This window comes from Narcine bancroftii, chromosome 1 (assembly GCF_036971445.1).
Source record: "Narcine bancroftii isolate sNarBan1 chromosome 1, sNarBan1.hap1, whole genome shotgun sequence".
NCBI lineage: Eukaryota > Metazoa > Chordata > Chondrichthyes > Torpediniformes > Narcinidae > Narcine > Narcine bancroftii.
Genome location: NC_091469.1, coordinates 179,493,471 through 179,565,079, shown reverse-complemented (window position 1 = coordinate 179,565,079; position 71,609 = coordinate 179,493,471).

The following is a 71,609-nucleotide window of genomic DNA, read 5'->3' as shown; positions in this document are numbered from 1 at the left end:
GAGCTGGGGAATCAGAAGCGGGGAATCAGAGTTGGGGAATCAGAGGCGGGCAATCAGATATGGGGAATCAGAGGCAGGGAATCAGAGGCGGGGAATCAGAGGCAGGGAATCAGACGCGGGGAATCTGAGGCGGGGAATCAGAGCTGGGGAATCAGAGTTGGGGAATCAGAGGCAGGGAATTGGATGTGCGGAATCAGAGATGGGGAATCAGAGGTGGGGAATCAGAGGCGGTGAATCAGAGATGGGGAATCAGAGGTGGGGAATCAGAGGCAGGAAATCAGACACGGGGATTCAGAGGCTGGGATCAGACGGGGGGAATCAAAGGCGGGGAATCAGAGCTGGGGAATCTGAGGCAGGGAATCAGAGTTGGGGATTCAGAGGCGGGGAATCAGATATGGGGAAACAGAGGCGGGGAATCAGAGGCGGGAAAACAGAGGCGGGGAATTAGATATGGGGAATCAGATGTGGGGAATCAGAGGTGGTGAATCAGTGATGGGGAATCACAGGCGGGGAATCAGAGGCAGGGAATAGAACGCGGGGAATCAGAGGCGGGGAATCATAGTTGGGAATCAGAGGCGGGGAATCAGATATGGGGAAACAGAGGCGGGGAATCAGTGGCGGGGAAACAGAGGCGGGGAATCAGATATGGGGAATCGGATGCAGGGAATCAGAGGCGGGGAATCAGAGCTGGGGAATCAGAGGCGGGGAATCAGAGTTGGGGCATCAGAGGTGGGGAATTAGATATAGGGAAACAGAGGCAGGGAATCAGAGGCGGGGAAACAGAGGCGGGGAAACAGAGGCGGGGAATCAGATATGGGGAATCAGAGGTGGGGAATCCGAGGTTGGGAATCAGAGGCAGGGAATCAGAGGCGGGGAATCAGAGGCGGGGAATCAGAGGAAGGGAATCAGATGTGCGGAATCGGAGATGGGGAATCAGAGGCAGGGAATCAGAGGCGGGGAATCAGAGGCGGAGAATCAGAGGCCGGGAATCAGATATGGGGAAACAGAGGCGGGGAATCCGAGGCAGGGAAACAGAGGCGGGGAATCAGATATGGGGAATCAGAGGTGGGGAATCAGAAGTTGGGAATCAGAGGCAGGGAATCAGAGGCTTGGAATCAGATGCAGGGAATCAGATGCGGGGAATCAGAGGCGGGGAATCAGAGCTGGGGAATCAGAGGTGGGGAATCAGATTTGGGGAATCAGAGGCGGGGACTTAGATATTGGGAAACAGAGGCGGGGAATCAGAGGCGGGGAATCCCAGGCGGGGAATCAGATATGGGGAATCAGAGGTGGGGAATCAGAGGCAAGGAATCAGATGTGCGGAATCAGAGATGGGGAATCAGAGGCAGGGAATCAGAATCAGAAGCAGGGAATCAGAGGCCGGGAATCAGAGGCCGGAATCAGAGGCTGGGAATCAGCGGCAGGGAATCAGATGCGGGGAATCAGAGGCGGGGAATCAGAGCTGGGGAATCAGAGGCGGGGTATTAGAGTTGGGGAATCAGAGGCGGGGAATCAGATATGGGGAAACAGAGGTGGGGAATCAGAGGCGGGGAAACAGAGGCAGGGAATCAGATATGGGGACTCAGAGGCGGGGAATCAGAGGTGGGGAATCATAGGCAGGGAATTGGATGTGCGGAATCAGAGATGGGGAATCAGAGGCCGGGAATCAGAGGTGGTGAATCAGAGATGGGGAATCAGAGGCGGGGAATCAGAGGCAGGGAATCAGACGCGGGGAATCAGAGGTGGGCAATCAGAGGCGGGGAATCAGATATGGGGAATCAGAGGCGGGGAATCAGAGGCGGGGAAACAGAGGCGGGGAATCAGATATGGGGAATCAGAGGTGGGGCATCAGAGGTTGTGAATCACAGATGGGGAATCAGAGGCGGGGAATCAGAGGCAGGGAATCAGACGCGGGGAATCAGAGGCGGGGATTCAGAGCTGGGGAATCAGAGGCGGGGAATCAGAGTTGGGGAATCAGAGGCGGGGAATCAGATATGGGGAATCAGAGGCAGGGAATCAGAGGCGGGAAAACAGAGGCGGGGAATCAGATATGGGGAATCAGAGGCGGGGAATCAGAGGCAGGGAATCAGACACGGGGAATCAGAGGCGGGGAATCAGAGATGGGGAATCAGAGGCGGGGAATCAGAGGCAGGGAATCGGATGCCGGGAATCAGAGGCGGGAAATCAGAGCTGGGGAATCAGAGGCGGGGAATCAGAGTTGGGTAATCAGAGGCGGCGAAGCAGATATGGGGAAATAGAGGCGGGGAATCAGATATGGGGAATCAGAAGCGGGGAATCAGATATAGGGAATCAGAGGCGGGGAATCAGAGGCGGGGAATCAAAGGAAGGGAATCAGACACGGGGAATCAGAGGTGGGGAATCAGAGATGGGGAATCAGAGGCGGGGAATCACAGGCAGGGAATCAGACGCAGGGAATCAGAGGCGGGGAATCAGAGCTGGGGAATCAGAGGTGTGGAATCAGAGTCGGGGAATCAGAGGCAGGGAATCGCTTGTGCGGAATCAGAGATGGGGAATCAGATGTGGGGAATCAGAGGCAGTGAATCAGAGATGGGGAATCAGAGGCTGGGAATCAGAGGCAAGAAATCAGACGGGGATTCAGAGGCTGGGAATCAGACGGGGGGAATCAAAGGCGGGGAATCAGAGCTGGTGAATCAGAGGCAGGGAATCAGAGATGGGGATTCAGAGGCGGGGAATCAGATATGGGGAAACAGAGGCGGGGAATGAGAGGCGGGCAAGCAGAGGCGGGGAATTAGATATGGGGAATCAGAGGTGGGGAATCAGAGGTGGTGAATCAGAGATGGGGAATCACAGGAGGGGAATCAGAGGCAGCGAATAGAACGCGGGGAATCAGAGGCAGGGAATCAGAGCTGGGGAATCAGAGGCGGGGAATCAGATATGGGGAAACAGAGGCGGGGAATCAGAGGCGGGGAAACAGAGGCGGGGAATCAGACATGGGGAATCGGTTGCGGGGAATCAGAGGCGGGGAATCAGAGCTGGGGAATCAGAGGCGGGGAATCAGAGTTGGGGCATCAGAGGTGGGGAATTAGATATGGGGAAACAGAGGCGGGGAATCAGAGGCGGGGAAACAGAGGCGGGGAATCAGATATGGGGAATCAGAGGTGGGGAATCAGAGGCAGGGAATCAGATGTGCGGAATCAGAGATGGGGAATCAGAGGCAGGGAATCAGAATCAGAAGCGGGGAATCAGAGGCCGGGAATCAGAGGCCGGGAATCAGATGCTGGGAATAAGAGACCGGGAATCAGAGGTGGGGAATCAGAGTCCGGGAATCAGAGATGGGGATTCAGAGGTGGGGAATGAGATATGGAGAATCAGAGGCGGGGAATCAGAGGTGGGGAAACAGAGGTGGGGAATCAGATATGGAGAATCAGAGGTGGGGAATCAAAGGCGGTGAATCAGAGATGGGGAATCAGAGGCGGGGAATCAGAGGCAGGGAATCAGATGCGGGGATTCAGAGGCGGGGAATCAGAGCTGGCGAATCAGAGGCGGGGAATCAGAGGTGGGCAATCAGAGCCGGGGAATCAGATATGGGGAATCAGAGGCGGGGAATCAGAGGTGGGGAAACAGAGGCGGGGAATCAGATATGGGGAATCAGAGGTGGGGAATCAGAGGTTGTGAATCAGAGATGGGGAATCAAGGCGGGGAATCAGAGGGAGGGAATCAGACGCGGGGAATCAGAGGCGGGGTTTCAGAGCTGGGGAATCAGAGGCGGGGAATCAGAGTTGTGGAATCAGAGGCAGGGAATCAGATATGGGGAATCAGAGGCGGGGAATCAGAGGCGGGGAAACAGAGGCGGGGAATCAGATATGGGGAATCAGAGGTGGGGAATCAGGGGCAGGGAATCAGTGGCAGGGAATCAGAGGCGGGGAATCTGAGGCGGGGAATCAGAGGCAGGGAATCAGACACGGGGAATCAGAGGCGGGGAATCAGAGATGGCGAATCAGAGGCGGGGAATCAGAGGCAGGGAATCGGACGCCGGGAATCAGAGGCGGGGAATCAGAGTTGGGGAGTCAGAGGCGGGGAATCAGAGTTGGGGAATCAGAGGCGGGGAATCAGATATGGGGAAATAGAGGCGGGGAATCAGATATGGGGAATCAGAGGTGTGGAATCAGAGGTTGGGAATCAGAGGCAGGGAATCAGAGGCGGGGAAACAGAGGCGGGGAATCAGATATGGGGAATCAGAGGTGGCGAATCAAAGGCGGTGAAACAGAGATGGGGAATCAGGGCAGGGAATCAGAGGCAGGGAATCAGAGCTGGGGAAACAGAGGCGGGGAATCAGATATGGGGAATCAGAGGTGGGGAATCAGGGGCGGGGAATCAGTGGCAGGGAATCAGAGCTGGGGAATCAGAGGTGGGGAATCAGAGCTGGGGAAACAGAGGCGGGGAATCAGATATGGGAATCAGAGGTGGGGAATCAGGGGCGGGGAATCAGTGGCAGGGAATCAGAGGCCGGGAATAAAAGGCGGGGAATCAGAGCTGGGGAATCAGAGGCGGGGAATCAGAGTTGGGGAATCAGAGGAGGGGAATCAGATATGGGGAAACAGAGGCCGGGAATCAGAGGCAGGGAAACAGAGGCGGGGAATCAGATATGGGGAATCAGAGGTGGGGAATTAGAGGTTGCGAATCAGAGGCGGGGAATCAGAGGCTGGGAATCAGAGGCAGGGAATCGGATGTGCGGAATCAGAGATGGGGAATCAGAGGTGGGGATTCAGAGGTGGTGAATCAGAGAAGGGGAATCAGAGGCTGGGAATCAGAGGCAGGGAATCAGACGCAGGGAATCAGAGGCGGGGAATCATAGCTGGCGAATTAGAGGAGGGGAATCAGAGTTGGGGAATCAGAGGCGGGGAATCAGATATAGGGAAACAGAGGCGGGGAATCAGAGGCGGGGAAACAGAGGCGGGGAATCAGATATGGGGAATCAGAGGTGGGGAATCAGAGGCAGGGAATCAGATGTGCGGAATCAGAAATGGGGAATCAGAGGCAGGGAATCAGAATCAGAAGCAGGGAATCAGTGGCAGGGAATCAGAGGCAGGGAATAAAAGGCGGGGAATCAGAGGCAGGGAATCGGATGTGCGGAATCAGAGATGGGGAATCAGAGGTGGGGATTCAGAGGTGGTGAATCAGAGAAGGGGAATCAGAGGCTGGGAATCAGAGGCAGGGAATCAGATGCAGGGAATCAGAGGCGGGGAATCATAGCTGGTGAATTAGAGGAGGGGAATCAGAGTTGGGGAATCAGAGGCGGGGAATCAGATATGGGGTAACAGAGGCGGGGAATCAGAGGTGGGGAAACAGAGGCGGGGAATCAGATATGGGGAATCAGAGGTGGGGAATCAGGGGCAGGGAATCAGTGGCAGGGAATCAGACGCGGGGAATCAGAGGCGAGGAATCAGAGGCGGGGAATCAGAGGCGGGGAATCAGAGGCAGGGAATCGGATGTGCGGAATCAGAGATGGGGAATCAGAGGTGGGGATTCAGAGGTGGTGAATCAGAGAAGGGGAATCAGAGGCTGGGAATCAGAGGCAGGGAATCAGACGCAGGGAATCAGAGGCGGGGAATCATAGCTGGCGAATTAGAGGAGGGGAATCAGAGTTGGGGAAACAGAGGCGGGGAATCAGATATGGGGAATCAGAGGTGGGGAATCAGGGGCAGGGAATCAGTGGCAGGGAATCAGAGGCGGGGAATCATAGCTGGCGAATTAGAGGAAGAGAATCAGAGTTGGGGAAACAGAGGCGGGGAATCAGATATGGGGAATCAGAGGTGGGGAATCATGGGCAGGGAATCAGTGGCAGGGAATCAGACCCGGGGAATCAGAGACGGGGAATCAGAGGCAGGGAATCAGACACGGGGAATCAGAGGCGGGGAATCAGAGATGGGGAATCAGAGGCGGGGAATCAGAGGCAGGGAATCAGAGGCCGGGAAGCAGATGCTGGGAATAAGAGGCCGGGAATCAGAGGTGGGGAAACAGAGGCGGGGAATCAGATATGGGGAATCAGAGGTGGGGAATCAGAGGCGGGGAATCAGTGGCAGGGAATCAGAGGCCGGGAATAAAAGGCGGGGAATCAAAGCTGGGGAATCAGAGGCGGGGAATCAGAGTTGGGGAATCAGAGGAGGGGAATCAGATATGGGGAAACAGAGGCCGGGAATCAGAGGCAGGGAAACAGAGGCGGGGAATCAGATATGGGAAATCAGAGGTGGGGAATTAGAGGTTGCGAATCAGAGGCGGGATATCAAAGGCGGGGAATCAGAGGCAGGGAATCGGATGTGCGGAATCAGAGATGGGGAATCAGAGGTGGGGAATCCGAGGTTGGGAATCAGAGGCAGGGAATCAGAGGCGGGGAATCAGAGGCGGGGAATCAGAGGAAGGGAATCAGATGTGCGGAATCGGAGATGGGGAATCAGAGGCAGGGAATCAGAGGCGGGGAATCAGAGGCGGGGAATCAGAGGCCGGGAATCAGATATGGGGAAACAGAGGCGGGGAATCCGAGGCAGGGAAACAGAGGCGGGGAATCAGATATGGGGAATCAGAGGTGGGGAATCAGAGGTTGGGAATCAGAGGCAGGGAATCAGAGGCTTGGAATCAGATGAAGGGAATCAGATGCGGGGAATCAGAGGCGGGGAATCAGAGCTGGGGAATCAGAGGTGGGGAATCAGATTTGGGGAATCAGAGGCGGGGACTTAGATATTGGGAAACAGAGGCAGGGAATCAGAGGCGGGGAAACCCAGGCGGGGAATCAGATATGGGGAATCAGAGGTGGGGAATCAGAGGCAAGGAATCAGATGTGCGGAATCAGAGATGGGGAATCAGAGGCAGGGAATCAGAATCAGAAGCAGGGAATCAGAGGCCGGGAATCAGAGGCCGGAATCAGAGGCGGGGAATCAGCGGCAGGGAATCAGATGCGGGGAATCAGAGGCGGGGAATCAGAGCTGGGGAATCAGAGGCGGGGTATTAGAGTTGGGGAATCAGAGGCGGGGAATCAGATATGGGGAAACAGAGGTGGGGAATCAGAGGCGGGGAAACAGAGGCCGGGAATCAGAGGCAGGGAAACAGAGGCGGGGAATCAGATATGGGGAATCAGAGGTGGGGAATTAGAGGTTGCGAATCAGAGGCGGGGAATCAGAGGCGGGGAATCAGAGGCAGGGAATCGGATGTGCGGAATCAGAGATGGGGAATCAGAGGTGGGGATTCAGAGGTGGTGAATCAGAGAAGGGGAATCAGAGGCTGGGAATCAGAGGCAGGGAATCAGACGCAGGGAATCAGAGGCGGGGAATCATAGCTGGCGAATTAGAGGAGGGCAATCAGAGTTGGGGAATCAGAGGCGGGGAATCAGATATGGGGAAACAGAGGCGGGGAATCAGAGGCGGGGAAACAGAGGCGGGAAATCAGATATGGGGAATCAGAGGTGGGGAATCAGAGGCAGGGAATCAGATGTGCGGAATCAGAGATGGGGAATCAGAGGCAGGGAATCAGAATCAGAAGCAGGTAATCAGAGGCCGGGAATGAGAGGCCGGAATCAGATGCTGGGAATCAGAGGCCTGGAATCAGAGGCGGGGAATCAGAGGCAGGGAATCAGATGCGGGAAATCAGAGGCCTGGAATCAGAGGCGGGGAATCAGAGGTAGGGAATCAGATGCGGGGAATCAGAGGCGGGGAATCAGAGCTGGGGAATCAGAGGCAGGGTATTAGAGTTGGGGAATCAGAGGCGGGGAATCAGATATGGGGAAACAGAGGTGGGGAATCAGAGGCGGGGAAACAGAGGCAGGGAATCAGATATGGGGAATCAGAGGCGGGGAATCAGAGGTGGGGAATCATAGGCAGGGAATCGGATGTGCGGAATCAGAGATGGGGAATCAGAGGCCGGGATTCAGAGGTGGTGTATCAGATATGGGGAATCAGAGGCGGGGAATCAGAGGCAGGGAATCAGACGCGGGGAATCAGAGGTGGGCAATCAGAGGCGGGGAATCAGATATGGGGAATCAGAGGCGGGGAATCAGAGGCGGGGAAACAGAGGCGGGGAATCAGATATGGGGAATCAGAGGTGGGGCATCAGAGGTTGTGAATCACAGATGGGGAATTAGAGGCGGGGAATCAGAGTCAGGGAATCAGACACGTGGAATCAGAGGCGGGGATTCAGAGCTGGGGAATCAGAAGCGGGGAATCAGAGTTGGGGAATCAGAGGCGGGCAATCAGATATGGGGAATCAGAGGCAGGGAATCAGAGGCGGGGAATCAGAGGCAGTGAATCAGATGCGGGGAATCTGAGGCGGGGAATCAGAGCTGGGGAATCAGAGGTGGGGAATCAGAGGCGGTGAATCAGAGATGGGGAATCAGAGGCGGGGAATCAGAGGATGGAAATCAGACACGGGGATTCAGAGGCTGGGATCAGACGGGGGGAATCAAAGGCGGGGAATCAGAGCTGGGGAATCTGAGCCAGGGAATCAGAGTTGGGGATTCAGAGGCGGGGAATTAGATATGGGGAATCAGAGGTGGGGAATCAGAGGTGGTGAATCAGTGATGGGGAATCACAGGCGGGGAATCAGAGGCAGGGAATAGAACGCGGGGAATCAGAGGCAGGGAATCAGAGCTGGGGAATCAGAGGCGGGGAATCATAGTTGGGAATCAGAGGCGGGGAATCAGATATGGGGAAACAGAGGCGGGGAATCAGTGGCGGGGAAACAGAGGCGGGGAATCAGATATGGGGAATCGGATGCAGGGAATCAGAGGCGGGGAATCAGAGCTGGGGAATCAGAGGCGGGGAATCAGAGTTGGGGCATCAGAGGTGGGGAATTAGATATAGGGAAACAGAGGCAGGGAATCAGAGGCGGGGAAACAGAGGCGGGGAAACAGAGGCGGGGAATCAGATATGGGGAATCAGAGGTGGGGAATCCGAGGTTGGGAATCAGAGGCAGGGAATCAGAGGCGGGGAATCAGAGGCGGGGAATAAGAGGAAGGGAATCAGATGTGCGGAATCGGAGATGGGGAATCAGAGGCAGGGAATCAGAGGCGGGGAATCAGAGGCGGGGAATCAGAGGCCGGGAATCAGATATGGGGAAACAGAGGCGGGGAATCCGAGGCAGGGAAACAGAGGCGGGGAATCAGATATGGGGAATCAGAGGTGGGGAATCAGAGGTTGGGAATCAGAGGCAGGGAATCAGAGGCTTGGAATCAGATGCAGGGAATCAGATGCGGGGAATCAGAGGCGGGGAATCAGAGCTGGGGAATCAGAGGTGGGGAATCAGATTTGGGGAATCAGAGGCGGGGACTTAGATATTGGGAAACAGAGGCGGGGAATCAGAGGCAGGGAAACCCAGGCGGGGAATCAGATATGGGGAATCAGAGGTGGGGAATCAGAGGCAAGGAATCAGATGTGCGGAATCAGAGATGGGGAATCAGAGGCAGGGAATCAGAATCAGAAGCAGGGAATCAGAGGCCGGGAATCAGAGGCCGGAATCAGAGGTGGGGAATCAGCGGCAGGGAATCAGATGCGGGGAATCAGAGGCGGGGAATCAGAGCTGGGGAATCAGAGGCGGGGTATTAGAGTTGGGGAATCAGAGGCGGGGAATCAGATATGGGGAAACAGAGGTGGGGAATCAGAGGCGGGGAAACAGAGGCAGGGAATCAGATATGGGGACTCAGAGGCGGGGAATCAGAGGTGGGGAATCATAGGCAGGGAATCGGATGTGCGGAATCAGAGATGGGGAATCAGAGGCCGGGAATCAGAGGTGGTGAATCAGAGATGGGGAATCAGAGGCGGGGAATCAGAGGCAGGGAATCAGACGCGGGGAATCAGAGGTGGGCAATCAGAGGCGGGGAATCAGATATGGGGAATCAGAGGCGGGGAATCAGAGGCGGGGAAACAGAGGCGGGGAATCAGATATGGGGAATCAGAGGTGGGGCATCAGAGGTTGTGAATCACAGATGGGGAATCAGAGGCGGGGAATCAGAGGCAGGGAATCAGACGCGGGGAATCAGAGGCGGGGATTCAGAGCTGGGGAATCAGAGGCGGGGAATCAGAGTTGGGGAATCAGAGGCGGGGAATCAGATATGGGGAATCAGAGGCAGGGAATCAGAGGCGGGAAAACAGAGGCGGGGAATCAGATATGGGGAATCAGAGGCGGGGAATCAGAGGCAGGGAATCAGACACGGGGAATCAGAGGCGGGGAATCAGAGATGGGGAATCAGAGGCGGGGAATCAGAGGCAGGGAATCGGATGCCGGGAATCAGAGGCGGGAAATCAGAGCTGGGGAATCAGAGGCGGGGAATCAGTGTTGGGTAATCAGAGGCGGCGAAGCAGATATGGGGAAATAGAGGCGGGGAATCAGATATGGGGAATCAGAAGCGGGGAATCAGATATGGGGAATCAGAGGCGGGGAATCAGAGGCGGGGAATCAAAGGAAGGGAATCAGACACGGGGAATCAGAGGTGGGGAATCAGAGATGGGGAATCAGAGGCGGTGAATCACAGGCAGGGAATCTGACGCGGGGAATCAGAGGCGGGGAATCAGAGCTGGGGAATCAGAGGTGTGGAATCAGAGTCGGGGAATCAGAGGCAGGGAATCGGTTGTGCGGAATCAGAGATGGGGAATCAGATGTGGGGAATCAGAGGCAGTGAATCAGAGATGGGGAATCAGAGGCTGGGAATCAGAGGCAAGAAATCAGACGGGGATTCAGAGGCTGGGAATCAGACGGGGGGAATCAAAGGCGGGGAATCAGAGCTGGTGAATCAGAGGCAGGGAATCAGAGTTGGGGATTCAGAGGCGGGGAATCAGATATGGGGAAACAGAGGCGGGGAATGAGAGGCGGGCAAGCAGAGGCGGGGAATTAGATATGGGGAATCAGAGGTGGGGAATCAGAGGTGGTGAATCAGAGATGGGGAATCACAGGAGGGGAATCAGAGGCAGCGAATAGAACGCGGGGAATCAGAGGCAGGGAATCAGAGCTGGGGAATCAGAGGCGGGGAATCAGATATGGGGAAACAGAGGCGGGGAATCAGAGGCGGGGAAACAGAGGCGGGGAATCAGACATGGGGAATCGGTTGCGGGGAATCAGAGGCGGGGAATCAGAGCTGGGGAATCAGAGGCGGGGAATCAGAGTTGGGGCATCAGAGGTGGGGAATTAGATATGGGGAAACAGAGGCGGGGAATCAGAGGCGGGGAAACAGAGGCGGGGAATCAGATATGGGGAATCAGAGTTGGGGAATCAGAGGCAGGGAATCAGATGTGCGGAATCAGAGATGGGAAATCAGAGGCAGGGAATCAGAATCAGAAGCGGGGAATCAGAGGCCGGGAATCGGAGGCCGGGAATCAGATGCTGGGAATAAGAGGCCGGGAATCAGAGGTGGGGAATCAGAGTCCGGGAATCAGAGATGGGGATTCAGAGGCGGGGAATGAGATATGGAGAATCAGAGGCGGGGAATCAGAGGCGGGGAAACAGAGGTGGGGAATCAGATATGGAGAATCAGAGGTGGGGAATCAAAGGCGGTGAATCAGAGATGGGGAATCAGAGGCGGGGAATCAGAGGCAGGGAATCAGATGCGGGGATTCAGAGGCGGGGAATCAGAGCTGGCGAATCAGAGGCGGGGAATCAGAGGTGGGCAATCAGAGCCGGGGAATCAGATATGGGGAATCAGAGGCGGGGAATCAGAGGCGGGGAAACAGAGGCGGGGAATCAGATATGGGGAATCAGAGGTGGGGAATCAGAGGTTGTGAATCAGAGATGGGGAATCAAGGCGGGGAATCAGAGGGAGGGAATCAGACGCGGGGAATCAGAGGCGGGGTTTCAGAGCTGGGGAATCAGAGGCGGGGAATCAGAGTTGTGGAATCAGAGGCAGGGAATCAGATATGGGGAATCAGAGGCGGGGAATCAGAGGCGGGGAAACAGAGGCGGGGAATCAGATATGGGGAATCAGAGGTGGGGAATCAGGGGCAGGGAATCAGTGGCAGGGAATCAGAGGCGGGGAATCTGAGGCGGGGAATCAGAGGCAGGGAATCAGACACGGGGAATCAGAGGCGGGGAATCAGAGATGGCGAATCAGAGGCGGGGAATCAGAGGCAGGGAATCGGACGCCGGGAATCAGAGGCGGGGAATCAGAGTTGGGGATTCAGAGGCGGGGAATCAGAGTTGGGGAATCAGAGGCGGGGAATCAGATATGGGGAAATAGAGGCGGGGAATCAGATATTGGGAATCAGAGGTGTGGAATCAGAGGTTGGGAATCAGAGGCAGGGAATCAGAGGCGGGGAAACAGAGGCGGGGAATCAGATATGGGGAATCAGAGGTGGCGAATCAAAGGCGGTGAAACAGAGATGGGGAATCAGGGCACGGAATCAGAGGCAGGGAATCAGAGCTGGGGAAACAGAGGCGGGGAATCAGATATGGGGAATCAGAGGTGGGGAATCAGGGGCGGGGAATCAGTGGCAGGGAATCAGAGCTGGGGAATCAGAGGTGGGGAATCAGAGCTGGGGAAACAGAGGCGGGGAATCAGATATGGGAATCAGAGGTGGGGAATCAGGGGCGGGGAATCAGTGGCAGGGAATCAGAGGCCGGGAATAAAAGGCGGGGAATCAGAGCTGGGGAATCAGAGGCGGGGAATCAGAGTTGGGGAATCAGAGGAGGGGAATCAGATATGGGGAAACAGAGGCCGGGAATCAGAGGCAGGGAAACAGAGGCGGGGAATCAGATATGGGGAATCAGAGGTGGGGAATTAGAGGTTGCGAATCAGAGGCGGGGAATCAGAGGCTGGGAATCAGAGGCAGGGAATCGGATGTGCGGAATCAGAGATGGGGAATCAGAGGTGGGGATTCAGAGGTGGTGAATCAGAGAAGGGGAATCAGAGGCTGGGAATCAGAGGCAGGGAATCAGACGCAGGGAATCAGAGGCGGGGAATCATAGCTGGCGAATTAGAGGAGGGGAATCAGAGTTGGGGAATCAGAGGCGGGGAATCAGATATCGGGAAACAGAGGTGGGGAATCAGAGGCGGGGAAACAGAGGCGGGGAATAAGATATGGGGAATCAGAGGTGGGGAATCAGAGGCAGGGAATCAGATGTGCGGAATCAGAAATGGGGAATCAGAGGCAGGGAATCAGAATCAGAAGCAGGGAATCAGTGGCAGGGAATCAGAGGCCGGGAATAAAAGGCGGGGAATCAGAGTCAGGGAATCGGATGTGCGGAATCAGAGATGGGGAATCAGAGGTGGGGATTCAGAGGTGGTGAATCAGAGAAGGGGAATCAGAGGCTGGGAATCAGAGGCAGGGAATCAGATGCAGGGAATCAGAGGCGGGGAATCATAGCTGGTGAATTAGAGGAGGGGAATCAGAGTTGGGGAATCAGAGGCGGGGAATCAGATATGGGGTAACAGAGGCGGGGAATCAGAGGTGGGGAAACAGAGGCGGGGAATCAGATATGGGGAATCAGAGGTGGGGAATCAGGGGCAGGGAATCAGTGGCAGGGAATCAGACGCGGGGAATCAGAGGCGGGGAATCAGAGGCGGGGAATCAGAGGCGGGGAATCAGAGGCAGGGAATCGGATGTGCGGAATCAGAGATGGGGAATCAGAGGTGGGGATTCAGAGGTGGTGAATCAGAGAATGGGAATCAGAGGCTGGGAATCAGAGGCAGGGAATCAGACGCAGGGAATCAGAGGCGGGGAATCATAGCTGGCGAATTAGAGGAGGGGAATCAGAGTTGGGGAAACAGAGGCGGGGAATCAGATATGGGGAATCAGAGGTGGGGAATCAGGGGCAGGGAATCAGTGGCAGGGAATCAGAGGCGGGGAATCATAGCTGGCGAATTAGAGGAAGGGAATCAGAGTTGGGGAAACAGAGGCGGGGAATCAGATATGGGGAATCAGAGGTGGGGAATCAGGGGCAGGGAATCAGTGGCAGGGAATCAGACGCGGGGAATCAGAGACGGGGAATCAGAGGCAGGGAATCAGACACGGGGAATCAGAGGCGGGGAATCAGAGATGGGGAATCAGAGGCGGGGAATCAGAGGCAGGGAATCAGAGGCCGGGAATCAGATGCTGGGAATAAGAGGCCGGGAATCAGAGGTGGGGAAACAGAGGCGGGGAATCAGATATGGGGAATCAGAGGTGGGGAATCAGAGGCGGGGAATCAGTGGCAGGGAATCAGAGGCCGGGAATAAAAGGCGGGGAATCAAAGCTGGGGAATCAGAGGCGGGGAATCAGAGTTGGGGAATCAGAGGAGGGGAATCAGATATGGGGAAACAGAGGCCGGGAATCAGAGGCAGGGAAACAGAGGCGGGGAATCAGATATGGGAAATCAGAGGTGGGGAATTAGAGGTTGCGAATCAGAGGCGGGATATCAAAGGCGGGGAATCAGAGGCAGGGAATCGGATGTGCGGAATCAGAGATGGGGAATCAGAGGTGGGGAATCCGATGTTGGGAATCAGAGGCAGGGAATCAGAGGCGGGGAATCAGAGGCGGGGAATCAGAGGAAGGGAATCAGATGTGCGGAATCGGAGATGGGGAATCAGAGGCAGGGAATCAGAGGCGGGGAATCAGAGGCGGGGAATCAGAGGCCGGGAATCAGATATGGGGAAACAGAGGCGGTGAATCCGAGGCAGGGAAACAGAGGCGGGGAATCAGATATGGGGAATCAGAGGTGGGGAATCAGAGGTTGGGAATCAGAGGCAGGGAATCAGAGGCTTGGAATCAGATGAAGGGAATCAGATGCGGGGAATCAAAGGCGGGGAATCAGAGCTGGGGAATCAGAGGTGGGGAATCAGATTTGGGGAATCAGAGGCGGGGACTTAGATATTGGGAAACAGAGGCGGGGAATCAGAGGCGGGGAAACCCAGGCGGGGAATCAGATATGGGGAATCAGAGGTGGGGAATCAGAGGCAAGGAATCAGATGTGCGGAATCAGAGATGGGGAATCAGAGGCAGGGAATCAGAATCAGAAGCAGGGAATCAGAGGCCGGGAATCAGAGGCCGGAATCAGAGGCGGGGAATCAGCGGCAGGGAATCAGATGCGGGGAATCAGAGGCGGGGAATCAGAGCTGGGGAATCAGAGGCGGGGTATTAGAGTTGGGGAATCAGAGGCGGGGAATCAGATATGGGGAAACAGAGGTGGGGAATCAGAGGCGGGGAAACAGAGGCAGGGAATCAGATATGGGGACTCAGAGGCGGGGAATCAGAGGTGGGGAATCATAGGCAGGGAATCGGATGTGCGGAATCAGAGATGGGGAATCAGAGGCCGGGAATCAGAGGTGGTGAATCAGAGATGGGGAATCAGAGGCGGGGAATCAGAGGCAGGGAATCAGACGCGGGGAATCAGAGGTGGGCAATCAGAGGCGGGGAATCAGATATGGGGAATCAGAGGCGGGGAATCAGAGGCGGGGAAACAGAGGCGGGGAATCAGATATGGGGAATCAGAGGTGGGGCATCGGAGGTTGTGAATCACAGATGGGGAATCAGAGGCGGGGAATCAAAGGCAGGGAATCAGACGCGGGGAATCAGAGGCGGGGATTCAGAGCTGGGGAATCAGAGGCGGGGAATCAGAGTTGGGGAATCAGAGGCGGGGAATCAGATATGGGGAATCAGAGGCAGGGAATCAGAGGCGGGAAAACAGAGGCGGGGAATCAGATATGGGGAATCAGAGGCGGGGAATCAGAGGCAGGGAATCAGACACGGGGAATCAGAGGCGGGGAATCAGAGATGGGGAATCAGAGGCGGGGAATCAGAGGCAGGGAATCGGATGCCGGGAATCAGAGGCGGGAAATCAGAGCTGGGGAATCAGAGGCGGGGAATCAGAGTTGGGGAATCAGAGGCGGCGAAGCAGATATGGGGAAATAGAGGCGGGGAATCAGATATGGGGAATCAGAAGCGGGGAATCAGATATGGGGAATCAGAGGCGGGGAATCAGAGGCGGGGAATCAAAGGAAGGGAATCAGACACGGGGAATCAGAGGTGGGGAATCAGAGATGGGGAATCAGAGGCGGGGAATCACAGGCAGGGAATCAGACGCGGGGAATCAGAGGCGGGGAATCAGAGCTGGGGAATCAGAGGTGTGGAATCAGAGTCGGGGAATCAGAGGCAGGGAATCGGTTGTGCGGAATCAGAGATGGGGAATCAGATGTGGGGAATCAGAGGCAGTGAATCAGAGATGGGGAATCAGAGGCTGGGAATCAGAGGCAAGAAATCAGACGGGGATTCAGAGGCTGGGAATCAGACGGGGGGAATCAAAGGCGGGGAATCAGAGCTGGTGAATCAGAGGCAGGGAATCAGAGTTGGGGATTCAGAGGCGGGGAATCAGATATGGGGAAACAGAGGCGGGGAATGAGAGGCGGGCAAGCAGAGGCGGGGAATTAGATATGGGGAATCAGAGGTGGGGAATCAGAGGTGGTGAATCAGAGATGGGGAATCACAGGAGGGGAATCAGAGGCAGCGAATAGAACGCGGGGAATCAGAGGCAGGGAATCAGAGCTGGGGAATCAGAGGCGGGGAATCAGATATGGGGAAACAGAGGCGGGGAATCAGAGGCGGGGAAACAGAGGCGGGGAATCAGACATGGGGAATCGGTTGCGGGGAATCAGAGGCGGGGAATCAGAGCTGGGGAATCAGAGGCGGGGAATCAGAGTTGGGGCATCAGAGGTGGGGAATTAGATATGGGGAAACAGAGGCGGGGAATCAGAGGCGGGGAAACAGAGGCGGGGAATCAGATATGGGGAATCAGAGGTGGGGAATCAGAGGCAGGGAATCAGATGCGCGGAATCAGAGATGGGGAATCAGAGGCAGGGAATCAGAATCAGAAGCGGGGAATCAGAGGCCGGGAATCAGAAGCCGGGAATCAGATGCTGGGAATAAGAGGCCGGGAATCAGAGGTGGGGAATCAGAGTCCGGGAATCAGAGATGGGGATTCAGAGGTGGGGAATGAGATATGGAGAATCAGAGGCGGGGAATCAGAGGCGGGGAAACAGAGGTGGGGAATCAGATATGGAGAATCAGAGGTGGGGAATCAAAGGCGGTGAATCAGAGATGGGGAATCAGAGGCGGGGAATCAGAGGCAGGGAATCAGATGCGGGGATTCAGAGGCGGGGAATCAGAGCTGGCGAATCAGAGGCGGGGAATCAGAGGTGGGCAATCAGAGCCGGGGAATCAGATATGGGGAATCAGAGGCGGGGAATCAGAGGCGGGGAAACAGAGGCGGCGAATCAGATATGGGGAATCAGAGGTGGGGAATCAGAGGTTGTGAATCAGAGATGGGGAATCAAGGCGGGGAATCAGAGGGAGGGAATCAGACGCGGGGAATCAGAGGCGGGGTTTCAGAGCTGGGGAATCAGAGGCGGGGAATCAGAGTTGTGGAATCAGAGGCAGGGAATCAGATATGGGGAATCAGAGGCGGGGAATCAGAGGCGGGGAAACAGAGGCGGGGAATCAGATATGGGGAATCAGAGGTGGGGAATCAGGGGCAGGGAATCAGTGGCAGGGAATCAGAGGCGGGGAATCTGAGGCGGGGAATCAGAGGCAGGGAATCAGACATGGGGAATCAGAGGCGGGGAATCAGAGATGGCGAATCAGAGGCGGGGAATCAGAGGCAGGGAATCGGACGCCGGGAATCAGAGGCGGGGAATCAGAGTTGGGGAATCAGAGGCGGGGAATCAGAGTTGGGGAATCAGAGGCGGGGAATCAGATATGGGGAAATAGAGGCGGGGAATCAGATATGGGGAATCAGAGGTGTGGAATCAGAGGTTGGGAATCAGAGGCAGGGAATCAGAGGCGGGGAAACAGAGGCGGGGAATCAGATATGGGGAATCAGAGGTGGCGAATCAAAGGCGGTGAAACAGAGATGGGGAATCAGGGCAGGGAATCAGAGGCAGGGAATCAGAGCTGGGGAAACAGAGGCGGGGAATCAGATATGGGGAATCAGAGGTGGGGAATCAGGGGCGGGGAATCAGTGGCAGGGAATCAGAGCTGGGGAATCAGAGGTGGGGAATCAGAGCTGGGGAAACAGAGGCGGGGAATCAGATATGGGAATCAGAGGTGGGGAATCAGGGGCGGGGAATCAGTGGCAGGGAATCAGAGGCCGGGAATAAAAGGCGGGGAATCAGAGCTGGGGAATCAGAGGCGGGGAATCAGAGTTGGGGAATCAGAGGAGGGGAATCAGATATGGGGAAACAGAGGCCGGGAATCAGAGGCAGGGTAACAGAGGCGGGGAATCAGATATGGGGAATCAGAGGAGGGGAATTAGAGGTTGCGAATCAGAGGCGGGGAATCAGAGGCTGGGAATCAGAGGCAGGGAATCGGATGTGCGGAATCAGAGATGGGGAATCAGAGGTGGGGATTCAGAGGTGGTGAATCAGAGAAGGGGAATCAGAGGCTGGGAATCAGAGGCAGGGAATCAGACGCAGGGAATCAGAGGCGGGGAATCATAGCTGGCGAATTAGAGGAGGGGAATCAGAGTTGGGGAATCAGAGGCGGGGAATCAGATATCGGGAAACAGAGGTGGGGAATCAGAGGCGGGGAAACAGAGGCGGGGAATAAGATATGGGGAATCAGAGGTGGGGAATCAGAGGCAGGGAATCAGATGTGCGGAATCAGAAATGGGGAATCAGAGGCAGGGAATCAGAATCAGAAGCAGGGAATCAGTGGCAGGGAATCAGAGGCCGGGAATAAAAGGCGGGGAATCAGAGTCAGGGAATCGGATGTGCGGAATCAGAGATGGGGAATCAGAGGTGGGGATTCAGAGGTGGTGAATCAGAGAAGGGGAATCAGAGGCTGGGAATCAGAGGCAGGGAATCAGATGCAGGGAATCAGAGGCGGGGAATCATAGCTGGTGAATTAGAGGAGGGGAATCAGAGTTGGGGAATCAGAGGCGGGGAATCAGATATGGGGTAACAGAGGCGGGGAATCAGAGGTGGGGAAACAGAGGCGGGGAATCAGATATGGGGAATCAGAGGTGGGGAATCAGGGGCAGGGAATCAGTGGCAGGGAATCAGACGCGGGGAATCAGAGGCGGGGAATCAGAGGCGGGGAATCAGAGGCGGGGAATCAGAGGCAGGGAATCGGATGTGCGGAATCAGAGATGGGGAATCAGAGGTGGGGATTCAGAGGTGGTGAATCAGAGAATGGGAATCAGAGGCTGGGAATCAGAGGCAGGGAATCAGACGCAGGGAATCAGAGGCGGGGAATCATAGCTGGCGAATTAGAGGAGGGGAATCAGAGTTGGGGAAACAGAGGCGGGGAATCAGATATGGGGAATCAGAGGTGGGGAATCAGGGGCAGGGAATCAGTGGCAGGGAATCAGAGGCGGGGAATCATAGCTGGCGAATTAGAGGAAGGGAATCAGAGTTGGGGAAACAGAGGCGGGGAATCAGATATGGGGAATCAGAGGTGGGGAATCAGGGGCAGGGAATCAGTGGCAGGGAATCAGACGCGGGGAATCAGAGACGGGGAATCAGAGGCAGGGAATCAGACACGGGGAATCAGAGGCGGGGAATCAGAGATGGGGAATCAGAGGCGGGGAATCAGAGGCAGGGAATCAGAGGCCGGGAATCAGATGCTGGGAATAAGAGGCCGGGAATCAGAGGTGGGGAAACAGAGGCGGGGAATCAGATATGGGGAATCAGAGGTGGAGAATCAGAGGCGGGGAATCAGTGGCAGGGAATCAGAGGCCGGGAATAAAAGGCGGGGAATCAAAGCTGGGGAATCAGAGGCGGGGAATCAGAGTTGGGGAATCAGAGGAGGGGAATCAGATATGGGGAAACAGAGGCCGGGAATCAGAGGCAGGGAAACAGAGGCGGGGAATCAGATATGGGGAATCAGAGGTGGGGAATTAGAGGTTGCGAATCAGAGGCGGGGAATCAGAGGCTGGGAATCAGAGGCAGGGAATCGGATGTGCGGAATCAGAGATGGGGAATCAGAGGTGGGGATTCAGAGGTGGTGAATCAGAGAAGGGGAATCAGAGGCTGGGAATCAGAGGCAGGGAATCAGACGCAGGGAATCAGAGGCGGGGAATCATAGCTGGCGAATTAGAGGAGGGGAATCAGAGTTGGGGAATCAGAGGCGGGGAATCAGATATCGGGAAACAGAGGTGGGGAATCAGAGGCGGGGAAACAGAGGCGGGGAATAAGATATGGGGAATCAGAGGTGGGGAATCAGAGGCAGGGAATCAGATGTGCGGAATCAGAAATGGGGAATCAGAGGCAGGGAATCAGAATCAGAAGCAGGGAATCAGTGGCAGGGAATCAGAGGCCGGGAATAAAAGGCGGGGAATCAGAGTCAGGGAATCGGATGTGCGGAATCAGAGATGGGGAATCAGAGGTGGGGATTCAGAGGTGGTGAATCAGAGAAGGGGAATCAGAGGCTGGGAATCAGAGGCAGGGAATCAGATGCAGGGAATCAGAGGCGGGGAATCATAGCTGGTGAATTAGAGGAGGGGAATCAGAGTTGTGGAATCAGAGGCGGGGAATCAGATATGGGGTAACAGAGGCGGGGAATCAGAGGTGGGGAAACAGAGGCGGGGAATCAGATATGGGGAATCAGAGGTGGGGAATCAGGGGCAGGGAATCAGTGGCAGGGAATCAGACGCGGGGAATCAGAGGCGGGGAATCAGAGGCGGGGAATCAGAGGCGGGGAATCAGAGGCAGGGAATCGGATGTGCGGAATCAGAGATGGGGAATCAGAGGTGGGGATTCAGAGGTGGTGAATCAGAGAATGGGAATCAGAGGCTGGGAATCAGAGGCAGGGAATCAGACGCAGGGAATCAGAGGCGGGGAATCATAGCTGGCGAATTAGAGGAGGGGAATCAGAGTTGGGGAAACAGAGGCGGGGAATCAGATATGGGGAATCAGAGGTGGGGAATCAGGGGCAGGGAATCAGTGGCAGGGAATCAGAGGCGGGGAATCATAGCTGGCGAATTAGAGGAAGGGAATCAGAGTTGGGGAAACAGAGGCGGGGAATCAGATATGGGGAATCAGAGGTGGGGAATCAGGGGCAGGGAATCAGTGGCAGGGAATCAGACGCGGGGAATCAGAGACGGGGAATCAGAGGCAGGGAATCAGACACGGGGAATCAGAGGCGGGGAATCAGAGATGGGGAATCAGAGGCGGGGAATCAGAGGCAGGGAATCAGAGGCCGGGAATCAGATGCTGGGAATAAGAGGCCGGGAATCAGAGGTGGGGAAACAGAGGCGGGGAATCAGATATGGGGAATCAGAGGTGGAGAATCAGAGGCGGGGAATCAGTGGCAGGGAATCAGAGGCCGGGAATAAAAGGCGGGGAATCAAAGCTGGGGAATCAGAGGCGGGGAATCAGAGTTGGGGAATCAGAGGAGGGGAATCAGATATGGGGAAACAGAGGCCGGGAATCAGAGGCAGGGAAACAGAGGCGGGGAATCAGATATGGGAAATCAGAGGTGGGGAATTAGAGGTTGCGAATCAGAGGCGGGATATCAAAGGCGGGGAATCAGAGGCAGGGAATCGGATGTGCGGAATCAGAGATGGGGAATCAGAGGTGGGGAATCCGATGTTGGGAATCAGAGGCAGGGAATCAGAGGCGGGGAATCAGAGGCGGAGAATCAGAGGAAGGGAATCAGATGTGCGGAATCGGAGATGGGGAATCAGAGGCAGGGAATCAGAGGCGGGGAATCAGAGGCGGGGAATCAGAGGCCGGGAATCAGATATGGGGAAACAGAGGCGGTGAATCCGAGGCAGGGAAACAGAGGCGGGGAATCAGATATGGGGAATCAGAGGTGGGGAATCAGAGGTTGGGAATCAGAGGCAGGGAATCAGAGGCTTGGAATCAGATGAAGGGAATCAGATGCGGGGAATCAGAGGCGGGGAATCAGAGCTGGGGAATCAGAGGTGGGGAATCAGATTTGGGGAATCAGAGGCGGGGACTTAGATATTGGGAAACAGAGGCGGGGAATCAGAGGCGGGGAAACCCAGGCGGGGAATCAGATATGGGGAATCAGAGGTGGGGAATCAGAGGCAAGGAATCAGATGTGCGGAATCAGAGATGGGGAATCAGAGGCAGGGAATCAGAATCAGAAGCAGGGAATCAGAGGCCGGGAATCAGAGGCCGGAATCAGAGGCGGGGAATCAGCGGCAGGGAATCAGATGCGGGGAATCAGAGGCGGGGAATCAGAGCTGGGGAATCAGAGGCGGGGTATTAGAGTTGGGGAATCAGAGGCGGGGAATCAGATATGGGGAAACAGAGGTGGGGAATCAGAGGCGGGGAAACAGAGGCAGGGAATCAGATATGGGGACTCAGAGGCGGGGAATCAGAGGTGGGGAATCATAGGCAGGGAATCGGATGTGCGGAATCAGAGATGGGGAATCAGAGGCCGGGAATCAGAGGTGGTGAATCAGAGATGGGGAATCAGAGGCGGGGAATCAGAGGCAGGGAATCAGACGCGGGGAATCAGAGGTGGGCAATCAGAGGCGGGGAATCAGATATGGGGAATCAGAGGCGGGGAATCAGAGGCGGGGAAACAGAGGCGGGGAATCAGATATGGGGAATCAGAGGTGGGGCATCAGAGGTTGTGAATCACAGATGGGGAATCAGAGGCGGGGAATCAGAGGCAGGGAATCAGACGCGGGGAATCAGAGGCGGGGATTCAGAGCTGGGGAATCAGAGGCGGGGAATCAGAGTTGGGGAATCAGAGGAGGGGAATCAGATATGGGGAAACAGAGGCCGGGAATCAGAGGCAGGGAAACAGAGGCGGGGAATCAGATATGGGGAATCAGAGGTGGGGAATTAGAGGTTGCGAATCAGAGGCGGGGAATCAGAGGCTGGGAATCAGAGGCAGGGAATCGGATGTGCGGAATCAGAGATGGGGAATCAGAGGTGGGGATTCAGAGGTGGTGAATCAGAGAAGGGGAATCAGAGGCTGGGAATCAGAGGCAGGGATTCAGACGCAGGGAATCAGAGGCGGGGAATCATAGCTGGCGAATTAGAGGAGGGGAATCAGAGTTGGGGAATCAGAGGCGGGGAATCAGATATCGGGAAACAGAGGTGGGGAATCAGAGGCGGGGAAACAGAGGCGGGGAATAAGATATGGGGAATCAGAGGTGGGGAATCAGAGGCAGGGAATCAGATGTGCGGAATCAGAAATGGGGAATCAGAGGCAGGGAATCAGAATCAGAAGCAGGGAATCAGTGGCAGGGAATCAGAGGCCGGGAATAAAAGGCGGGGAATCAGAGTCAGGGAATCGGATGTGCGGAATCAGAGATGGGGAATCAGAGGTGGGGATTCAGAGGTGGTGAATCAGAGAAGGGGAATCAGAGGCTGGGAATCAGAGGCAGGGAATCAGATGCAGGGAATCAGAGGCGGGGAATCATAGCTGGTGAATTAGAGGAGGGGAATCAGAGTTGGGGAATCAGAGGCGGGGAATCAGATATGGGGTAACAGAGGCGGGGAATCAGAGGTGGGGAAACAGAGGCGGGGAATCAGATATGGGGAATCAGAGGTGGGGAATCAGGGGCAGGGAATCAGTGGCAGGGAATCACACGCGGGGAATCAGAGGCGGGGAATCAGAGGCGGGGAATCAGAGGCGGGGAATCAGAGGCAGGGAATCGGATGTGCGGAATCAGAGATGGGGAATCAGAGGTGGGGATTCAGAGGTGGTGAATCAGAGAATGGGAATCAGAGGCTGGGAATCAGAGGCAGGGAATCAGACGCAGGGAATCAGAGGCGGGGAATCATAGCTGGCGAATTAGAGGAGGGGAATCAGAGTTGGGGAAACAGAGGCGGGGAATCAGATATGGGGAATCAGAGGTGGGGAATCAGGGGCAGGGAATCAGTGGCAGGGAATCAGAGGCGGGGAATCATAGCTGGCGAATTAGAGGAAGGGAATCAGAGTTGGGGAAACAGAGGCGGGGAATCAGATATGGGGAATCAGAGGTGGGGAATCAGGGGCAGGGAATCAGTGGCAGGGAATCAGACGCGGGGAATCAGAGACGGGGAATCAGAGGCAGGGAATCAGACACGGGGAATCAGAGGCGGGGAATCAGAGATGGGGAATCAGAGGCGGGGAATCAGAGGCAGGGAATCAGAGGCCGGGAATCAGATGCTGGGAATAAGAGGCCGGGAATCAGAGGTGGGGAAACAGAGGCGGGGAATCAGATATGGGGAATCAGAGGTGGGGAATCAGAGGCGGGGAATCAGTGGCAGGGAATCAGAGGCCGGGAATAAAAGGCGGGGAATCAAAGCTGGGGAATCAGAGGCGGGGAATCAGAGTTGGGGAATCAGAGGAGGGGAATCAGATATGGGGAAACAGAGGCCGGGAATCAGAGGCAGGGAAACAGAGGCGGGGAATCAGATATGGGAAATCAGAGGTGGGGAATTAGAGGTTGCGAATCAGAGGCGGGATATCAAAGGCGGGGAATCAGAGGCAGGGAATCGGATGTGCGGAATCAGAGATGGGGAATCAGAGGTGGGGAATCCGATGTTGGGAATCAGAGGCAGGGAATCAGAGGCGGGGAATCAGAGGCGGGGAATCAGAGGAAGGGAATCAGATGTGCGGAATCGGAGATGGGGAATCAGAGGCAGGGAATCAGAGGCGGGGAATCAGAGGCGGGGAATCAGAGGCCGGGAATCAGATATGGGGAAACAGAGGCGGTGAATCCGAGGCAGGGAAACAGAGGCGGGGAATCAGATATGGGGAATCAGAGGTGGGGAATCAGAGGTTGGGAATCAGAGGCAGGGAATCAGAGGCTTGGAATCAGATGAAGGGAATCAGATGCGGGGAATCAGAGGCGGGGAATCAGAGCTGGGGAATCAGAGGTGGGGAATCAGATTTGGGGAATCAGAGGCGGGGACTTAGATATTGGGAAACAGAGGCGGGGAATCAGAGGCGGGGAAACCCAGGCGGGGAATCAGATATGGGGAATCAGAGGTGGGGAATCAGAGGCAAGGAATCAGATGTGCGGAATCAGAGATGGGGAATCAGAGGCAGGGAATCAGAATCAGAAGCAGGGAATCAGAGGCCGGGAATCAGAGGCCGGAATCAGAGGCGGGGAATCAGCGGCAGGGAATCAGATGCGGGGAATCAGAGGCGGGGAATCAGAGCTGGGGAATCAGAGGCGGGGTATTAGAGTTGGGGAATCAGAGGCGGGGAATCAGATATGGGGAAACAGAGGTGGGGAATCAGAGGCGGGGAAACAGAGGCAGGGAATCAGATATGGGGACTCAGAGGCGGGGAATCAGAGGTGGGGAATCATAGGCAGGGAATCGGATGTGCGGAATCAGAGATGGGGAATCAGAGGCCGGGAATCAGAGGTGGTGAATCAGAGATGGGGAATCAGAGGCGGGGAATCAGAGGCAGGGAATCAGACGCGGGGAATCAGAGGTGGGCAATCAGAGGCGGGGAATCAGATATGGGGAATCAGAGGCGGGGAATCAGAGGCGGGGAAACAGAGGCGGGGAATCAGATATGGGGAATCAGAGGTGGGGCATCAGAGGTTGTGAATCACAGATGGGGAATCAGAGGCGGGGAATCAGAGGCAGGGAATCAGACGCGGGGAATCAGAGGCGGGGATTCAGAGCTGGGGAATCAGAGGCGGGGAATCAGAGTTGGGGAATCAGAGGCGGGGAATCAGATATGGGGAATCAGAGGCAGGGAATCAGAGGCGGGAAAACAGAGGCGGGGAATCAGATATGGGGAATCAGAGGCGGGGAATCAGAGGCAGGGAATCAGACACGGGGAATCAGAGGCGGGGAATCAGAGATGGGGAATCAGAGGCGGGGAATCAGAGGCAGGGAATCGGATGCCGGGAATCAGAGGCGGGAAATCAGAGCTGGGGAATCAGAGGCGGGGAATCAGAGTTGGGGAATCAGAGGCGGCGAAGCAGATATGGGGAAATAGAGGCGGGGAATCAGATATGGGGAATCAGAAGCGGGGAATCAGATATGGGGAATCAGAGGCGGGGAATCAGAGGCGGGGAATCAAAGGAAGGGAATCAGACACGGGGAATCAGAGGTGGGGAATCAGAGATGGGGAATCAGAGGCGGGGAATCACAGGCAGGGAATCAGACGCGGGGAATCAGAGGCGGGGAATCAGAGCTGGGGAATCAGAGGTGTGGAATCAGAGTCGGGGAATCAGAGGCAGGGAATCGGTTGTGCGGAATCAGAGATGGGGAATCAGATGTGGGGAATCAGAGGCAGTGAATCAGAGATGGGGAATCAGAGGCTGGGAATCAGAGGCAAGAAATCAGACGGGGATTCAGAGGCTGGGAATCAGACGGGGGGAATCAAAGGCGGGGAATCAGAGCTGGTGAATCAGAGGCAGGGAATCAGAGTTGGGGATTCAGAGGCGGGGAATCAGATATGGGGAAACAGAGGCGGGGAATGAGAGGCGGGCAAGCAGAGGCGGGGAATTAGATATGGGGAATCAGAGGTGGGGAATCAGAGGTGGTGAATCAGAGATGGGGAATCACAGGAGGGGAATCAGAGGCAGCGAATAGAACGCGGGGAATCAGAGGCAGGGAATCAGAGCTGGGGAATCAGAGGCGGGGAATCAGATATGGGGAAACAGAGGCGGGGAATCAGAGGCGGGGAAACAGAGGCGGGGAATCAGACATGGGGAATCGGTTGCGGGGAATCAGAGGCGGGGAATCAGAGCTGGGGAATCAGAGGCGGGGAATCAGAGTTGGGGCATCAGAGGTGGGGAATTAGATATGGGGAAACAGAGGCGGGGAATCAGAGGCGGGGAAACAGAGGCGGGGAATCAGATATGGGGAATCAGAGGTGGGGAATCAGAGGCAGGGAATCAGATGCGCGGAATCAGAGATGGGGAATCAGAGGCAGGGAATCAGAATCAGAAGCGGGGAATCAGAGGCCGGGAATCAGAAGCCGGGAATCAGATGCTGGGAATAAGAGGCCGGGAATCAGAGGTGGGGAATCAGAGTCCGGGAATCAGAGATGGGGATTCAGAGGTGGGGAATGAGATATGGAGAATCAGAGGCGGGGAATCAGAGGCGGGGAAACAGAGGTGGGGAATCAGATATGGAGAATCAGAGGTGGGGAATCAAAGGCGGTGAATCAGAGATGGGGAATCAGAGGCGGGGAATCAGAGGCAGGGAATCAGATGCGGGGATTCAGAGGCGGGGAATCAGAGCTGGCGAATCAGAGGCGGGGAATCAGAGGTGGGCAATCAGAGCCGGGGAATCAGATATGGGGAATCAGAGGCGGGGAATCAGAGGCGGGGAAACAGAGGCGGGGAATCAGATATGGGGAATCAGAGGTGGGGAATCAGAGGTTGTGAATCAGAGATGGGGAATCAAGGCGGGGAATCAGAGGGAGGGAATCAGACGCGGGGAATCAGAGGCGGGGTTTCAGAGCTGGGGAATCAGAGGCGGGGAATCAGAGTTGTGGAATCAGAGGCAGGGAATCAGATATGGGGAATCAGAGGCGGGGAATCAGAGGCGGGGAAACAGAGGCGGGGAATCAGATATGGGGAATCAGAGGTGGGGAATCAGGGGCAGGGAATCAGTGGCAGGGAATCAGAGGCGGGGAATCTGAGGCGGGGAATCAGAGGCAGGGAATCAGACACGGGGAATCAGAGGCGGGGAATCAGAGATGGCGAATCAGAGGCGGGGAATCAGAGGCAGGGAATCGGACGCCGGGAATCAGAGGCGGGGAATCAGAGTTGGGGAATCAGAGGCGGGGAATCAGAGTTGGGGAATCAGAGGCGGGGAATCAGATATGGGGAAATAGAGGCGGGGAATCAGATATGGGGAATCAGAGGTGTGGAATCAGAGGTTGGGAATCAGAGGCAGGGAATCAGAGGTGGCGAATCAAAGGCGGTGAAACAGAGTTGGGGAATCAGAGGCGGCGAAGCAGATATGGGGAAATAGAGGCGGGGAATCAGATATGGGGAATCAGAAGCGGGGAATCAGATATGGGGAATCAGAGATGGGGAATCAGAGGCGGGGAATCAGAGGCAGGGAATCAGACGCGGGGAATCAGAGGTGGGCAATCAGAGGCGGGGAATCAGATATGGGGAATCAGAGGCGGGGAATCAGAGGCGGGGAAACAGAGGCGGGGAATCAGATATGGGGAATCAGAGGTGGGGCATCAGAGGTTGTGAATCACAGATGGGGAATCAGAGGCGGGGAATCAGAGGCAGGGAATCAGACGCGGGGAATCAGAGGCTGGGATTCAGAGCTGGGGAATCAGAGGTGGGGAATCAGAGTTGGGAAATCAGAGGCGGGGAATCAGATATGGGGAATCAGAGGCAGGGAATCAGAGGCGGGAAAACAGAGGCGGGGAATCAGATATGGGGAATCAGAGGCGGGGAATCAGAGGCAGGGAATCAGAGGCAGGGAATCGGATGCCGGGAATCAGAGGCGGGAAATCAGAGCTGGGGAATCAGAGGCGGGGAATCAGAGTTGGGGAATCAGAGGCGGCGAAGCAGATATGGGGAAATAGAGGCGGGGAATCAGATATGGGGAATCAGAAGCGGGGAATCAGATATGGGGAATCAGAGGCGGGGAATCAGAGGCGGGGAATCAAAGGAAGGGAATCAGACACGGGGAATCAGAGGTGGGGAATCAGAGATGGGGAATCAGAGGCGGGGAATCACAGGCAGGGAATCAGACGCGGGGAATCAGAGGCGGGGAATCAGAGCTGGGGAATCAGAGGTGTGGAATCAGAGTCGGGGAATCAGAGGCAGGGAATCGGTTGTGCGGAATCAGAGATGGGGAATCAGATGTGGGGAATCAGAGGCAGTGAATCAGAGATGGGGAATCAGAGGCTGGGAATCAGAGGCAAGAAATCAGACGGGGATTCAGAGGCTGGGAATCAGACGGGGGGAATCAAAGGCGGGGAATCAGAGCTGGTGAATCAGAGGCAGGGAATCAGAGTTGGGGATTCAGAGGCGGGGAATCAGATATGGGGAAACAGAGGCGGGGAATGAGAGGCGGGCAAGCAGAGGCGGGGAATTAGATATGGGGAATCAGAGGTGGGGAATCAGAGGTGGTGAATCAGAGATGGGGAATCACAGGAGGGGAATCAGAGGCAGCGAATAGAACGCGGGGAATCAGAGGCAGGGAATCAGAGCTGGGGAATCAGAGGCGGGGAATCAGATATGGGGAAACAGAGGCGGGGAATCAGAGGCGGGGAAACAGAGGCGGGGAAACAGACATGGGGAATCGGTTGCGGGGAATCAGAGGCGGGGAATCAGAGCTGGGGAATCAGAGGCGGGGAATCAGAGTTGGGGCATCAGAGGTGGGGAATTAGATATGGGGAAACAGAGGCGGGGAATCAGAGGCGGGGAAACAGAGGCGGGGAATCAGATATGGGGAATCAGAGGTGGGGAATCAGAGGCAGGGAATCAGATGCGCGGAATCAGAGATGGGGAATCAGAGGCAGGGAATCAGAATCAGAAGCGGGGAATCAGAGGCCGGGAATCAGAAGCCGGGAATCAGATGCTGGGAATAAGAGGCCGGGAATCAGAGGTGGGGAATCAGAGTCCGGGAATCAGAGATGGGGATTCAGAGGTGGGGAATGAGATATGGAGAATCAGAGGCGGGGAATCAGAGGCGGGGAAACAGAGGTGGGGAATCAGATATGGAGAATCAGAGGTGGGGAATCAAAGGCGGTGAATCAGAGATGGGGAATCAGAGGCGGGGAATCAGAGGCAGGGAATCAGATGCGGGGATTCAGAGGCGGGGAATCAGAGCTGGCGAATCAGAGGCGGGGAATCAGAGGTGGGCAATCAGAGCCGGGGAATCAGATATGGGGAATCAGAGGCGGGGAATCAGAGGCGGGGAAACAGAGGCGGGGAATCAGATATGGGGAATCAGAGGTGGGGAATCAGAGGTTGTGAATCAGAGATGGGGAATCAAGGCTGGGAATCAGAGGGAGGGAATCAGACGCGGGGAATCAGAGGCGGGGTTTCAGAGCTGGGGAATCAGAGGCGGGGAATCAGAGTTGTGGAATCAGAGGCAGGGAATCAGATATGGGGAATCAGAGGCGGGGAATCAGAGGCGGGGAAACAGAGGCGGGGAATCAGATATGGGGAATCAGAGGTGGGGAATCAGGGGCAGGGAATCAGTGGCAGGGAATCAGAGGCGGGGAATCTGAGGCGGGGAATCAGAGGCAGGGAATCAGACACGGGGAATCAGAGGCGGGGAATCAGAGATGGCGAATCAGAGGCGGGGAATCAGAGGCAGGGAATCGGACGCCGGGAATCAGAGGCGGGGAATCAGAGTTGGGGAATCAGAGGCGGGGAATCAGAGTTGGGGAATCAGAGGCGGGGAATCAGATATGGGGAAATAGAGGCGGGGAATCAGATATGGGGAATCAGAGGTGTGGAATCAGAGGTTGGGAATCAGAGGCAGGGAATCAGAGGCGGGGAAACAGAGGCGGGGAATCAGATATGGGGAATCAGAGGTGGCGAATCAAAGGCGGTGAAACAGAGTTGGGGAATCAGAGGCGGCGAAGCAGATATGGGGAAATAGAGGCGGGGAATCAGATATGGGGAATCAGAAGCGGGGAATCAGATATGGGGAATCAGAGGCGGGGAATCAGAGGCGGGGAATCAAAGGAAGGGAATCAGACACGGGGAATCAGAGGTGGGGAATCAGAGATGGGGAATCAGAGGCGGGGAATCACAGGCAGGGAATCAGACGCGGGGAATCAGAGGCGGGGAATCAGAGCTGGGGAATCAGAGGTGTGGAATCAGAGTCGGGGAATCAGAGGCAGGGAATCGGTTGTGCGGAATCAGAGATGGGGAATCAGATGTGGGGAATCAGAGGCAGTGAATCAGAGATGGGGAATCAGAGGCTGGGAATCAGAGGCAAGAAATCAGACGGGGATTCAGAGGCTGGGAGTCAGACGGGGGGAATCAAAGGCGGGGAATCAGAACTGGTGAATCAGAGGCAGGGAATCAGAGTTGGGGATTCAGAGGCGGGGAATCAGATATGGGGAAACAGAGGCGGGGAATGAGAGGCGGGCAAGCAGAGGCGGGGAATTAGATATGGGGAATCAGAGGTGGGGAATCAGAGGTGGTGAATCAGAGATGGGGAATCACAGGAGGGGAATCAGAGGCAGCGAATAGAACGCGGGGAATCAGAGGCAGGGAATCAGAGCTGGGGAATCAGAGGCGGGGAATCAGATATGGGGAAACAGAGGCGGGGAATCAGAGGCGGGGAAACAGAGGCGGGGAATCAGACATGGGGAATCGGTTGCGGGGAATCAGAGGCGGGGAATCAGAGCTGGGGAATCAGAGGCGGGGAATCAGAGTTGGGGCATCAGAGGTGGGGAATTAGATATGGGGAAACAGAGGCGGGGAATCAGAGGCGGGGAAACAGAGGCGGGGAATCAGATATGGGGAATCAGAGGTGGGGAATCAGAGGCAGGGAATCAGATGTGCGGAATCAGAGATGGGGAATCAGAGGCAGGGAATCAGAATCAGAAGCGGGGAATCGGAGGCCGGGAATCAGAGGCCGGGAATCAGATGCTGGGAATAAGAGGCAGGGAATCAGAGGTGGGGAATCAGAGTCCGGGAATCAGAGATGGGGATTCAGAGGCGGGGAATGAGATATGGAGAATCAGAGGCGGGGAATCAGAGGCGGGGAAACAGAGGTTGGGAATCAGATATGGAGAATCAGAGGTGGGGAATCAAAGGCGGTGAATCAGAGATGGGGAATCAGAGGCGGGGAATCAGAGGCAGGGAATCAGATGCGGGGATTCAGAGGCGGGGAATCAGAGCTGGCGAATCAGAGGCGGGGAATCAGAGGTGGGCAATCAGAGCCGGGGAATCAGATATGGGGAATCAGAGGCGGGGAATCAGAGGCGGGGAAACAGAGGCGGGGAATCAGATATGGGGAATCAGAGGTGGGGAATCAGAGGTTGTGAATCAGAGATGGGGAATCAAGGCGGGGAATCAGAGGCCGGGAATCAGATATGGGGAAACAGAGGCGGGGAATCCGAGGCAGGGAAACAGAGGCGGGGAATCAGATATGGGGAATCAGAGGTGGGGAATCAGAGGTTGGGAATCAGAGGCAGGGAATCAGAGGCTTGGAATCAGATGAAGGGAATCAGATGCGGGGAATCAGAGGCGGGGAATCAGAGCTGGGGAATCAGAGGCGGGGAAACAGAGGCGGGGAATCAGATATGGGGAATCAGAGGTGGGGAATCAGAGGTTGTGAATCAGAGATGGGGAATCAAGGCGGGGAATCAGAGGGAGGGAATCAGACGCGGGGAATCAGAGGCGGGGTTTCAGAGCTGGGGAATCAGAGGCGGGGAATCAGAGTTGTGGAATCAGAGGCAGGGAATCAGATATGGGGAATCAGAGGCGGGGAATCAGAGGCGGGGAAACAGAGGCGGGGAATCAGATATGGGGAATCAGAGGTGGGGAATCAGGGGCAGGGAATCAGTGGCAGGGAATCAGAGGCGGGGAATCTGAGGCGGGGAATCAGAGGCAGGGAATCAGACACGGGGAATCAGAGGCGGGGAATCAGAGATGGCGAATCAGAGGCGGGGAATCAGAGGCAGGGAATCGGACGCCGGGAATCAGAGGCGGGGAATCAGAGTTGGGGAATCAGAGGCGGGGAATCAGAGTTGGGGAATCAGAGGCGGGGAATCAGAGTTGGGGAATCAGAGGCGGGGAATCAGATATGGGGAAATAGAGGCGGGGAATCAGATATGGGGAATCAGAGGTGTGGAATCAGAGGTTGGGAATCAGAGGCAGGGAATCAGAGGCGGGGAAACAGAGGCGGGGAATCAGATATGGGGAATCAGAGGTGGCGAATCAAAGGCGGTGAAACAGAGTTGGGGAATCAGAGGCGGCGAAGCAGATATGGGGAAATAGAGGCGGGGAATCAGATATGGGGAATCAGAAGTGGGGAATCAGATATGGGGAATCAGAGGCGGGGAATCAGAGGCGGGGAATCAAAGGAAGGGAATCAGACACGGGGAATCAGAGGTGGGGAATCAGAGATGGGGAATCAGAGGCGGGGAATCACAGGCAGGGAATCAGACGCGGGGAATCAGAGGCGGGGAATCAGAGCTGGGGAATCAGAGGTGTGGAATCAGAGTCGGGGAATCAGAGGCAGGGAATCGGTTGTGCGGAATCAGAGATGGGGAATCAGATGTGGGGAATCAGAGGCAGTGAATCAGAGATGGGGAATCAGAGGCTGGGAATCAGAGGCAAGAAATCAGACGGGGATTCAGAGGCTGGGAATCAGACGGGGGGAATCAAAGGCGGGGAATCAGAACTGGTGAATCAGAGGCAGGGAATCAGAGTTGGGGATTCAGAGGCGGGGAATCAGATATGGGGAAACAGAGGCGGGGAATGAGAGGCGGGCAAGCAGAGGCGGGGAATTAGATATGGGGAATCAGAGGTGGGGAATCAGAGGTGGTGAATCAGAGATGGGGAATCACAGGAGGGGAATCAGAGGCAGCGAATAGAACGCGGGGAATCAGAGGCAGGGAATCAGAGCTGGGGAATCAGAGGCGGGGAATCAGATATGGGGAAACAGAGGCGGGGAATCAGAGGCGGGGAAACAGAGGCGGGGAATCAGACATGGGGAATCGGTTGCGGGGAATCAGAGGCGGGGAATCAGAGCTGGGGAATCAGAGGCGGGGAATCAGAGTTGGGGCATCAGAGGTGGGGAATTAGATATGGGGAAACAGAGGCGGGGAATCAGAGGCGGGGAAACAGAGGCGGGGAATCAGATGTGGGGAATCAGAGGTGGGGAATCAGAGGCAGGGAATCAGATGTGCGGAATCAGAGATGGGGAATCAGAGGCAGGGAATCAGAATCAGAAGCGGGGAATCGGAGGCCGGGAATCAGAGGCCGGGAATCAGATGCTGGGAATAAGAGGCCGGGAATCAGAGGTGGGGAATCAGAGTCCGGGAATCAGAGATGGGGATTCAGAGGCGGGGAATGAGATATGGAGAATCAGAGGCGGGGAATCAGAGGCGGGGAAACAGAGGTTGGGAATCAGATATGGAGAATCAGAGGTGGGGAATCAAAGGCGGTGAATCAGAGATGGGGAATCAGAGGCGGGGAATCAGAGGCAGGGAATCAGATGCGGGGATTCAGAGGCGGGGAATCAGAGCTGGCGAATCAGAGGCGGGGAATCAGAGGTGGGCAATCAGAGCCGGGGAATCAGATATGGGGAATCAGAGGCGGGGAATCAGAGGCGGGGAAACAGAGGCGGGGAATCAGATATGGGGAATCAGAGGTGGGGAATCAGAGGTTGTGAATCAGAGATGGGGAATCAAGGCGGGGAATCAGAGGCCGGGAATCAGATATGGGGAAACAGAGGCGGGGAATCCGAGGCAGGGAAACAGAGGCGGGGAATCAGATATGGGGAATCAGAGGTGGGGAATCAGAGGTTGGGAATCAGAGGCAGGGAATCAGAGGCTTGGAATCAGATGAAGGGAATCAGATGCGGGGAATCAGAGGCGGGGAATCAGAGCTGGGGAATCAGAGGTGGGGAATCAGATTTGGGGAATCAGAGGCGGGGACTTAGATATTGGGAAACAGAGGCGGGGAATCAGAGGCGGGGAAACCCAGGCGGGGAATCAGATATGGGGAATCAGAGGTGGGGAATCAGAGGCAAGGAATCAGATGTGCGGAATCAGAGATGGGGAATCAGAGGCAGGGAATCAGAATCAGAAGCAGGGAATCAGAGGCCGGGAATCAGAGGCCGGAATCAGAGGCGGGGAATCAGCGGCAGGGAATCAGATGCGGGGAATCAGAGGCGGGGAATCAGAGCTGGGGAATCAGGGGCGGGGTATTAGAGTTGGGGAATCAGAGGCGGGGAATCAGATATGGGGAAACAGAGGTGGGGAATCAGAGGCGGGGAAACAGAGGCAGGGAATCAGATATGGGGACTCAGAGGCGGGGAATCAGAGGTGGGGAATCATAGGCAGGGAATCGGATGTGCGGAATCAGAGATGGGGAATCAGAGGCCGGGAATCAGAGGTGGTGAATCAGAGATGGGGAATCAGAGGCGGGGAATCAGAGGCAGGGAATCAGACGCGTGGAATCAGAGGTGGGCAATCAGAGGCGGGGAATCAGATATGGGGAATCAGAGGCGGGGAATCAGTGGCGGGGAAACAGAGGCGGGGAATCAGATATGGGGAATCAGAGGTGGGGCATCAGAGGTTGTGAATCACAGATGGGGAATCAGAGGCGGGGAATCAGAGGCAGGGAATCAGACGCGGGGAATCAGAGGCGGGGATTCAGAGCTGGGGAATCAGAGGCGGGGAATCAGAGTTGGGGAATCAGAGGCGGGGAATCAGATATGGGGAATCAGAGGCAGGGAATCAGAGGCGGGAAAACAGAGGCGGGGAATCAGATATGGGGAATCAGAGGCGGGGAATCAGAGGCAGGGAATCAGACACGGGGAATCAGAGGCGGGGAATCAGAGATGGGGAATCAGAGGCGGGGAATCAGAGGCAGGGAATCGGATGCCGGGAATCAGAGGCGGGAAATCAGAGCTGGGGAATCAGAGGCGGGGAATCAGAGTTGGGGAATCAGAGGCGGCGAAGCAGATATGGGGAAATAGAGGCGGGGAATCAGATATGGGGAATCAGAAGCGGGGAATCAGATATGGGGAATCAGAGGCGGGGAATCAGAGGCGGGGAATCAAAGGAAGGGAATCAGACACGGGGAATCAGAGGTGGGGAATCAGAGATGGGGAATCAGAGGCGGGGAATCACAGGCAGGGAATCAGACGCGGGGAATCAGAGGCGGGGAATCAGAGCTGGGGAATCAGAGGTGTGGAATCAGAGTCGGGGAATCAGAGGCAGGGAATCGGTTGTGCGGAATCAGAGATGGGGAATCAGATGTGGGGAATCAGAGGCAGTGAATCAGAGATGGGGAATCAGAGGCTGGGAATCAGAGGCAAGAAATCAGACGGGGATTCAGAGGCTGGGAATCAGACGGGGGGAATCAAAGGCGGGGAATCAGAGCTGGTGAATCAGAGGCAGGGAATCAGAGTTGGGGATTCAGAGGCGGGGAATCAGATATGGGGAAACAGAGGCGGGGAATGAGAGGCGGGCAAGCAGAGGCGGGGAATTAGATATGGGGAATCAGAGGTGGGGATTCAGAGGTGGTGAATCAGAGATGGGGAATCACAGGAGGGGAATCAGAGGCAGCGAATAGAACGCGGGGAATCAGAGGCAGGGAATCAGAGCTGGGGAATCAGAGGCGGGGAATCAGATATGGGGAAACAGAGGCGGGGAATCAGAGGCGGGGAAACAGAGGCGGGGAATCAGACATGGGGAATCGGTTGCGGGGAATCAGAGGCGGGGAATCAGAGCTGGGGAATCAGAGGCGGGGAATCAGAGTTGGGGCATCAGAGGTGGGGAATTAGATATGGGGAAACAGAGGCGGGGAATCAGAGGCGGGGAAACAGAGGCGGGGAATCAGATATGGGGAATCAGAGGTGGGGAATCAGAGGCAGGGAATCAGATGTGCGGAATCAGAGATGGGGAATCAGAGGCAGGGAATCAGAATCAGAAGCGGGGAATCAGAGGCCGGGAATCAGAAGCCGGGAATCAGATGCTGGGAATAAGAGGCCGGGAATCAGAGGTGGGGAATCAGAGTCCGGGAATCAGAGATGGGGATTCAGAGGCGGGGAATGAGATATGGAGAATCAGAGGCGGGGAATCAGAGGCGGGGAAACAGAGGTGGGGAATCAGATATGGAGAATCAGAGGTGGGGAATCAAAGGCGGTGAATCAGAGATGGGGAATCAGAGGCGGGGAATCAGAGGCAGGGAATCAGATGCGGGGATTCAGAGGCGGGGAATCAGAGCTGGCGAATCAGAGGCGGGGAATCAGAGGTGGGCAATCAGAGCCGGGGAATCAGATATGGGGAATCAGAGGCGGGGAATCAGAGGCGGGGAAACAGAGGCGGGGAATCAGATATGGGGAATCAGAGGTGGGGAATCAGAGGTTGTGAATCAGAGATGGGGAATCAAGGCGGGGAATCAGAGGGAGGGAATCAGACGCGGGGAATCAGAGGCGGGGTTTCAGAGCTGGGGAATCAGAGGCGGGGAATCAGAGTTGTGGAATCAGAGGCAGGGAATCAGATATGGGGAATCAGAGGCGGGGAATCAGAGGCGGGGAAACAGAGGCGGGGAATCAGTTATGGGGAATCAGAGGTGGGGAATCAGGGGCAGGGAATCAGTGGCAGGGAATCAGAGGCGGGGAATCTGAGGCGGGGAATCAGAGGCAGGGAATCAGACACGGGGAATCAGAGGCGGGGAATCAGAGATGGCGAATCAGAGGCGGGGAATCAGAGGCAGGGAATCGGACGCCGGGAATCAGAGGCGGGGAATCAGAGTTGGGGAATCAGAGGCGGGGAATCAGAGTTGGGGAATCAGAGGCGGGGAATCAGATATGGGGAAATAGAGGCGGGGAATCAGATATGGGGAATCAGAGGTGTGGAATCAGAGGTTGGGAATCAGAGGCAGGGAATCAGAGGCGGGGAAACAGAGGCGGGGAATCAGATATGGGGAATCAGAGGTGGCGAATCAAAGGCGGTGAAACAGAGTTGGGGAATCAGAGGCGGCGAAGCAGATATGGGGAAATAGAGGCGGGGAATCAGATATGGGGAATCAGAAGCGGGGAATCAGATATGGGGAATCAGAGGCGGGGAATCAGAGGCGGGGAATCAAAGGAAGGGAATCAGACACGGGGAATCAGAGGTGGGGAATCAGAGATGGGGAATCAGAGGCGGGGAATCACAGGCAGGGAATCAGACGCGGGGAATCAGAGGCGGGGAATCAGAGCTGGGGAATCAGAGGTGTGGAATCAGAGTCGGGGAATCAGAGGCAGGGAATCGGTTGTGCGGAATCAGAGATGGGGAATCAGATGTGGGGAATCAGAGGCAGTGAATCAGAGATGGGGAATCAGAGGCTGGGAATCAGAGGCAAGAAATCAGACGGGGATTCAGAGGCTGGGAATCAGACGGGGGGAATCAAAGGCGGGGAATCAGAGCTGGTGAATCAGAGGCAGGGAATCAGAGTTGGGGATTCAGAGGCGGGGAATCAGATATGGGGAAACAGAGGCGGGGAATGAGAGGCGGGCAAGCAGAGGCGGGGAATTAGATATGGGGAATCAGAGGTGGGGAATCAGAGGTGGTGAATCAGAGATGGGGAATCACAGGAGGGGAATCAGAGGCAGCGAATAGAACGCGGGGAATCAGAGGCAGGGAATCAGAGCTGGGGAATCAGAGGCGGGGAATCAGATATGGGGAAACAGAGGCGGGGAATCAGAGGCGGGGAAACAGAGGCGGGGAATCAGACATGGGGAATCGGTTGCGGGGAATCAGAGGCGGGGAATCAGAGCTGGGGAATCAGAGGCGGGGAATCAGAGTTGGGGCATCAGAGGTGGGGAATTAGATATGGGGAAACAGAGGCGGGGAATCAGAGGCGGGGAAACAGAGGCGGGGAATCAGATATGGGGAATCAGAGGTGGGGAATCAGAGGCAGGGAATCAGATGTGCGGAATCAGAGATGGGGAATCAGAGGCAGGGAATCAGAATCAGAAGCGGGGAATCAGAGGCCGGGAATCAGAGGCCGGGAATCAGATGCTGGGAATAAGAGGCCGGGAATCAGAGGTGGGGAATCAGAGTCCGGGAATCAGAGATGGGGATTCAGAGGCGGGGAATGAGATATGGAGAATCAGAGGCGGGGAATCAGAAGCGGGGAAACAGAGGTGGGGAATCAGATATGGAGAATCAGAGGTGGGGAATCAAAGGCGGTGAATCAGAGATGGGGAATCAGAGGTGGGCAATCAGAGCCGGGGAATCAGATATGGGGAATCAGAGGCGGGGAATCAGAGGCGGGGAAACAGAGGCGGGGAATCAGATATGGGGAATCAGAGGTGGGGAATCAGAGGTTGTGAATCAGAGATGGGGAATCAAGGCGGGGAATCAGAGGGAGGGAATCAGACGCGGGGAATCAGAGGCGGGGTTTCAGAGCTGGGGAATCAGAGGCGGGGAATCAGAGTTGTGGAATCAGAGGCAGGGAATCAGATATGGGGAATCAGAGGCGGGGAATCAGAGGCGGGGAAACAGAGGCGGGGAATCAGATATGGGGAATCAGAGGTGGGGAATCAGGGGCAGGGAATCAGTGGCAGGGAATCAGAGGCGGGGAATCTGAGGCGGGGAATCAGAGGCAGGGAATCAGACACGGGGAATCAGAGGCGGGGAATCAGAGATGGCGAATCAGAGGCGGGGAATCAGAGGCAGGGAATCGGACGCCGGGAATCAGAGGCGGGGAATCAGAGTTGGGGAATCAGAGGCGGGGAATCAGAGTTGGGGAATCAGAGGCGGGGAATCAGATATGGGGAAATAGAGGCGGGGAATCAGATATGGAGAATCAGAGGTGTGGAATCAGAGGTTGGGAATCAGAGGCAGGGAATCAGAGGCGGGGAAACAGAGGCGGGGAATCAGATATGGGGAATCAGAGGTGGCGAATCAAAGGCGGTGAAACAGAGATGGGGAATCAGGGCAGGGAATCAGAGGCAGGGAATCAGAGCTGGGGAAACAGAGGCGGGGAATCAGATATGGGGAATCAGAGGTGGGGAATCAGGGGCGGGGAATCAGTGGCAGGGAATCAGAGCTGGGGAATCAGAGGTGGGGAATCAGAGCTGGGGAAACAGAGGCGGGGAATCAGATATGGGAATCAGAGGTGGGGAATCAGGGGCGGGGAATCAGTGGCAGGGAATCAGAGGCCGGGAATAAAAGGCGGGGAATCAGAGCTGGGGAATCAGAGGCGGGGAATCAGAGTTGGGGAATCAGAGGAGGGGAATCAGATATGGGGAAACAGAGGCCGGGAATCAGAGGCAGGGAAACAGAGGCGGGGAATCAGATATGGGGAATCAGAGGTGGGGAATTAGAGGTTGCGAATCAGAGGCGGGGAATCAGAGGCTGGGAATCAGAGGCAGGGAATCGGATGTGCGGAATCAGAGATGGGGAATCAGAGGTGGGGATTCAGAGGTGGTGAATCAGAGAAGGGGAATCACAGGCTGGGAATCAGAGGCAGGGAATCAGACGCAGGGAATCAGAGGCGGGGAATCATAGCTGGCGAATTAGAGGAGGGGAATCAGAGTTGGGGAATCAGAGGCGGGGAATCAGATATCGGGAAACAGAGGCGGGGAATCAGAGGCGGGGAAACAGAGGCGGGGAATCAGATATGGGGAATCAGAGGTGGGGAATCAGAGGCAGGGAATCAGATGTGCGGAATCAGAAATGGGGAATCAGAGGCAGGGAATCAGAATCAGAAGCAGGGAATCAGTGGCAGGGAATCAGAGGCCGGGAATAAAAGGCGGGGAATCAGAGGCAGGGAATCGGATGTGCGGAATCAGAGATGGGGAATCAGAGGTGGGGATTCAGAGGTGGTGAATCAGAGAAGGGGAATCAGAGGCTGGGAATCAGAGGCAGGGAATCAGATGCAGGGAATCAGAGGCGGGGAATCATAGCTGGTGAATTAGAGGAGGGGAATCAGAGTTGGGGAATCAGAGGCGGGGAATCAGATATGGGGTAACAGAGGCGGGGAATCAGAGGTGGGGAATCAGAGGCGGGGAATCAGATATGGGGAATCAGAGGTGGGGAATCAGGGGCAGGGAATCAGACGCGGGGAATCAGAGGCGGGGAATCAGAGGCGGGGAATCAGAGGCGGGGAATCAGAGGCAGGGAATCGGATGTGCGGAATCAGAGATGGGGAATCAGAGGTGGGGATTCAGAGGTGGTGAATCAGAGAAGGGGAATCAGAGGCTGGGAATCAGAGGCAGGGAATCAGACGCAGGGAATCAGAGGCGGGGAATCATAGCTGGCGAATTAGAGGAGGGGAATCAGAGTTGGGGAAACAGAGGCGGGGAATCAGATATGGGGAATCAGAGGTGGGGAATCAGGGGCAGGGAATCAGAGGCGGGGAATCATAGCTGGCGAATTAGAGGAAGGGAATCAGAGTTGGGGAAACAGAGGCGGGGAATCAGATATGGGGAATCAGAGGTGGGGAATCAGGGGCAGGGAATCAGTGGCAGAGAATCAGACGCGGGGAATCAGAGACGGGGAATCAGAGGCAGGGAATCAGACACGGGGAATCAGAGGCGGGGAATCAGAGATGGGGAATCAGAGGCGGGGAATCAGAGGCTGGGAATCAGAGGCCGGGAATCAGATGCTGGGAATAAGAGGCCGGGAATCAGAGGTGGGGAAACAGAGGCGGGGAATCAGATATGGGGAATCAGAGGTGGGGAATCAGAGGCGGGGAATCAGTGGCAGGGAATCAGAGGCCGGGAATAAAAGGCGGGGAATCAAAGCTGGGGAATCAGAGGCGGGGAATCAGAGTTGGGGAATCAGAGGAGGGGAATCAGATATGGGGAAACAGAGGCCGGGAATCAGAGGCAGGGAAACAGAGGCGGGGAATCAGATATGGGAAATCAGAGGTGGGGAATTAGAGGTTGCGAATCAGAGGAGGGATATCAAAGGCGGGGAATCAGAGGCAGGGAATCGGATGTGCGGAATCAGAGATGGGGAATCAGAGGTGGGGATTCAGAGGTGGTGAATCAGAGAAGGGGAATCAGAGGCTGGGAATCAGAGGCAGGGAATCAGACGCACGGAATCAGAGGCGGGGAATCATAGCTGGCGAATTAGAGGAGGGGAATCAGAGTTGGGGAATCAGAGGCGGGGAATCAGATATGGGGAAACAGAGGCGGGGAATCAGAGGCGGGGAAACAGAGGCGGGGAATCAGATATGGGGAATCAGAGGTGGGGAATCAGAGGCAGGGAATCAGATGTGCGGAATCAGAGATGGGGAATCAGAGGCAGGGAATCAGAATCAGAAGCAGGGAATCAGAGGCCGGGAATCAGAGGCCGGAATCAGATGCTGGGAATCAGAGGCCTGGAATCAGAGGCGGGGAATCAGAGGCAGGGAATCAGATGCGGGGAATCAGAGGCGGGGAATCAGAGCTGGGGAATCAGAGGCAGGGTATTAGAGTTGGGGAATCAGAGGCGGGGAATCAGATATGGGGAAACAGAGGTGGGGAATCAGAGGCGGGGAAACAGAGGCAGGGAATCAGATATGGGGAATCAGAGGCGGGGAATCAGAGGTGGGGAATCATAGGCAGGGAATCGGATGTGCGGAATCAGAGATGGGGAATCAGAGGCCGGGAATCAGAGGTGGTGAATCAGATATGGGAAATCAGAGGCGGGGAATCAGAGGCAGGGAATCAGACGCGGGGAATCAGAGGTGGGCAATCAGAGGCGGGGAATCAGATATGGGGAATCAGAGGTGGGGAATCAGAGGCGGGGAAACAGGCGGGGAATCAGATATGGGGAATCAGAGGTGGGGCATCAGAGGTTGTGAATCACAGATGGGGAATTAGAGGCGGGGAATCAGAGGCAGGGAATCAGACGCGGGGAATCAGAGGCGGGGATTCAGAGCTGGGGAATCAGAAGCGGGGAATCAGAGTTGGGGAATCAGAGGCGGGGAATCAGATATGGGGAATCAGAGGCAGGGAATCAGAGGCGGGGAATCAGAGGCAGGGAATCAGACGTGGGGAATCTGAGGCGGGGAATCAGAGCTGGGGAATCAGAGGTGGGGAATCAGAGTTGGGGAATCAGAGGCAGGGAATTGGATGTGCGGAATCAGAGATGGGGAATCAGAGGTGGGGAATCAGAGGCGGTGAATCAGAGATGGGGAATCAGAGGCGGGGAATCAGAGGCAGGAAATCAGACACGGGGATTCAGAGGCTGGGAATCAGACGGGGGGAATCAAAGGCGGGGAATCAGAGCTGGGGAATCTGAGGCAGGGAATCAGAGTTGGGGATTCAGAGGCGGGGAATCAGATATGGGGAAACAGAGGCGGGGAATCAGAGGCGGGAAAACAGAGGCGGGGAATTAGATATGGGGAATCAGAGGTGGGGAATCAGAGGTGGTGAATCAGTGGGGGAATCACAGGCGGGGAATCAGAGGCAGGGAATAGAACGCGGGGAATCAGAGGCAGGGAATCAGAGCTGGGGAATCAGAGGCGGGGAATCATAGTTGGGAATCAGAGGCGGGGAATCAGATATGGGGAATCGGATGCAGGGAATCAGAGGCGGGGAATCAGAGCTGGGGAATCAGAGGCGGGGAATCAGAGTTAGGGCATCAGTGGTGGGGAATTAGATATAGGGAAACAGAGGCGGGGAATCAGAGGCGGGGAAACAGAGGCGGGGAATCAGATATGGGGAATCAGAGGTGGGGAATCAGAGGCAGGGAATCAGATGTGCGGAATCAGAGATGGGGAATCAGAGGCAGGGAATCAGAATCAGAAGCGGGGAATCAGAGGCCGGGAATAAGAGGCCGGGAATCAGATGCTGGGAATAAGATGCCGGGAATCAGAGGTGGGGAATCAGAGTCCGGGAATCAGAGATGGGGATTCAGAGGCGGGGAATGAGATATGGAGAATCAGAGGCGGGGAATCAGAGGCGGGGAAACAGAGGTGGGGAATCAGATATGGGGAATCAGAGGTGGCGAATCAAAGGCGGTGAATCAGAGATGGGGAATCAGAGGCGGGGAATCAGAGGCAGGGAATCAGATGCGGGGAATCAGAGGCGGGGAATCGGAGCTGGCGAATCAGAGGCGGGGAATCAGAGGTGGGCAATCAGAGGCGGGGAATCAGATATGGGGAATCAGAGGCGGGGAATCAGAGGCGGGGAAACAGAGGCGGGGAATCAAATATAGGGAATCAGAGGTGGGGAATCAGAGGTTGTAAATCAGAGATGGGGAATCAAGGCGGGGAATCAGAGGCAGGGAATCAGACGCGGGGAATCAGAGGCGGGGATTCAGAGCTGGGGAATCAGAGGCGGGGAATCAGAGTTGGGGAATCAGAGGCAGGGAATCAGATATGGGGAATCAGAGGCGGGGAATCAGAGGCGGGGAAACAGAGGCGGGGAATCAGATATGGGGAATCAGAGGTGGGGAATTAGATATAGGGAAACAGAGGCGGGGAATCAGAGGCGGGGAAACAGAGGCGGGGAAACAGAGGCGGGGAGTCAGATATGGGGAATCAGAGGTGGGGAATCCGAGGTTGGGAATCAGAGGCAGGGAATCAGAGGCGGGGAATCAGAGGCGGGGAATCAGAGGAAGGGAATAAGATGTGCGGAATCGGAGATGGGGAATCAGAGGCAGGGAATCAGAGGCGGGGAATCAGAGGCGGGCAATCAGAGGCCGGGAATCAGATATGGGGAAACAGAGGCGGGGAATCCGAGGCGGGGAAACAGAGGCGGGGAATCAGATATGGGGAATCAGAGGTGGGGAATCAGAGGTTGGGAATTAGAGGCAGGGAATCAGAGGCTTGGAATCAGATGCAGGGAATCAGATGCGGGGAATCAGAGGCGGGGAATCAGAGCTGGGGAATCAGAGGTGGGGAATCAGATTTGGGGAATCAGAGGCGGGGACTTAGATATTGGGAAACAGAGGCGGGGAATCAGAGGCGGGGAAACCTAGGCGGGGAATCAGATATGGGGAATCAGAGGTGGGGAATCAGAGGCAAGGAATCAGATGTGCGGAATCAGAGAAGGGGAATCAGAGGCAGGGAATCAGAATCAGAAGCAGGGAATCAGAGGCCGGGAATCAGAGGCCGGAATCAGAGGTGGGGAATCAGCTATGGGGAAACAGAGGCGGGGAATCAGAGGTGGGGAAACAGAGGCGGGGAATCAGATATGGGGAATCAGAGGTGGGGAATCAGAGGTTGTGAACCAGAGATGGGGAATCAAGGCGGGGAATCAGAGGGAGGGAATCAGACGCGGGGAATCAGAGGCGGGGTTTCAGAGCTGGGGAATCAGAGGCGGGGAATCAGAGTTGGGGAATCAGAGGCAGGGAATCAGATATGGGGAATCAGAGGCGGGGAATCAGAGGCGGGGAAACAGAGGCGGGGAATCAGATATGGGGAATCAGAGGTGGGGAATCAGAGGCAGGGAATCAGATGTGCGGAATCAGAGGCAGGGAATCAGACACGGGGAATCAGAGGCGGGGAATCAGAGATGGCGAATCAGAGGCGGAAATCAGAGGCAGGGAATCGGACGCCGGGAATCAGAGGCGGGGAATCAGAGTTGGGGAATCAGAGGCGGGGAATCAGAGTTGGGGAATCAGAGGCGGGGAATCAGATATGGGGAAATAGAGGCGGGGAATCAGATATGGGGAATCAGAGGTGTGGAATCAGAGGTTGGGAATCAGAGGCAGGGAATCAGAGGCGGGGAAACAGAGGCGGGGAATCAGATATGGGGAATCAGAGGTGGCGAATCAAAGGCGGTGAAACAGAGATGGGGAATCAGGGCAGGGAATCAGAGGCAGGGAATCAGAGCTGGGGAAACAGAGGCGGGGAATCTGATATGGGGAATCAGAGGTGGGGAATCAGGGGCGGGGAATCAGTGGCAGGGAATCAGAGCTGGGGAATCAGAGGTGGGGAATCAGATCTGGGGAAACAGAGGCGGGGAATCAGATATGGGGAATCAGAGGTGGGGAATCAGGGGCGGGGAATCAGTGGCAGGGAATCAGAGGCCGGGAATAAAAGGCGGGGAATCAGAGCTGGGGAATCAGAGGCGGGGAATCAGAGTTGGGGAATCAGAGGAGGGGAATCAGATATGGGGAAACAGAGGCCGGGAATCAGAGGCAGGGAAACAGAGGCGGGGAATCAGATATGGGGAATCAGAGGTGGGGAATTAGAGGTTGCGAATCAGAGGCGGGGAATCAGAGGCTGGGAATCAGAGGCAGGGAATCGGATGTGCGGAATCAGAGATGGGGAATCAGAGGTGGGGATTCAGAGGTGGTGAATCAGAGAAGGGGAATCAGAGGCTGGGAATCAGAGGCAGGGAATCAGACGCAGGGAATCAGAGGCGGGGAATCATAGCTGGCGAATTAGAGGAGGGGAATCAGAGTTGGGGAATCAGAGGCGGGGAATCAGATATCGGGAAACCGAGGCGGGGAATCAGAGGCGGAAAAACAGAGGCTGGGAATCAGATATGGGGAATCAGAGGTGGGGAATCAGAGGCAGGGAATCAGATGTGCGGAATCAGAGATGGGGAATCAGAGGCAGGGAATCAGAATCAGAAGCAGGGAATCAGTGGCAGGGAATCAGAGGCCGGGAATAAAAGGCGGGGAATCAGAGGCAGGGAATCGGATGTGTGGAATCAGAGATGGGGAATCAGAGGTGGGGATTCAGAGGTGGTGAATCAGAGAAGGGGAATCAGAGGCTGGGAATCAGAGGCAGGGAATCAGATGCAGGGAATCAGAGGCGGGGAATCATAGCTGGCGAATTAGAGGAGGGGAATCAGAGTTGGGGAATCAGAGGCGGGGAATCAGATATGGGGAAACAGAGGCGGGGAATCAGAGGTGGGGAAACAGAGGCGGGGAATCAGATATGGGGAATCAGAGGTGGGGAATCAGGGGCAGGGAATCAGTGGCAGGGAATCAGACGCGGGGAATCAGAGGCGGGGAATCAGAGGCGGGGAATCAGTGGCGGGGAATCAGAGGCAGGGAATCGGATGTGCGGAATCAGAGATGGGGAATCAGAGGTGGGGATTCAGAGGTGGTGAATCAGAGAAGGGGAATCAGAGGCTGGGAATCAGAGGCAGGGAATCAGACGCAGGGAATCAGAGGCGGGGAATCATAGCTGGCGAATTAGAGGAGGGGAATCAGAGTTGGGGAATCAGAGGCGGGGAATCATATATGGGGAATCAGAGGTGGGGAATCAGGGGCAGGGAATCAGTGGCAGGGAATCAGAGGCGGGGAATCATAGCTGGCGAATTAGAGGAAGGGAATCAGAGTTGGGGAAACAGAGGCGGGGATTCAGATATGGGGAATCAGAGGTGGGGAATCAGGGGCAGGGAATCAGTGGCAGGGAATCAGACGCGGGGAATCAGAGACGGGGAATCAGAGGCAGGGAATCAGAATTGGGGAATCAGAGGAGGGGAATCAGATATGGGGAAACAGAGGCCGGGAATCAGAGGCAGGGAAACAGAGGCAGGGAATCAGAGGCCGGGAATAAAAGGCGTGGAATCAAAGCTGGGGAATAAGAGGCGGGGAATCAGAGTTGGGGAATCAGAGGAGGGGAATCAGATATGGGGAAACAGAGGCCGGGAATCAGAGGCAGGGAAACAGAGGCAGGGAATCAGATATGGGAAATCAGAGGTGGGGAATTAGAGGTTGCGAATCAGAGGCGGGATATCAGAGGCGGGGAATCAGAGGCAGGGAATCGGATGTGCGGAATCAGAGATGGGGAATCAGAGGTGGGGATTCAGAGGTGGTGAATCAGAGAAGGGGAATCAGAGGCTGGGAATCAGAGGCAGGGAATCAGACGCAGGGAATCAGAGGCGGGGAATCAGAGGCGGGGAATCAGATATGGGGAAACAGAGGCGGGGAATCAGAGGCGGGGAAACAGAGGCGGGGAATCAGATATGGGGAATCAGAGGTGGGGAATCAGAGGCAGGGAATCAGATGTGCGGAATCAGAGATGGGGAATCAGAGGCAGGGAATCAGAATCAGAAGCAGGGAATCAGAGGCCGGGAATCAGAGGCCGGAATCAGATGCTGGGAATCAGAGGCCTGGAATCAGAGGCGGGGAATCAGAGGCAGGGAATCAGATGCGGGGAATCAGAGGCGGGGAATCAGAGCTGGGGAATCAGAGGCAGGGTATTAGAGTTGGGGAATCAGAGGCGGGGAATCAGATATGGGGAAACAGAGGTGGGGAATCAGAGGCGGGGAAACAGAGGCAGGGAATCAGATATGGGGAATCAGAGGCGGGGAATCAGAGGTGGGGAATCATAGGCAGGGAATCGGATGTGCGGAATCAGAGATGGGGAATCAGAGGCCGGGAATCAGAGGTGGTGAATCAGATATGGGGAATCAGAGGCGGGGAATCAGAGGCAGGGAATCAGACGCGGGGAATCAGAGTTGGGCAATCAGAGGCAGGGAAACAGAGGCAGGGAATCAGAGGCCGGGAATAAAAGGCGGGGAATCAAAGCTGGGGAATAAGAGGCGGGGAATCAGAGTTGGGGAATCAGAGGAGGGGAATCAGATATGGGGTAACAGAGGCCGGGAATCAGAGGCAGGGAAACAGAGGCAGGGAATCAGATATGGGAAATCAGAGGTGGGGAATTAGAGGTTGCGAATCAGAGGCGGGATATCAGAGGCGGGGAATCAGAGGCAGGGAATCGGATGTGCGGAATCAGAGATGGGGAATCAGAGGTGGGGATTCAGAGGTGGTGAATCAGAGAAGGGGAATCAGAGGCTGGGAATCAGAGGCAGGGAATCAGACGCAGGGAATCAGAGGCGGGGAATCAGAGGCGGGGAATCAGAGGTGGGGATTCAGAGGCGGGGAAACAGGCGGGGAATCAGATATGGCGAATCAGAGGTGGGGCATCAGAGGTTGTGAATCACAGATGGGGAATTAGAGGCGGGGAATCAGAGGCAGGGAATCAGACGCGGAGAATCAGAGGCGGGGATTCAGAGCTGGGGAATCAGAAGCGGGGAATCAGAGTTGGGGAATCAGAGGCGGGGAATCAGATATAGGGAATCAGAGGCAGGGAATCAGAGGCGAGGAATCAGAGGCAGGGAATCAGACGTGGGGAATCTGAGGCGGGGAATCAGAGCTGGGGAATCAGAGGTGGGGAATCAGAGTTGGGGAATCAGAGGCAGGGAATTGGATGTGCGGAATCAGAGATGGGGTATCAGAGGTGGGGAATCAGAGGCGGTGAATCAGAGATGGGGAATCAGAGGCGGGGAATCAGAGGCAGGAAATCAGACACGGGGATTCAGAGGCTGGGAATCAGACGGGGGGAATCAAAGGCGGGGTATCAGAGCTGGGGAATCTGAGGCAGGGAATCAGAGTTGGGGATTCAGAGGCGGGGAATCAGATATGGGGAAACAGAGGCGGTGAATCAGAGGCGGGAAAACAGAGGCGGGGAATTAGATATGGGGAATCAGAGGTGGGGAATCAGAAGTGGTGAATCAGTGATGGGGAATCACAGGCGGGGAATCAGAGGCAGGGAATAGAACGCGGGGAATCAGAGGCAGGGAATCAGAGCTGGGGAATCAGAGGCGGGGAATCATAGTTGGGAATCAGAGGCGGGGAATCAGATATGGGGAAAGAGAGGCGGGGAATCAGAGGCGGGGAAACAGAGGCGGGGAATCAGATATGGTGAATCGGATGCAGGGAATTAGAGGCGGGGAATCAGAGCTGGGGAATCAGAGGCGGGGAATCAGAGTTGGGGCATCAGAGGTGGGGAATTAGATATAGGGAAACAGAGGCGGGGAATCAGAGGCGGGGAAACAGAGGCGGGGAATCAGATATGGGGAATCAGAGGTGGGGAATCAGAGGCAGGGAATCAGATGTGCGGAATCAGAGATGGGGAATCAGAGGCAGGGAATCAGAATCAGAAGCGGGGAATCAGAGGCCGGGAATAAGAGGCCGGGAATCAGATGCTGGGAATAAGAGGCCGGGAATCAGAGGTGGGGAATCAGAGTCCGGGAATCAGAGATGGGGATTCAGATGCGGGGAATGAGATATAGAGAATCAGAGGCGGGGAATCAGAGGCGGGGAAACAGAGGTGGGGAATCAGATATGGGGAATCAGAGGTGGCGAATCAAAGGCGGTGAATCAGAGATGGGGAATCAGAGGCGGGGAATCAGAGGCAGGGAATCAGATGCGGGGAATCAGAGGCGGGGAATCGGAGCTGGCGAATCAGATGCGGGGAATCAGAGGTGGGCAATCAGAGGCGGGGAATCAGATATGGGGAATCAGAGGCGGGGAATCAGAGGCGGGGAAACAGAGGCGGGGAATCAGATATGGGGAATCAGAGGTGGGGAATCAGGGGCAGGGAATCAGTGGCAGGGAATCAGAGGCGGGGAATCTGAGGCGGGGAATCAGAGGCAGGGAATCAGACACGGGGAATCAGAGGCGGGAAATCAGAGATGGCGAATCTGAGGCGGGGAATCAGAGGCAGGGAATCGGACGCCGGGAATCAGAGGCGGGGAATCAGAGTTGGCGAATCAGAGGCGGGGAATCAGAGTTGGGGAATCAGAGGCGGGGAATCAGATATGGGGAAATAGAGGCGGGGAATCAGATATGGGGAATCAGAGGTGTGGAATCAGAGGTTGGGAATCAGAGGCAGGGAATCAGAGGCGGGGAAACAGAGGCGGGGAATCAGATATGGGGAATCAGAGGTGGGGAATCAAAGGCGGTGAAACAGAGATGGGGAATCAGGGCAGGGAATCAGAGGCAGGGAATCAGAGCTGGGGAAACAGAGGCGGGGAATCAGATATGGGGAATCAGAGGTGGGGAATCAGGGGCGGGGAATCAGTGGCAGGGAATCAGAGCTGGGGAATCAGAGGTGGGGAATCAGAGCTGGGGAAACAGAGGCGGGGAATCAGATATGGGGAATCAGAGGTGGGGAATCAGGGGCGGGGAATCAGTGGCAGGGAATCAGAGGCCGGGAATAAAAGGCGGGGAATCAGAGCTGGGGAATCAGAGGCGGGGAATCAGAGTTGGGGAATCAGAGGAGGGGAATCAGATATGGGGAAACAGAGGCCGGGAATCAGAGGCAGGGAAACAGAGGCGGGGAATCGGATATGGGGAATCAGAGGTGGGGAATTAGAGGTTGCGAATCAGAGGCGGGGAATCAGAGGCTGGGAATCAGAGGCAGGGAATCGGATGTGCGGAATCAGAGATGGGGAATCAGAGGTGGGGATTCAGAGGTGGTGAATCAGAGAAGGGGAATCAGAGACTGGGAATCAGAGGCAGGGAATCAGATGCAGGGAATCAGAGGCGGGGAATCAGATATCGGGAAACAGAGGCGGGGAATCAGAGGCGGGGAAACAGAGGCGGGGAATCAGATATGGGGAATCAGAGGTGGAGAATCAGAGGCAGGGAATCAGATGTGCGGAATCAGAGATGGGGAATCAGAGGCAGGGAATCAGAATCAGAAGCAGGGAATCAGTGGCAGGGAATCAGAGGCCGGGAATAAAAGGCGGGGAATCAGAGGCAGGGAATCGGATGTGCGGAATCAGAGATGGGGAATCAGAGGTGGGGATTCAGAGGTGGTGAATCAGAGAAGGGGAATCAGAGGCTGGGAATCAGAGGCAGGGAATCAGATGCAGGGAATCCGAGGCGGGGAATCATAGCTGGCGAATTAGAGGAGGGGAATCAGAGTTGGGGAATCAGAGGCGAGGAATCAGATATGGGGAAACAGAGGCGGGGAATCAGAGGTGGGGAAACAGAGGCGGGGAATCAGATATGGGGAATCAGAGGTGGGGAATCAGGGGCAGGGAATCAGTGGCAGGGAATCAGACGCGGGGAATAAGAGGCGGGGAATCAGAGGCGGGGAATCAGAGGCGGGGAATCAGAGGCAGGGAATCGGAAGTGCGGAATCAGAGATGGGGAATCAGAGGTGGGGATTCAGAGGTGGTGAATCAGAGAAGGGGAATCAGAGGCTGGGAATCAGAGGCAGGGAATCAGACGCAGGGAATCAGAGGCGGGGAATCATAGCTGGCGAATTAGAGGAGGGGAATCAGAGTTGGGGAATCAGAGGCGGGGAATCATATATGGGGAATCAGAGGTGGGGAATCAGGGGCAGGGAATCAGTGGCAGGGAATCAGAGGCGGGGAATCATAGCTGGCGAATTAGAGGAAGGGAATCAGAGTTGGGGAAACAGAGGCGGGGAATCAGATATGGGGAATCAGAGGTGGGGAATCAGGGGCAGGGAATCAGTGGCAGGGAATCAGACGCGGGGAATCAGATACGGGGAATCAGAGGCAGGGAATCAGACACGGGGAATCAGAGGCGGGGAATCAGAGATGGGGAATCAGAGGCGGGGAATCAGAGGCATGGAATCAGAGGCCGGGAATCAGATGCTGGGAATAAGAGGCCGGGAATCAGAGGTGGGGAAACAGAGGCGGGGAATCAGATATGGGGAATCAGAGGTGGGGAATCAGAGGCGGGGAATCAGTGGCAGGGAATCAGAGGCCGGGAATAAAAGGCGGGGAATCAAAGCTGGGGAATCAGAGGCGGGGAATCAGAGTTGGGGAATCAGAGGAGGGGAATCAGATATGGGGAAACAGAGGCCGGGAATCAGAGGCAGGGAAACAGAGGCGGGGAATCAGATATGGGAAATCAGAGGTGGGGAATTAGAGGTTGCGAATCAGAGGCGGGATATCAGAGGCGGGGAATCAGAGGCAGGGAATCGGATGTGCGGAATCAGAGATGGGGAATCAGAGGTGGGGATTCAGAGGTGGTGAATCAGAGAAGGGGAATCAGAGGCTGGGAATCAGAGGCAGGGAATCAGACGCAGGGAATCAGAGGCGGGGAATCATAGCTGGCGAATTAGAGGAGGGGAATCAGAGTTGGGGAATCAGAGGCGGGGAATCAGATATGGGGAAACAGAGGCGGGGAATCAGAGGCGGGGAAACAGAGGCGGGGAAAAAGATATGGGGAATCGGATGCAGGGAATCAGAGGCGGGGAATCAGAGCTGGGGAATCAGAGGCGGGGAATCAGAGTTGGGGCATCAGAGGTGGGGAATTAGATATAGGGAAACAGAGGCGGGGAATCAGAGGCGGGGAAACAGAGGCGGGGAATCAGATATGGGGAATCAGAGGTGGGGAATCAGAGGCAGGGAATCAGATGTGCGGAATCAGAGATGGGGAATCAGAGGCAGGGAATCAGAATCAGAAGCGGGGAATCAGAGGCCGGGAATAAGAGGCCGGGAATCAGATGCTGGGAATAAGAGGCCGGGAATCAGAGGTTGGGAATCAGAGTCCGGAAATCAGAGATGGGGATTCAGAGGCGGGGAATGAGATATGGAGAATCAGAGGCGGGGAATCAGAGGCGGGGAAACAGAGGTGGGGAATCAGATATGGGGAATCAGAGGTGGCGAATCAAAGGCGGTGAATCAGAGATGGGGAATCTGAGGCGGGGAATCAGAGGAGGGAATCAGATGCGGGGAATCAGAGGCGGGGAATCGGAGCTGGCGAATCAGAGGCGGGGAATCAGAGGTGGGCAATCAGAGGCGGGGAATCAGATATGGGGAATCAGAGGCGTGGAATCAGAGGCGGGGAAACAGAGGCGGGGAATCAAATATAGGGAATCAGAGGTGGGGAATCAGAGGTTGTGAATCAGAGATGGGGAATCAAGGCGGGGAATCAGAGGCAGGGAATCAGACGCAGGGAATCAGAGGCGGGGATTCAGAGCTGGGGAATCAGAGGCAGGGAATCAGAGTTGGGGAATCAGAGGCAGGGAATCAGATATGGGGAATCAGAGGCGGGGAATCAGTGGCAGGGAATCAGAGGCGGGGAATCAGAGGCGGGGAATCAGAGGCAGGGAATCAGACACGGGGAATCAGAGGCGGGGAATCAGAGATGGGGAATCAGAGGCGGGGAATCAGAGGCAGGGAATAGGATGCCGGGAATCAGAGACGGGAAATCAGAGCTGGGGAATCAGAGGCGGGGAATCAGAGTTGGGGAATCAGAGGCGGCGAAGCAGATATGGGGAAATAAAGGCGGGGAATCAGATATGGGAAATCAGAGGCGGGGAATCAGATATGGGGAATCAGAGGCTGGGAATCAGAGGGGGGGAAACAGAGGCGGGGAATAAGATATGGAGAATCAGAGGTGGGGAATCAGGGGCGGGGAATCAGTGGCAGGGAATCAGAGGCGGGGAATCAGAGGCGGGGAATCAAAGGAAGGGAATCAGACACGGGGAATCAGAGGTGGGGAATCAGAGATGGGGAATCAGAGGCGGGGAATCACAGGCAGGGAATCAGACGCGGGGAATCAGAGGCGGGGAATCAGAGCTGGGGAATCAGAGGTGTGGAATCAGAGTCGGGGAATCAGAGGCAGGGAATCGGTTGTGCGGAATCAGAGAAGGGGAATCAGATGTGGGGAATCAGAGGCAGTGAATCAGAGATGGGGAATCAGAGGCGGGGAATCAGAGGCAAGAAATCAGACGGGGATTCAGAGGCTGGGAATCAGACGGGGGGAATCAAAGGCGGGGAATCAGAGCTGGTGAATCAGAGGCAGGGAATCAGAGTTGGGGATTCAGAGGCGGGGAATCAGATATGGGGAAACAGAGGCGGGGAATGAGAAGCGGGCAAGCAGAGGCGGGGAATTAGATATGGGGAATCAGAGGTGGGGAATCAGAGGTGGTGAATCAGAGATGGGGAATCACAGGAGGGGAATCAGAGGCAGCGAATAGAACGCAGGGAATCAGAGGCAGGGAATCAGAGCTGGGGAATCAGAGGCGGGGAATCAGATATGGGGAAACAGAGGCGGGGAATCAGAGGCGGGGAAACAGAGGCGGGGAATCAGACATGGGGAATCGGTTGCGGGGAATCAGAGGCGGGGAATCAGAGCTGGGGAATCAGAGGCGGGGAATCAGAGTTGGGGCATCAGAGGTGGGGAATTAGATATGGGGAAACAGAGGCGGGGAATCAGAGGCAGGGAAACAGAGGCGGGGAATCAGATATGGGGAATCAGAGGTGGGGAATCAGAGGCAGGGAATCAGATGTGCGGAATCAGAGATGGGGAATCAGAGGCAGGGAATCAGAATCAGAAGCGGGGAATCAGAGGCCGGGAATCAGAGGCCGGGAATCAGATGCTGGGAATAAGAGGACGGGAATCAGAGGTGGGGAATCAGAGTCCGGGAATCAGAGATGGGGATTCAGAGGCGGGGAATGAGATATGGAGAATCAGAGGCGGGGAATCAGAGGCGGGGAAACAGAGGTGGGGAATCCGATATGGAGAATCAGAGGTGGGGAATCAAAGGCGGTGAATCAGAGATGGGGAATCAGAGGCGGGGAATCAGAGGCAGGGAATCAGATGCGGGGATTCAGAGGCGGGGAATCAGAGCTGGCGAATCAGAGGCGGGGAATCAGAGGTGGGCAATCAGAGCCGGGGAATCAGATATGGGGAATCAGAGGCGGGGAATCAGAGGCGGGGAAACAGAGGCGGGGAATCAGATATGGGGAATCAGAGGTGGGGAATCAGAGGTTGTGAACCAGAGATGGGGAATCAAGGCGGGGAATCAGAGGGAGGGAATCAGACGCGGGGAATCAGAGGCGGGGTTTCAGAGCTGGGGAATCAGAGGCGGGGAATCAGAGTTGGGGAATCAGAGGCAGGGAATCAGATATGGGGAATCAGAGGCGGGGAATCAGAGGCGGGGAAACAGAGGCGGGAAATCAGATATGGGGTATCAGAGGTGGGGAATCAGGGGCAGGGAATCAGTGGCAGGGAATCAGAGGCGGGGAATCTGAGGCGGGGAATCAGAGGCAGGGAATCAGACACGGGGAATCAGAGGCGGGGAATCAGAGATGGCGAATCAGAGGCGGGGAATCAGAGGCAGGGAATCGGACGCCGGGAATCAGAGGCAGGGAATCAGAGTTGGGGAATCAGAGGCGGGGAATCAGAGTTGGGGAATCAGAGGCGGGGAATCAGATATGGGGAAATAGAGGCGGGGAATCAGATATGGGGAATCAGAGGTGTGGAATCAGAGGTTGGGAATCAGAGGCAGGGAATCAGAGGCGGGGAAACAGAGGCGGGGAATCAGATATTGGGAATCAGAGGTGGCGAATCAAAGGCGGTGAAACAGAGATGGGGAATCAGGGCAGGGAATCAGAGGCAGGGAATCAGAGCTGGGGAAACAGAGGCGGGGAATCAGATATGGGGAATCAGAGGTGGGGAATCAGGGGCGGGGAATCAGTGGCAGGGAATCAGAGCTGGGGAATCAGAGGTGGGGAATCAGAGCTGGGGAAACAGAGGCGGGGAATCAGATATGGGGAATCAGAGGTGGGGAATCAGGGGCGGGGAATCAGTGGCAGGGAATCAGAGGCCGGGAATAAAAGGCGGGGAATCAGAGGCAGGGAATCGGATGTGTGGAATCAGAGATGGGGAATCAGAGGTGGGGATTCAGAGGTGGTGAATCAGAGAAGGGGAATCAGAGGCTGGGAATCAGAGGCAGGGAATCAGATGCAGGGAATCAGAGGCGGGGAATCATAGCTGGCGAATTAGAGGAGGGGAATCAGAGTTGGGGAATCAGAGGCGGGGTATCAGATATGGGGAAACAGAGGCGGGGAATCAGAGGTGGGGAAACAGAGGCGGGGAATCAGATATGGGGAATCAGAGGTGGGGAATCAGGGGCAGGGAATCAGTGGCAGGGAATCAGACGCGGGGAATCAGAGGCGGGGAATCAGAGGCGGGGAATCAGAGGCGGGGAATCAGAGGCAGGGAATCGGATGTGCGGAATCAGAGATGGGGAATCAGAGGTGGGGATTCAGAGGTGGTGAATCAGAGAAGGGGAATCAGAGGCTGGGAATCAGAGGCAGGGAATCAGACGCAGGGAATCAGAGGCGGAGAATCATAGCTGGCGAATTAGAGGAGGGGAATCAGAGTTGGGGAATCAGAGGCGGGGAATCATATATGGGGAATCAGAGGTGGGGAATCAGGGGCAGGGAATCAGTGGCAGGGAATCAGAGGCGGGGAATCATAGCTGGCGAATTAGAGGAAGGGAATCAGAGTTGGGGAAACAGAGGCGGGGAATCAGATATGGGGAATCAGAGGTGGGGAATCAGGGGCAGGGAATCAGTGGCAGGGAATCAGACGCGGGGAATCAGAGACGGGGAATCAGAGGCAGGGAATCAGAATTGGGGAATCAGAGGAGGGGAATCAGATATGGGGAAACAGAGGCCGGGAATCAGAGGCAGGGAAACAGAGGCAGGGAATCAGAGGCCGGGAATAAAAGGCGGGGAATCAAAGCTGGGGAATCAGAGGCGGGGAATCAGAGTTGGGGAATCAGAGGAGGGGAATCAGATATGGGGAAACAGAGGCCGGGAATCAGAGGCAGGGAAACAGAGGCGGGGAATCAGATATGGGAAATCAGAGGTGGGGAATTAGAGGTTGCGAATCAGAGGCGGGATATCAGAGGCGGGGAATCAGAGGCAGGGAATCGGATGTGCGGAATCAGAGATGGGGAATCAGAGGTGGGGATTCAGAGGTGGTGAATCAGAGAAGGGGAATCAGAGGCTGGGAATCAGAGGCAGGGAATCAGACGCAGGGAATCAGAGGCGGGGAATCATAGCTGGCGAATTAGAGGAGGGGAATCAGAGTTGGGGAATCAGAGGCGGGGAATCAGATATGGGGAAACAGAGGCGGGGAATCAGAGGCGGGGAAACAGAGGCGGGGAATCAGATATGGGGAATCAGAGGTGGGGAATCAGAGGCAGGGAATCAGATGTGCGGAATCAGAGATGGGGAATCAGAGGCAGGGAATCAGAATCAGAAGCAGGGAATCAGAGGCCGGGAATCAGAGGCCGGAATCAGATGCTGGGAATCAGAGGCCTGGAATCAGAGGCGGGGAATCAGAGGCAGGGAATCAGATGCGGTGAATCAGAGGCGGGGAATCAGAGCTGGGGAATCAGAGGCAGGGTATTAGAGTTGGGGAATCAGAGGCGGGGAATCAGATATGGGGAAACAGAGGTGGGGAATCAGAGGCGGGGAAACAGAGGCAGGGAATCAGATATGGGGAATCAGAGGCGGGGAATCAGAGGTGGGGAATCATAGGCAGGGAATCGGATGTGCGGAATCAGAGATGGGGAATCAGAGGCCGGGAATCAGAGGTGGTGAATCAGATATGGGGAATCAGAGGCGGGGAATCAGAGGCAGGGAATCAGACGCGGGGAATCAGAGGTGGGCAATCAGAGGCGGGGAATCAGATATGGGGAATCAGAGGTGGGGAATCAGAGGCGGGGAAACAGGCGGGGAATCAGATATGGGGAATCAGAGGTGGGGCATCAGAGGTTGTGAATCACAGATGGGGAATTAGAGGCGGGGAATCAGAGGCAGGGAATCAGACGCGGGGAATCAGAGGCGGGGATTCAGAGCTGGGGAATCAGAAGCGGGGAATAAGAGTTGGGGAATCAGAGGCGGGGAATCAGATATGGGGAATCAGAGGCAGGGAATCAGAGGCGAGGAATCAGAGGCAGGGAATCAGACGTGGGGAATCTGAGGCGGGGAATCAGAGCTGGGGAATCAGAGGTGGGGAATCAGAGTTGGGGAATCAGAGGCAGGGAATTGGATGTGCGGAATCAGAGATGGGGTATCAGAGGTGGGGAATCAGAGGCGGTGAATCAGAGATGGGGAATCAGAGGCGGGGAATCAGAGGCAGGAAATCAGACACGGGGATTCAGAGGCTGGGAATCAGACGGGGGGAATCAAAGGCGGGGAATCAGAGCTGGGGAATCTGAGGCAGGGAATCAGAGTTGGGGATTCAGAGGCGGGGAATCAGATATGGGGAAACAGAGGCGGTGAATCAGAGGCGGGAAAACAGAGGCGGGGAATTAGATATGGGGAATCAGAGGTGGGGAATCAGAAGTGGTGAATCAGTGATGGGGAATCACAGGCGGGGAATCAGAGGCAGGGAATAGAACGCGGGGAATCAGAGGCAGGGAATCAGAGCTGGGGAATCAGAGGCGGGGAATCATAGTTGGGAATCAGAGGCGGGGAATCAGATATGGGGAAAGAGAGGCGGGGAATCAGAGGCGGGGAAACAGAGGCGGGGAATCAGATATGGTGAATCGGATGCAGGGAATTAGAGGCGGGGAATCAGAGCTGGGGAATCAGAGGCGGGGAATCAGAGTTGGGGCATCAGAGGTGGGGAATTAGATATAGGGAAACAGAGGCGGGGAATCAGAGGCGGGGAAACAGAGGCGGGGAATCAGATATGGGGAATCAGAGGTGGGGAATCAGAGGCAGGGAATCAGATGTGCGGAATCAGAGATGGGGAATCAGAGGCAGGGAATCAGAATCAGAAGCGGGGAATCAGAGGCCGGGAATAAGAGGCCGGGAATCAGATGCTGGGAATAAGAGGCCGGGAATCAGAGGTGGGGAATCAGAGTCCGGGAATCAGAGATGGGGATTCAGATGCGGGGAATGAGATATAGAGAATCAGAGGCGGGGAATCAGAGGCGGGGAAACAGAGGTGGGGAATCAGATATGGGGAATCAGAGGTGGCGAATCAAAGGCGGTGAATCAGAGATGGGGAATCAGAGGCGGGGAATCAGAGGCAGGGAATCAGATGCGGGGAATCAGAGGCGGGGAATCGGAGCTGGCGAATCAGATGCGGGGAATCAGAGGTGGGCAATCAGAGGCGGGGAATCAGATATGGGGAATCAGAGGCGGGGAATCAGAGGCGGGGAAACAGAGGCGGGGAATCAGATATGGGGAATCAGAGGTGGGGAATCAGGGGCAGGGAATCAGTGGCAGGGAATCAGAGGCGGGGAATCTGAGGCGGGGAATCAGAGGCAGGGAATCAGACACGGGGAATCAGAGGCGGGAAATCAGAGATGGCGAATCTGAGGTGGGGAATCAGAGGCAGGGAATCGGACGCCGGGAATCAGAGGCGGGGAATCAGAGTTGGCGAATCAGAGGCGGGGAATCAGAGTTGGGGAATCAGAGGCGGGGAATCAGATATGGGGAAATAGAGGCGGGGAATCAGATATGGGGAATCAGAGGTGTGGAATCAGAGGTTGGGAATCAGAGGCAGGGAATCAGAGGCGGGGAAACAGAGGCGGGGAATCAGATATGGGGAATCAGAGGTGGGGAATCAAAGGCGGTGAAACAGAGATGGGGAATCAGGGCAGGGAATCAGAGGCAGGGAATCAGAGCTGGGGAAACAGAGGCGGGGAATCAGATATGGGGAATCAGAGGTGGGGAATCAGGGGCGGGGAATCAGTGGCAGGGAATCAGAGCTGGGGAATCAGAGGTGGGGAATCAGAGCTGGGGAAACAGAGGCGGGGAATCAGATATGGGGAATCAGAGGTGGGGAATCAGGGGCGGGGAATCAGTGGCAGGGAATCAGAGGCCGGGAATAAAAGGCGGGGAATCAGAGCTGGGGAATCAGAGGCGGGGAATCAGAGTTGGGGAATCAGAGGAGGGGAATCAGATATGGGGAAACAGAGGCCGGGAATCAGAGGCAGGGAAACAGAGGCGGGGAATCGGATATGGGGAATCAGAGGTGGGGAATTAGAGGTTGCGAATCAGAGGCGGGGAATCAGAGGCTGGGAATCAGAGGCAGGGAATCGGATGTGCGGAATCAGAGATGGGGAATCAGAGGTGGGGATTCAGAGGTGGTGAATCAGAGAAGGGGAATCAGAGACTGGGAATCAGAGGCAGGGAATCAGATGCAGGGAATCAGAGGCGGGGAATCAGATATCGGGAAACAGAGGCGGGGAATCAGAGGCGGGGAAACAGAGGCGGGGAATCAGATATGGGGAATCAGAGGTGGAGAATCAGAGGCAGGGAATCAGATGTGCGGAATCAGAGATGGGGAATCAGAGGCAGGGAATCAGAATCAGAAGCAGGGAATCAGTGGCAGGGAATCAGAGGCCGGGAATAAAAGGCGGGGAATCAGAGGCAGGGAATCGGATGTGCGGAATCAGAGATGGGGAATCAGAGGTGGGGATTCAGAGGTGGTGAATCAGAGAAGGGGAATCAGAGGCTGGGAATCAGAGGCAGGGAATCAGATGCAGGGAATCCGAGGCGGGGAATCATAGCTGGCGAATTAGAGGAGGGGAATCAGAGTTGGGGAATCAGAGGCGAGGAATCAGATATGGGGAAACAGAGGCGGGGAATCAGAGGTGGGGAAACAGAGGCGGGGAATCAGATATGGGGAATCAGAGGTGGGGAATCAGGGGCAGGGAATCAGTGGCAGGGAATCAGACGCGGGGAATAAGAGGCGGGGAATCAGAGGCGGGGAATCAGAGGCGGGGAATCAGAGGCAGGGAATCGGAAGTGCGGAATCAGAGATGGGGAATCAGAGGTGGGGATTCAGAGGTGGTGAATCAGAGAAGGGGAATCAGAGGCTGGGAATCAGAGGCAGGGAATCAGACGCAGGGAATCAGAGGCGGGGAATCATAGCTGGCGAATTAGAGGAGGGGAATCAGAGTTGGGGAATCAGAGGCGGGGAATCATATATGGGGAATCAGAGGTGGGGAATCAGGGGCAGGGAATCAGTGGCAGGGAATCAGAGGCGGGGAATCATAGCTGGCGAATTAGAGGAAGGGAATCAGAGTTGGGGAAACAGAGGCGGGGAATCAGATATGGGGAATCAGAGGTGGGGAATCAGGGGCAGGGAATCAGTGGCAGGGAATCAGACGCGGGGAATCAGATACGGGGAATCAGAGGCAGGGAATCAGACACGGGGAATCAGAGGCGGGGAATCAGAGATGGGGAATCAGAGGCGGGGAATCAGAGGCATGGAATCAGAGGCCGGGAATCAGATGCTGGGAATAAGAGGCCGGGAATCAGAGGTGGGGAAACAGAGGCGGGGAATCAGATATGGGGAATCAGAGGTGGGGAATCAGAGGCGGGGAATCAGTGGCAGGGAATCAGAGGCCGGGAATAAAAGGCGGGGAATCAAAGCTGGGGAATCAGAGGCGGGGAATCAGAGTTGGGGAATCAGAGGAGGGGAATCAGATATGGGGAAACAGAGGCCGGGAATCAGAGGCAGGGAAACAGAGGCGGGGAATCAGATATGGGAAATCAGAGGTGGGGAATTAGAGGTTGCGAATCAGAGGCGGGATATCAGAGGCGGGGAATCAGAGGCAGGGAATCGGATGTGCGGAATCAGAGATGGGGAATCAGAGGTGGGGATTCAGAGGTGGTGAATCAGAGAAGGGGAATCAGAGGCTGGGAATCAGAGGCAGGGAATCAGACGCAGGGAATCAGAGGCGGGGAATCATAGCTGGCGAATTAGAGGAGGGGAATCAGAGTTGGGGAATCAGAGGCGGGGAATCAGATATGGGGAAACAGAGGCGGGGAATCAGAGGCGGGGAAACAGAGGCGGGGAAAAAGATATGGGGAATCGGATGCAGGGAATCAGAGGCGGGGAATCAGAGCTGGGGAATCAGAGGCGGGGAATCAGAGTTGGGGCATCAGAGGTGGGGAATTAGATATAGGGAAACAGAGGCGGGGAATCAGAGGCGGGGAAACAGAGGCGGGGAATCAGATATGGGGAATCAGAGGTGGGGAATCAGAGGCAGGGAATCAGATGTGCGGAATCAGAGATGGGGAATCAGAGGCAGGGAATCAGAATCAGAAGCGGGGAATCAGAGGCCGGGAATAAGAGGCCGGGAATCAGATGCTGGGAATAAGAGGCCGGGAATCAGAGGTTGGGAATCAGAGTCCGGAAATCAGAGATGGGGATTCAGAGGCGGGGAATGAGATATGGAGAATCAGAGGCGGGGAATCAGAGGCGGGGAAACAGAGGTGGGGAATCAGATATGGGGAATCAGAGGTGGCGAATCAAAGGCGGTGAATCAGAGATGGGGAATCTGAGGCGGGGAATCAGAGGAGGGAATCAGATGCGGGGAATCAGAGGCGGGGAATCGGAGCTGGCGAATCAGAGGCGGGGAATCAGAGGTGGGCAATCAGAGGCGGGGAATCAGATATGGGGAATCAGAGGCGTGGAATCAGAGGCGGGGAAACAGAGGCGGGGAATCAAATATAGGGAATCAGAGGTGGGGAATCAGAGGTTGTGAATCAGAGATGGGGAATCAAGGCGGGGAATCAGAGGCAGGGAATCAGACGCAGGGAATCAGAGGCGGGGATTCAGAGCTGGGGAATCAGAGGCAGGGAATCAGAGTTGGGGAATCAGAGGCAGGGAATCAGATATGGGGAATCAGAGGCGGGGAATCAGTGGCAGGGAATCAGAGGCGGGGAATCAGAGGCGGGGAATCAGAGGCAGGGAATCAGACACGGGGAATCAGAGGCGGGGAATCAGAGATGGGGAATCAGAGGCGGGGAATCAGAGGCAGGGAATCGGATGCCGGGAATCAGAGACGGGAAATCAGAGCTGGGGAATCAGAGGCGGGGAATCAGAGTTGGGGAATCAGAGGCGGCGAAGCAGATATGGGGAAATAAAGGCGGGGAATCAGATATGGGAAATCAGAGGCGGGGAATCAGATATGGGGAATCAGAGGCTGGGAATCAGAGGGGGGGAAACAGAGGCGGGGAATAAGATATGGAGAATCAGAGGTGGGGAATCAGGGGCGGGGAATCAGTGGCAGGGAATCAGAGGCGGGGAATCAGAGGCGGGGAATCAAAGGAAGGGAATCAGACACGGGGAATCAGAGGTGGGGAATCAGAGATGGGGAATCAGAGGCGGGGAATCACAGGCAGGGAATCAGACGCGGGGAATCAGAGGCGGGGAATCAGAGCTGGGGAATCAGAGGTGTGGAATCAGAGTCGGGGAATCAGAGGCAGGGAATCGGTTGTGCGGAATCAGAGAAGGGGAATCAGATGTGGGGAATCAGAGGCAGTGAATCAGAGATGGGGAATCAGAGGCGGGGAATCAGAGGCAAGAAATCAGACGGGGATTCAGAGGCTGGGAATCAGACGGGGGGAATCAAAGGCGGGGAATCAGAGCTGGTGAATCAGAGGCAGGGAATCAGAGTTGGGGATTCAGAGGCGGGGAATCAGATATGGGGAAACAGAGGCGGGGAATGAGAAGCGGGCAAGCAGAGGCGGGGAATTAGATATGGGGAATCAGAGGTGGGGAATCAGAGGTGGTGAATCAGAGATGGGGAATCACAGGAGGGGAATCAGAGGCAGCGAATAGAACGCAGGGAATCAGAGGCAGGGAATCAGAGCTGGGGAATCAGAGGCGGGGAATCAGATATGGGGAAACAGAGGCGGGGAATCAGAGGCGGGGAAACAGAGGCGGGGAATCAGACATGGGGAATCGGTTGCGGGGAATCAGAGGCGGGGAATCAGAGCTGGGGAATCAGAGGCGGGGAATCAGAGTTGGGGCATCAGAGGTGGGGAATTAGATATGGGGAAACAGAGGCGGGGAATCAGAGGCAGGGAAACAGAGGCGGGGAATCAGATATGGGGAATCAGAGGTGGGGAATCAGAGGCAGGGAATCAGATGTGCGGAATCAGAGATGGGGAATCAGAGGCAGGGAATCAGAATCAGAAGCGGGGAATCAGAGGCCGGGAATCAGAGGCCGGGAATCAGATGCTGGGAATAAGAGGACGGGAATCAGAGGTGGGGAATCAGAGTCCGGGAATCAGAGATGGGGATTCAGAGGCGGGGAATGAGATATGGAGAATCAGAGGCGGGGAATCAGAGGCGGGGAAACAGAGGTGGGGAATCCGATATGGAGAATCAGAGGTGGGGAATCAAAGGCGGTGAATCAGAGATGGGGAATCAGAGGCGGGGAATCAGAGGCAGGGAATCAGATGCGGGGATTCAGAGGCGGGGAATCAGAGCTGGCGAATCAGAGGCGGGGAATCAGAGGTGGGCAATCAGAGCCGGGGAATCAGATATGGGGAATCAGAGGCGGGGAATCAGAGGCGGGGAAACAGAGGCGGGGAATCAGATATGGGGAATCAGAGGTGGGGAATCAGAGGTTGTGAACCAGAGATGGGGAATCAAGGCGGGGAATCAGAGGGAGGGAATCAGACGCGGGGAATCAGAGGCGGGGTTTCAGAGCTGGGGAATCAGAGGCGGGGAATCAGAGTTGGGGAATCAGAGGCAGGGAATCAGATATGGGGAATCAGAGGCGGGGAATCAGAGGCGGGGAAACAGAGGCGGGAAATCAGATATGGGGTATCAGAGGTGGGGAATCAGGGGCAGGGAATCAGTGGCAGGGAATCAGAGGCGGGGAATCTGAGGCGGGGAATCAGAGGCAGGGAATCAGACACGGGGAATCAGAGGCGGGGAATCAGAGATGGCGAATCAGAGGCGGGGAATCAGAGGCAGGGAATCGGACGCCGGGAATCAGAGGCAGGGAATCAGAGTTGGGGAATCAGAGGCGGGGAATCAGAGTTGGGGAATCAGAGGCGGGGAATCAGATATGGGGAAATAGAGGCGGGGAATCAGATATGGGGAATCAGAGGTGTGGAATCAGAGGTTGGGAATCAGAGGCAGGGAATCAGAGGCGGGGAAACAGAGGCGGGGAATCAGATATTGGGAATCAGAGGTGGCGAATCAAAGGCGGTGAAACAGAGATGGGGAATCAGGGCAGGGAATCAGAGGCAGGGAATCAGAGCTGGGGAAACAGAGGCGGGGAATCAGATATGGGGAATCAGAGGTGGGGAATCAGGGGCGGGGAATCAGTGGCAGGGAATCAGAGCTGGGGAATCAGAGGTGGGGAATCAGAGCTGGGGAAACAGAGGCGGGGAATCAGATATGGGGAATCAGAGGTGGGGAATCAGGGGCGGGGAATCAGTGGCAGGGAATCAGAGGCCGGGAATAAAAGGCGGGGAATCAGAGGCAGGGAATCGGATGTGTGGAATCAGAGATGGGGAATCAGAGGTGGGGATTCAGAGGTGGTGAATCAGAGAAGGGGAATCAGAGGCTGGGAATCAGAGGCAGGGAATCAGATGCAGGGAATCAGAGGCGGGGAATCATAGCTGGCGAATTAGAGGAGGGGAATCAGAGTTGGGGAATCAGAGGCGGGGTATCAGATATGGGGAAACAGAGGCGGGGAATCAGAGGTGGGGAAACAGAGGCGGGGAATCAGATATGGGGAATCAGAGGTGGGGAATCAGGGGCAGGGAATCAGTGGCAGGGAATCAGACGCGGGGAATCAGAGGCGGGGAATCAGAGGCGGGGAATCAGAGGCGGGGAATCAGAGGCAGGGAATCGGATGTGCGGAATCAGAGATGGGGAATCAGAGGTGGGGATTCAGAGGTGGTGAATCAGAGAAGGGGAATCAGAGGCTGGGAATCAGAGGCAGGGAATCAGACGCAGGGAATCAGAGGCGGAGAATCATAGCTGGCGAATTAGAGGAGGGGAATCAGAGTTGGGGAATCAGAGGCGGGGAATCATATATGGGGAATCAGAGGTGGGGAATCAGGGGCAGGGAATCAGTGGCAGGGAATCAGAGGCGGGGAATCATAGCTGGCGAATTAGAGGAAGGGAATCAGAGTTGGGGAAACAGAGGCGGGGAATCAGATATGGGGAATCAGAGGTGGGGAATCAGGGGCAGGGAATCAGTGGCAGGGAATCAGACGCGGGGAATCAGAGACGGGGAATCAGAGGCAGGGAATCAGAATTGGGGAATCAGAGGAGGGGAATCAGATATGGGGAAACAGAGGCCGGGAATCAGAGGCAGGGAAACAGAGGCAGGGAATCAGAGGCCGGGAATAAAAGGCGGGGAATCAAAGCTGGGGAATCAGAGGCGGGGAATCAGAGTTGGGGAATCAGAGGAGGGGAATCAGATATGGGGAAACAGAGGCCGGGAATCAGAGGCAGGGAAACAGAGGCGGGGAATCAGATATGGGAAATCAGAGGTGGGGAATTAGAGGTTGCGAATCAGAGGCGGGATATCAGAGGCGGGGAATCAGAGGCAGGGAATCGGATGTGCGGAATCAGAGATGGGGAATCAGAGGTGGGGATTCAGAGGTGGTGAATCAGAGAAGGGGAATCAGAGGCTGGGAATCAGAGGCAGGGAATCAGACGCAGGGAATCAGAGGCGGGGAATCATAGCTGGCGAATTAGAGGAGGGGAATCAGAGTTGGGGAATCAGAGGCGGGGAATCAGATATGGGGAAACAGAGGCGGGGAATCAGAGGCGGGGAAACAGAGGCGGGGAATCAGATATGGGGAATCAGAGGTGGGGAATCAGAGGCAGGGAATCAGATGTGCGGAATCAGAGATGGGGAATCAGAGGCAGGGAATCAGAATCAGAAGCAGGGAATCAGAGGCCGGGAATCAGAGGCCGGAATCAGATGCTGGGAATCAGAGGCCTGGAATCAGAGGCGGGGAATCAGAGGCAGGGAATCAGATGCGGTGAATCAGAGGCGGGGAATCAGAGCTGGGGAATCAGAGGCAGGGTATTAGAGTTGGGGAATCAGAGGCGGGGAATCAGATATGGGGAAACAGAGGTGGGGAATCAGAGGCGGGGAAACAGAGGCAGGGAATCAGATATGGGGAATCAGAGGCGGGGAATCAGAGGTGGGGAATCATAGGCAGGGAATCGGATGTGCGGAATCAGAGATGGGGAATCAGAGGCCGGGAATCAGAGGTGGTGAATCAGATATGGGGAATCAGAGGCGGGGAATCAGAGGCAGGGAATCAGACGCGGGGAATCAGAGGTGGGCAATCAGAGGCGGGGAATCAGATATGGGGAATCAGAGGTGGGGAATCAGAGGCGGGGAAACAGGCGGGGAATCAGATATGGGGAATCAGAGGTGGGGCATCAGAGGTTGTGAATCACAGATGGGGAATTAGAGGCGGGGAATCAGAGGCAGGGAATCAGACGCGGGGAATCAGAGGCGGGGATTCAGAGCTGGGGAATCAGAAGCGGGGAATAAGAGTTGGGGAATCAGAGGCGGGGAATCAGATATGGGGAATCAGAGGCAGGGAATCAGAGGCGAGGAATCAGAGGCAGGGAATCAGACGTGGGGAATCTGAGGCGGGGAATCAGAGCTGGGGAATCAGAGGTGGGGAATCAGAGTTGGGGAATCAGAGGCAGGGAATTGGATGTGCGGAATCAGAGATGGGGTATCAGAGGTGGGGAATCAGAGGCGGTGAATCAGAGATGGGGAATCAGAGGCGGGGAATCAGAGGCAGGAAATCAGACACGGGGATTCAGAGGCTGGGAATCAGACGGGGGGAATCAAAGGCGGGGAATCAGAGCTGGGGAATCTGAGGCAGGGAATCAGAGTTGGGGATTCAGAAGCGGGGAATCAGATATGGGGAAACAGAGGCGGTGAATCAGAGGCGGGAAAACAGAGGCGGGGAATTAGATATGGGGAATCAGAGGTGGGGAATCAGAGGTGGTGAATCAGTGATGGGGAATCACAGGCGGGGAATCAGAGGCAGGGAATAGAACGCGGGGAATCAGAGGCAGGGAATCAGAGCTGGGGAATCAGAGGCGGGGAATCATAGTTGGGAATCAGAGGCGGGGAATCAGATATGGGGAAACAGAGGCGGGGAATCAGAGGCGGGGAAACAGAGGCGGGGAATCAGATATGGGGAATCGGATGCAGGGAATCAGAGGCGGGGAATCAGAGCTGGGGAATCAGAGGCGGGGAATCAGAGTTGGGGCATCAGAGGTGGGGAATTAGATATAGGGAAACAGAGCCGGGGAATCAGAGGCGGGGAAACAGAGGCGGGGAATCAGATATGGGGAATCAGAGGTGGGGAATCAGAGGCAGGGAATCAGATGTGCGGAATCAGAGATGGGGAATCAGAGGCAGGGAATCAGAATCAGAAGCGGCGAATCAGAGGCCGGGAATAAGAGGCCGGGAATCAGATGCTGGGAATAAGAGGCCGGGAATCAGAGGTGGGGAATCAGAGTCCGGGAATCAGAGATGGGGATTCAGAGGCGGGGAATGAGATATGGAGAATCAGAGGCGGGGAATCAGAGGCGGGGAAACAGAGGTGGGGAATCAGATATGGGGAATCAGAGGTGGCGAATCAAAGGCGGTGAATCAGAGATGGGGAATCAGAGGCGGGGAATCAGAGGCAGGGAATCAGATGCGGGGAATCAGAGGCGGGGAATCGGAGCTGGCGAATCAGAGGCGGGGAATCAGAGGTGGGCAATCAGAGGCGGGGAATCAGATATGGGGAATCAGAGGCGGGGAATCAGAGGCGGGGAAACAGAGGCGGGGAATCAGATATGGGGAATCAGAGGTGGGGAATCAGGGGCAGGGAATCAGTGGCAGGGAATCAGAGGCGGGGAATCTGAGGCGGGGAATCAGAGGCAGGGAATCAGACACGGGGAATCAGAGGCGGGGAATCAGAGATGGCGAATCAGAGGCGGGGAATCAGAGGCAGGGAATCGGACGGCGGGAATCAGAGGCGGGGAATCAGAGTTGGGGTATCAGAGGCGGGGAATCAGAGTTGGGGAATCAGAGGCGGGGAATCAGATATGGGGAAATAGAGGCGGGGAATCAGATATGGGGAATCAGAGGTGTGGAATCAGAGGTTGGGAATCAGAGGCAGGGAATCAGAGGCGGGGAAACAGAGGCGGGGAATCAGATATGGGGAATCAGAGGTGGCGAATCAAAGGCGGTGAAACAGAGATGGGGAATCAGGGCAGGGAATCAGAGGCAGGGAATCAGAGCTGGGGAAACAGAGGCGGGGAATCAGATATGGGGAATCAGAGGTGGGGAATCAGGGGCGGGGAATCAGTGGCAGGGAATCAGAGCTGGGGAATCAGAGGTGGGGAATCAGAGCTGGGGAAACAGAGGCGGGGAATCAGATATGGGGAATCAGAGGTGGGGAATCAGGGGCGGGGAATCAGTGGCAGGGAATCAGAGGCCGGGAATAAAAGGCGGGGAATCAGAGCTGGAGAATCAGAGGCGGGGAATCAGAGTTGGGGAATCAGAGGAGGGGAATCAGATATGGGGAAACAGAGGCCGGGAATCAGAGGCAGGGAAACAGAGGCGGGGAATCAGATATGGGGAATCAGAGGTGGGGAATTAGAGGTTGCGAATCAGAGGCGGGGAATCAGAGGCTGGGAATCAGAGGCAGGGAATCGGAAGTGCGGAATCAGAGATGGGGAATCAGAGGTGGGGATTCAGAGGTGGTGAATCAGAGAAGGGGAATCAGAGGCAGGGAATCAGACGCAGGGAATCAGAGGCGGGGAATCATAGCTGGCGAATTAGAGGAGGGGAATCAGAGTTGGGGAATCAGAGGCGGGGAATCAGATATCGGGAAACAGAGGCGGGGAATCAGAGGCCGGGAAACAGAGGCGGGGAATCAGATATGGGGAATCAGAGGTGGGGAATCAGAGGCAGGGAATCAGATGTGCGGAATCAGAGATGGGGAATCAGAGGCAGGGAATCAGAATCAGAAGCAGGGAATCAGTGGCAGGGAATCAGAGGCCGGGAATAAAAGGCGGGGAATCAGAGGCAGGGAATCGGATGTGCGGAATCAGAGATGGGGAATCAGAGGTGGGGATTCAGAGGTGGTGAATCAGAGAAGGGGAATCAGAGGCTGGGAATCAGAGGCAGGGAATCAGATGCAGGGAATCAGAGGCGGGGAATCATAGCTGGCGAATTAGAGGAGGGGAATCAGAGTTGGGGAATCAGAGGCGGGGAATCAGATATGGGGAAACAGAGGCGGGGAATGAGAGGTGGGGAAACAGAGGCGGGGAATCAGATATGGGGAATCAGAGGTGGGGAATCAGGGGCAGGGAATCAGTGGCAGGGAATCAGACGCGGGGAATCAGAGGCGGGGAATCAGAGGCGGGGAATCAGAGGCGGGGAATCAGAGGCAGGGAATCGGATGTGCGGAATCAGAGATGGGGAATCAGAGGTGGGGATTCAGAGGTGGTGAATCAGAGAAGGGGAATCAGAGGCTGGGAATCAGAGGCAGGGAATCAGACGCAGGGAATCAGAGGCGGGGAATCATAGCTGGCGAATTAGAGGAGGGGAATCAGAGTTGGGGAATCAGAGGCGGGGAATCATATATGGGGAATCAGAGGTGGGGAATCAGGGGCAGGGAATCAGTGGCAGGGAATCAGAGGCGGGGAATCATAGCTGGCGAATTAGAGGAAGGGAATCAGAGTTGGGGAAACAGAGGCGGGGAATCAGATATGGGGAATCAGAGGTGGGGAATCAGGGGCAGGGAATCAGTGGCAGGGAATCAAACGCGGGGAATCAGAGACGGGGAATCAGAGGCAGGGAATCAGACACGGGGAATCAGAGGCGGGGAATCAAAGATGGGGAATCAGAGGCGGGGAATCAGAGGCATGGAATCAGAGGCCGGGAATCAGATGCTGGGAATAAGAGGCCGGGAATCAGAGGTGGGGAAACAGAGGCGGGGAATCAGATATGGGGAATCAGAGGTGGGGAATCAGAGGCGGGGAATCAGTGGCAGGGAATCAGAGGCCGGGAATAAAAGGCGGGGAATCAAAGCTGGGGAATCAGAGGCGGGGAATCAGAGTTGGGGAATCAGAGGAGGGGAATCAGATATGGGGAAACAGAGGCCAGGAATCAGAGGCAGGGAAACAGAGGCGGGGAATCAGATATGGGAAATCAGAGGTGGGGAATTAGAGGTTGCGAATCAGAGGCGGGATATCAGAGGCGGGGAATCAGAGGCAGGGAATCAGATGTGCGGAATCAGAGATGGGGAATCAGAGGTGGGGATTCAGAGGTGGTGAATCAGAGAAGGGGAATCAGAGGCTGGGAATCAGAGGCAGGGAATCAGACGCAGGGAATCAGAGGCGGGGAATCATAGCTGGCGAATTAGAGGAGGGGAATCAGAGTTGGGGAATCAGAGGCGGGGAATCAGATATGGGGAAACAGAGGCGGGGAATCAGAGGCGGGGAAACAGAGGCGGGGAATCAGATATGGGGAATCGGATGCAGGGAATCAGAGGCGGGGAATCAGAGCTGGGGAATCAGAGGCGGGGAATCAGAGTTGGGGCATCAGAGGTGGGGAATTAGATATAGGGAAACAGAGGCGGGGAATCAGAGGCGGGGAAACAGAGGCGGGGAATCAGATATGAGGAATCAGAGGTGGGGAATCAGAGGCAGGGAATCAGATGTGCGGAATCAGAGATGGGGAATCAAAGGCAGGGAATCAGAATCAGAAGCGGGGAATCAGAGGCCGGGAATAAGAGGCCGGGAATCAGATGCTGGGAATAAGAGGCCGGGAATCAGAGGTGG